Raw genomic sequence first — 72,089 nt, 5'->3', positions numbered from 1 at the left:
CCCTACAGTGCTCCGGGGAGTGCCTGAATTTCCATCAGTAAAAGGTACTGAAGTGACTTTTGTGTCCTTCCCTGTTCTTGCTCTGACTCGGCTGAGTCTCCTTGTCCTGCATCCCCGTTCTTATACTGCCCTGAGGCCCAGCTCCACCTGTGGGGAGCCATACCATCTAGCTGCCTTATCACCGGCCTCAGTGGACTGCGCAGCACTGGTGAATATCATCAGAAACCATAGGTGGCGTCACAAACTTTTATAAACTTGATATCTATCAACGCCTTTTTAAAGAGAGACCCCAGAGTACGGGCCCGTGAGCCGACCACCGCGACCTCCTTAAGGCTAAAGGCCCGGGTAACCGAGTCATCCCCCATCCCCTGGGCTAGTCATCTCTGTCTGGCGTCACGAACAGGATTGTGTGCCCTCTGCAACGACGCCGTGTTTTGCCCGTTGCCACCGGGTACTGTGCGCCTTTATTCTGAACTGTGTACGTAAAGTTGTGGTGAAGATAGCCGCCATTGTTGGGCCGTTGAGCGAGAAGAAGGGCGTAACCGAGGGAAAATAAGGGGCGTACCTGCAAAAGAGCGCGAACTCCCGGACACGCCCCACGCCTCAACGTCAAATCAGGAAGCGCCAGGTCCTGAACGGAGCATCGTTGAACGCTCTGACGTAGGACGCAAGCGACGCATGGTCCTGAAGGCAACCGTCACCTGCGGAGCTGCGGCCTACCGGAAGAAAAACCAGGAGGTAGGCCACGGTTAACTAGGGGGGCGCTAAGATGTCCGTCGAGCAGCAGAACGCCGACCTACCGGTCAACGTCCCAGAAGCCCAGCCCGCACCCGATAATGGGCAGGCAGAAGCCGCAGCTCCACTAGCAGCGCCTGTAACACCTGTAATTCCTATGACTTTACCGTACATTCCTGGAGCAAAGTGGCTCCCACAGTACAACGGCAAACCAGATACCCTGTCTGGATTTAAACGGAAGATATGTGGTATCTTAGACATGTACTCTATGACCGGCAAACAAAGAGCTGCCGTTGTATTAGGACAACTGACTGGTGCTGCGGAACGGGAAGTGGAAACATGGTCAGCCGCAGACCAGGAGTCAGTGTCCGCAATATTCCAAAAACTACAGACTGTATTTGAGGACCTTACTGAGGCGGACCTCCGGATGAGGTTTTACAGCTGCTCCCAACAACCAGAGGACAATGTTCGGGACTATGCCTGGCGTCTCCAAGGGGCCCTGCGGGCTCTGAACCAGGTTAGTCCAACCAGCGTTGAGAATGAGAACAAAATGCTGAAGGAACAGTTTGTCCGGGGACTGAAGTCTCCAGAGGAGAGCAGGACTGTGCGTTGGTGGTCCCTGGATCATCCGGATGCCACCTTTGACAATCTTAAGGACATGGCTATAAAAGGACTGCAGCCCCTGGAAACAAATGCCATCCAACGTTACCAGGGTGGGACTACTCCAGTGCCTGCTACACCCACCTTTTCCCAGTGGCTGCTGAAGCTAAGGTTCCAGCAACATCCCCTAAAGAACTGGATAGTCTGCACTCTGAGGTGCGTCAGTTGAGCAAAATCCTGACCACCGTGCTGAGTGCCCTGCAGCTGCGGACAGAGCCCGAGGAAGGAGGGAAGATCCTGCTAGCTGATAGCCCTGAGGATGTCCCCTGGATGCGGAGGAGGCCAACACCACCCTCACCGAGGACCAGTGACCAACGCCGTCCACCGAGGGAACCAATCTGCTACCGATGCCGTAAGACCGGACACATCGCTCAGAATTGTCCTTTAAACGGGAAAACCCTGGGTCCGAGGGCCACCACCCAGGAGTAGACTCACCAGGCCCATCAGACTGGTACAACAGGTTCGTCGGAGGAAGACCTTTCCTGTCCATCGTATTGGACGGGATCCCAATGCATGCCCTGCTGGACACAGGATCTCAGGTAACCATCATGCCTGAAGTCCTCTACAAGAGGTTCTGGTCCAAGGACGATCTACGTCCGCCAGCTCCAAATTTGTCTGTATATGCCTCAAATGGACTCCCCCTTAACCTACTCGGGGTTAAGAATGTGACTGTAAAGGTGGGGAGAGAGGAGCTGAAGGACCAGGGACTAATTGTAGTGGAGACTAACCCTGATGACAGCAACCCATATATGGTACTTGGCACTAACATTGTTGGTAACTGTTTGGGAGAGGTTGTGTTCTTACTAGAGATGAGCGTTGTTCTACTCGAACTGTTCGCCAATCTCAAATTTGAGCTGTTTTGGGCGGTGTTCGAGCCGTTCGGCGAACACGAACAATTTGAGAAAAATTCGGCTGTTCGAGGTTATGTTCGATAACTGTTTGTGCACCAAAATCATAACTGGATTTTTTCTCAGTAATGATGAAAATTAATGTTAATACGCAGTTTGAGTGTACAGCGGGGTGGGGGGAGGGGCAGGGGATGGATCTCTGCAGGAACAATGAAGATCTCCATTTTTTTTTCTCTTTCCCGCATTTACAGTGGGGAGGTGCAATCTGTCAGCCTATCAGCAGCGCACACACGGAGCGAAGTGCTTTTTTTCACACAAGCAAGGGCATGTGTCATTGGCAGTGTATGTCACATGTCCTTGCCCTATAAGACCAAGCCATTTTCCCCGTCGCCACCATTTTCTCACTGCTGCAGCTGCGTGTTAGACGGCACCGCTGTTGCTGTGTGCGCTATACCTTGTTAATTTCAAGCCAATTTTCGCACAAATATACAGATAGCTTGGGAGTAGGGAATAGTTGTGATTGCAGTCCTTTTAAGGACTAGGTTACAGCATTTCCTACGACTTTTATCAGGGAGGTCTGTGCTCTTAAATAGATCGGTTGTGGGAGTAAAGACTAATTGTAATTGGAGTCCTTTTCAGGAATAGGTTACATGAGTTCCTATCAGTTTTTGCCAGGCAGGTCTGTGCCAGTGCTGTGCAAGTTTTTTTCACAGCATTTGGCTGAATCTAGCAAAGCTAATCCTTTTTGGCCTATTGCAGAGTGTGTTAGTCAGTGGAGTAGCCTATCTGTGTTGCAAGATATACCACCTGTGTATAGAATACCAATTTTTTTACTGCACCTAGTGAAGTAAAATCTTTTGGGCATAGCATCATTCTATTAGTCCATCTATACTGACCTCCATCAGGTTGCAAATTAAAACTAATTTTTATCTGCATCTACAGTACCTCTGAAAAAATATTTGGGCTTCTAGCAGTGTGTGGGACTTGTTCTATTAGTCCATCTATACTGACCTCCATCAGGTTGCAAACTGAATATATTTTTTTCTGCATCTACCTCTGAAAAAATATTGGGCTTCTAGCTGTGTGTGGGTCTTGTTCTATTAATCCATCTATACTGACCTCCATCAGGTTGCAAACTGAATATATTTTTTTCTGCATCTACCTCTGAAAAAATATTTGGCCTTCTAGTAGTGTGTCGGACTTTCTCTATTAGTCCATCTATACTGACCTCCATCAGGTTGCAAATTAAAAATAATTTTTATCTGCATCTACAGTACCTCTGAAAAAATATTTGGGCTTCTAGCAGTGTGTGGGACTTGTTCTATTAGTCCATCTATACTGACCTCCATCAGGTTGCAAACTGAATATATTTTTTTCTGCATCTACCTCTGAAAAAATATTGGGCTTCTAGCTGTGTGTGGGTCTTGTTCTATTAATCCATCTATACTGACCTCCATCAGGTTGCAAACTGAATATATTTTTTTCTGCATCTACCTCTGAAAAAATATTTGGCCTTCTAGTAGTGTGTCGGACTTTCTCTATTAGTCCATCTATACTGACCTCCATCAGGTTGCAAATTAAAACTAATTTTTATCTGCATCTACAGTACCTCTTAAAAAATATTTGGGCTTCTAGCAGTGTGTGGGACTTGTTCTATTAGTCCATCTATACTGACCTCCATCAGGTTGCAAACTGAATATAGTTTTTTCTGCATCTACCTCTGAAAAAATATTGGGCTTCTAGCTGTGTGTGGGTCTTGTTCTATTAATCCATCTATACTGACCTCCATCAGGTTGCAAACTGAATATATTTTTTTCTGCATCTACCTCTGAAAAAATATTTGGCCTTCTAGTAGTGTGTCGGACTTTCTCTATTAGTCCATCTATACTGACCTCCATCAGGTTGCAAACTGAATATAATTTTTTTCTGCATCTAGCTCTGAAAAAATATTTGGCCTTCTAGTAGTGTGTCGGACTTTCTCTATTAGTCCATCTATACTGACCTCCATCAGGTTGCAAATTAAAACTAATTTTTATCTGCATCTACAGTACCTCTGAAAAAATATTTGGGCTTCTAGCAGTGTGTGGGACTTGTTCTATTAGTCCATCTATACTGACCTCCATCAGGTTGCAAACTGAATATATTTTTTTCTGCATCTACCTCTGAAAAAATATTGGGCTTCTAGCTGTGTGTGGGTCTTGTTCTATTAATCCATCTATACTGACCTCCATCAGGTTGCAAACTGAATATAATTTTTTTCTGCATCTAGCTCTGAAAAAATATTTGGCCTTCTAGTAGTGTGTCGGACTTTCTCTATTAGTCCATCTATACTGACCTCCATCAGGTTGCAAATTAAAACTAATTTTTATCTGCATCTACAGTACCTCTGAAAAAATATTTGGGCTTCTAGCTGTGTGTGGGACTTGTTGTATTAGTCCATCTATACTGACCTCCATCAGGTTGCAAACTGAATATATTTTTTTCTGCATCTACCTCTGAAAAAATATTTGGCCTTCTAGTAGTGTGTCGGACTTTCTCTATTAGTCCATCTATACTGACCTCCATCAGGTTGCAAATTAAAAATAATTTTTATCTGCATCTACAGTACCTCTGAAAAAATATTTGGGCTTCTAGCTGTGTGCGGGACTTGTTGTATTAGTCCATCTATACTGACCTCCATCAGGTTGCAAACTGAATATATTTTTTTCTGCATCTACCTCTGAAAAAATATTTGGCCTTCTAGTAGTGTGTCGGACTTTCTCTATTAGTCCATCTATACTGACCTCCATCAGGTTGCAAATTAAAACTAATTTTTATCTGCATCTACAGTACCTCTGAAAAAATATTTGGGCTTCTAGCAGTGTGTGGGACTTGTTCTATTAGTCCATCTATACTGACCTCCATCAGGTTGCAAACTGAATATATTTTTTTCTGCATCTACCTCTGAAAAAATATTGGGCTTCTAGCTGTGTGTGGGTCTTGTTCTATTAATCCATCTATACTGACCTCCATCAGGTTGCAAACTGAATATATTTTTTTCTGCATCTACCTCTGAAAAAATATTTGGCCTTCTAGTAGTGTGTCGGACTTTCTCTATTAGTCCATCTATACTGACCTCCATCAGGTTGCAAATTAAAACTAATTTTTATCTGCATCTACAGTACCTCTGAAAAAATATTTGGGCTTCTAGCAGTGTGTGGGACTTGTTCTATTAGTCCATCTATACTGACCTCCATCAGGTTGCAAACTGAATATAGTTTTTTCTGCATCTACCTCTGAAAAAATATTGGGCTTCTAGCTGTGTGTGGGTCTTGTTCTATTAATCCATCTATACTGACCTCCATCAGGTTGCAAACTGAATATATTTTTTTCTGCATCTACCTCTGAAAAAATATTTGGCCTTCTAGTAGTGTGTCGGACTTTCTCTATTAGTCCATCTATACTGACCTCCATCAGGTTGCAAATTAAAACTAATTTTTATCTGCATCTACAGTACCTCTGAAAAAATATTTGGGCTTCTAGCAGTGTGTGGGACTTGTTCTATTAGTCCATCTATACTGACCTCCATCAGGTTGCAAACTGAATATAGTTTTTTCTGCATCTACCTCTGAAAAAATATTGGGCTTCTAGCTGTGTGTGGGTCTTGTTCTATTAATCCATCTATACTGACCTCCATCAGGTTGCAAACTGAATATATTTTTTTCTGCATCTACCTCTGAAAAAATATTTGGCCTTCTAGTAGTGTGTCGGACTTTCTCTATTAGTCCATCTATACTGACCTCCATCAGGTTGCAAATTCAAAATAATTTTTTTCTGCATCTAACCCAGCCAATAGTTTTGGCCTAATACCACAGTTTGGCCACTCAGCTCTGCTCGGTTACCATCCATTGTTTTTTTGTGCAAACAACTCCAGAGTTGTGAATTAGTTAACCACCAAAATGAGTGGAAAAAGGCCTGCTGCTGGTGGAAAGGGGAATAGGCGTGTTGGGAAGGGGAAAAAAGGTTGTGTCCGTGGGGTAGGTGCAGAAGAAAGACCATCTTCCAGCCAAACTAAAATGTCTACTTCTTTTAGCGGACAATGTGATAAGATCCCTTTCTTACGGCCACGCCAATCGCTACAAATTCCAGATGAGGCACAAAAACAGCAGGTGCTTCAACGGATATCAAGTGCTCCTTTAAGTGGGCTCTCCTCCACATCAACTTCAACATCACAAATACTCCAGTCCTCAAAGGTGTCACCCAAATCGCACTTGCTTCCTCACAGCTCCCAAATCTCCAGCTGCCCGTCTGAGTATGAGGTAGAACAGATGGTTGAGTCTGCAGAGCTGTTTACTCATACTATAGCCTGGGAATCAGAGGTCGACTCCAGCGCTTCTGTGAATCCAGACGAGGAAATGATCTGCACTGATGCCCAGAATCTTTATGAGTCGGATCCAGGACCAGACGCAGAAGGTTCTGACCATAATGTAGACCCTCATTCCCAAACTGTAACTCCTGTTGGTGGAGACAATGAGGAAGACGATGATAAGACTCAAATACCTGATTGGAGCGACAACTTTAGTTTTTTGTCAGGGCAGGAACAGGTTGGCTCTGAGGACGACGGGTGTGATAACGCACAGGGTGATGATGATGAGGTCGGAGATCCCACTTACTGTCAACCCACAGTCAGCCAAGAGATGAGGTCAGCAGAGGAGGTGGAGGAAGATGCTAGTGACGACGAGGTCAGGTTGCGCCTTCCTGGACAGAGACGTAGTACTGGAAGCACGTCAACAACTGCATCCTCAAACACAACTCTGCCTCTCACCACAAGTCGTGGTGGCTCTTCAGGTCGCATGGGTGCTAAGCCTTGCATAGCCTGGGCATTTTTTCAGATCGATAAAGATGACCCAACTCGTGTTATCTGTAACATTTGTCAGCAAAAGCTAAGTAGAGGCCAAAAAATACATAGTTTGAGTACTTCATGCATGAACCGGCACATGGACATGAAGCATAAGTTGCATTGGGAAGCTCAGTGTGCTACAATGCGGCCTAGCCGGCCGGGCCAACCACCGTCTGCCATATCTTGTGCATCCGCGGCCTCTTCATCCTCTGTGACTGGGGGGACAGCAGTCACACCTGTTTTGGGGCGCAGACCTGCCACCTCTTTACCCGCAACAGCCAGCGTGATTGGCAGGTCATCATTTTCTTTGGAGGTGGTAACACCAGCTGGTGTTGAGCGCTGTCCGACATCGATAGCACCACCTTTGGATGAAGGCAACCTAACATGTCCGCCTGCATCTTCCTCACAGACCGGCAGTTTGCCGGGGACACCCTTATCAACCCCGTCTAAGCACAATAGCCAGCCCTCGGTCCCTCAGATGTGGACAAGTAAAAGACCATTTCCTCCTAGCCATGAGAAAGCTAAGAGGTTGAATTTCACCATCTGCAAGCTCTTGGCTACAGAAATGCTGCCTTTCCGCCTGGTGGACACAGAGGATTTTCGAGACCTTATGTCCGTCGCAGTGCCCCAGTACCAGATGCCCAGTCGGCACTACTTCTCAAAGAAAGGTGTGCCTGCGCTCCACCAGCATGTCGCACACAACATCACCGCTTCTTTGAGAAACTCTGTGTGTGACAGGGTGCATTTCACCACAGACACTTGGACGAGTAGGCATGGACAGGGGCGTTACATGTCGCTGACTGGGCACTGGGTAACTATGGTGACAGCAGGACAAGGGGCTGCTGTCCAAGTCTTGCCGTCCCCACGAGTTGTGCGTCAATCCTCTTTATGTCAAAGTTCCTCCACTGCTTCTGCCTCCTCAACCTCCTCTCGGTCTTCCACCTGCACCCAAAGCCTGTCTGGTCATGCCACAAGCTTTCTAACTGCGCAGAAGGGATCCTGCACACCTCCTTTCTATGCTGGCAGTAGGGCTCAACGTCATCAGGCGGTTTTTACATTGAAATGTCTGGGAAATGTGAGTCACACAGCTGAGGAGTTGTGGTCAGCTCTGGAGAACCAATTTCATGAATGGTTGTCTCCACTGGACCTGAAACCAGGGAAGGCCGTGTGCGACAATGCTGCAAACCTGGGTGCAGCCCTTCGCCGGGGCAATGTCACACACGTGCCTTGTATGGCTCACGTGTTGAACCTGGTTGTCCAGCAATTTTTAGCCCACTATCCCAGACTAGATGGCCTTCTGCAGAGGGCACGGTCGCTGTGTGCTCACTTCCGCCGTTCGCATCCCGCAGCTCAGCGACTTACATCTCTACAGAAGTCGTTGGGCCTGCCACTTCACCGGCTAAAATGCGATGTGCCTACCCGGTGGAATTCAACTCTGCACATGTTGCAGCGACTGTGGCAGCACCGACAAGCCCTGGTGCAATACGTTCTGATGTATAGCCTGGGCCAATGAGATTCAGAGGTGGGGCAAATCACGCTGGAGGAGTGGTCTCAGATCAGGGACCTATGCACCCTTCTGCACAGTTTTGAAATGGCGACGAAGATGTTTAGTGCTGACGATGCCATTATCAGCATGACTATTCCGGTGATTTACATGCTGGAGCACATGTTAAACAGAATTCGGAGTCAGGTGGTGGCACAAGAGGAGGTGGAGGAAGTAGAGGAGGAGGAGTTGTATGCGGAAGGGCTAACATCTGCAAGGTCCAGAAGGTCGGCAGCACCAAGGCGGCAGGCATGTGAGGGTGGGGGAGATGGTTTTACCAGGGCGCATGGTAGCAGCCAAACTAGTGAGGAAGGTGCAGGAGCCCAGGAAGAAGTGGAGGACGAACTGATGGAAGACTCATCAGATGAGGGAGACCTTGATCACATTTCTGTTGTGCGAGGTTGGGGGGAGAGGACAGAGGAAGGAAGCATGATTGTTACCTCGCCACCAACACAACAGGGACTTGGTGCTCCTGGATGCGCAACACACATGAGTGCCTTCTTGCTGCACTACGTGCAACATGACCCTCGAATTGTGAGAATTAGAAATAATCCTGACTACTGGGTTGCCACACTGTTAGATCCCCGGTACAAAAGTAAATTTGCAGAAATTATTCCTGCCATAGAAAGGGATGCACGCATGCAGGAGTATCAGCAGAGACTGTTGCAGAATCTTACATGTGCTTTTCCACAAAATACCAGTGGTGCACGTAGTGAATCTCACAGTTCCAACTTGCCAACCGTGGGACCGTCAAGTGTTCAGCACTCAAACCGTAACAGAACCACAGTATCTGCTGGTAACATCAATTTTGCGGAATCATTTCACCACTTTTTTAGCCCATCCTTTGCAAGGCCACAGGAGACAAGAAGTCTGACACATAGTCAACGCCTAGAGACGATGGTACAGGAGTATCTCCAAGTAAACATTGAAGCCACGACTGTGTCACTGGACCCTTGCTCTTTTTGGGCTTCCAATCTGGATAAATGGCCGGAGCTAGCCACTTACGCCTTGGAGATCTTGTCATGCCCCGCAGCCAGCGTTCTGTCTGAACGTGTGTTCAGCGCTGCTGGTGGTGTGCTGACAGATAAGCGCACGCGGCTCTCCACTGATAATGTAGACAGACTCACGTTCATAAAGATGAACAAATCATGGATCCGAAACGACTTTTCTACCCCTGTGTCATCCTGGGGAGAGTAAAAGCTTGATGATTGGTTAAAATCACCCTACCAAACGTTTTAAGCTTTCAAATTACTAATCATGTTTATCTGTATCTTGACTGGAAAATAATTTGGGCTTTGTAGCAGTGTGCAGCACTGATCCTATTAGGCCATCTATAATAAGCTCCACCAGATTTAAAATTAAAAATAATTTTTAGCTGCATCTAGCCCGGAAAATAATTTTGGGGCTCCGAGATGCGCAAGACACATAAGTGCCTTCTTGCTGCACTACCTGCAGCATGACCCTCATATTGTCAGAATTCGAAGTAATCATGACTACTGGGTTGCCACACTCTTAGATCCCCCAAACTTTTCGATCAACCTTTTCATTTTAATAAAGACCAAAAAAATGGTCATTTTTGAAATTATAAGCATTAGCAGGTTGTTAGAAACTGAAATCAAACAGTTTTCAACTCAAAACTTTATTCTAGGTGATGTTACATTTTCACATAGGACCCCTTGTTCGAAAGGAGCTTCTGAACTCTCTCGTCCATTGAATTTGTCAGGTTTTGGATGGTTTCTGCTTCAATTGTTTTGCATGAGGACAGAATACCCTCCCAGAGCTGTTGCTTAGATGTGAACTGCCTCCCGCCATCATAGACACTCCTTTTAATGATGCTCCAAAGGTTCTGAATGGGGTAGAGGTCAGGGGAGCATGGGGGTCACACCATAAGTTTGTCCCCTTTTATGCCCATATCAGCCAGAGATGCAGATGTTTTATGTGCAGCATGAGATGGTGCATTATCATGCAGAAAAATGATCTTGCTGTGAAATACACGGTTCTTCTTCTTGAACCATGGCAGGAAGTGCTGTTTGAGAAAATCCACATACATTATGGAGTTCATCTTTAGCGCCTTCAGGGATCCTAAAGGGGCCGACAATCTCTCTCCCCATGATTCCAGCCCAAAACATTACTCCACCTCCTCCTTGTTGGCGCTGTAGCCGTGTTTGCGTGGGGTGTCCATCAACCAGCCATCCTCCACTCCATCCATCTGGACCATCGAGCGCTGCACGGCACTCATCCGTGAACAAAACAGTTTTGAAATCAGTCTTCATGTAATGTTTGGCCCACTGGAGCCGTTTCTGCTTGTGTGAAGTGGATAGAGGAGGTCGACAGGATGGCGTATGCACAGCTGCAAACCTCTGAAGGACCCTGCATCTTGTTGTTCGGGGGACGTTGGAGGCACAAGCAGCTTCAAAAACTTGTCTGCTGCTATGACAAGGCTTTTTTGCCGCTGCTCTTTCAACCTGACGTAATTGCCTGTAGGAAAGAGTCCTCAATTTGCCCTTATCAGCACGCACACGTGTGTACTGTGAATCAGCTACATACTTCTTGATTGCCAAGACACTTCATCCTGATCATCGCACAATGTTGATTGTAGTCATGCCTTGACCTAAACACTCCACAATTTGTTGCTTCTCAGCAGCCGACACATCCTTTTTCTTTCCCATTTTGGCAGAAAATGTAGGCTGCTTAATAATGTGAGAGAGCCTTCTTAAGTAGTCTTGCCTTTCATTGGACACACCTGCCAAACTAATTAGCACAGGTGTCTGCAATTGCTTACAGTGATATAAAGAGCCCTGACACACATCACCATCAATGAGTTTAACTGACAAACAAACAAATTCTTCCCTTATCACTCCTAAACACTTTTTGCATAATAATTTGGAACGCAGTGTACATGTGCTTTTCCACAAAACACCAGCGGTTCACGTAGTGAATCTTACAGTTCTAACTTGCCAACCGTGGTCTGTATGGAATTGTTCAATAAAGGGCCCAAAATTAAGATAACATAGATGGGAGAGGTCTCTATGAATAGGAATTCCTAAGCATTTGATACCCTGTGAGGGCCATACAAAGGGAAAGTTGGACTGGATGGAATCCTATATGGATTTGGGGAGGGAGACATCGAGGGCCTCAGACTTCGCTGCATTGATTTTAAAATTTTACCATGTAACAAAGTGATCTATTTCAGCCATAACAGCATGGATGGATATATGTGATTGAGTGATATATACTAGGACATCATCAGCAAATAGAGAGCACTTGTACTCGGTGCCTCCCACCTCAATCCACCTAATATTGGGATTATGGCGAATTGATGAGAGCAGGTGCTTCGTCACTAGGATGTATAAGAGAGGGGACAGAGGACATCCCTGCCTTGTCCCATTGGTGATTGTGAAAGGTGATGAAAATGTTCTGACGCACCCCCTGGGCCTTGGGACACCCGGAGCCGGACCCTTTTTGGTGGATGCTGGTGGTTGTAGTCTTCGTGGCGGCGACCCGGTTCCGTGGCTCAGGGCGGTCAAACCAGTGGCGGAACTATTTATGTGGTTTTGATGTTTAAATGTCCGACTACGCCACCCGTGGATTGCGGTCAGAGTGAACCGCCGCTACAGGGCAGACCGCTGAGGCTGGTGTTGTGGGTGCAGCAGAGCGTAGCATAACTCCCCACGGGAGGAGTATAGCCTCAGGGCAGTGTATGCGGAGGATGGGGGTGATGGTGCAGGGCAGCAGCAGTAACGACACGGAGTCAGTGATGCAGTCCAGGGCCTTTACTCACAGTTCTTATTATCCAGACCACGTCTGCAGGTAACGGCTGCCCACGTCGTACTGTGCTCACCAGGTGAGGGGCTCAGACAACTCCCAGATAATTTGGAGCACTTCACAGGACCCCCTTTGTGTGTCCTTTGTCTGGCCTTTCTTACCAACACTTCTGTCCGGCTGCCTCGGGCCTCCTCTTGGTAAACTTGGCGCCAGTTTCCCTGACCCTTTGTGGTGCCTTCCTAGCGGGTGTAGCGAGGGGCTGCGCCACATAAAATGTCAGAGCCTCCGGTTTCTAGCTGAGGGTCGTTTCCTGCCTCCACTAGTTCGGGGACCGGTCTCCCCCTTTGGCCTGACCCCTCCACGCAGGTGGATTCGGGCGTGCGGTGGCGACTCGCCCGTCCGCACCCCTGGGATCCCTTCATTCCTCGTTCCTGGAGCCTTCTCCGCTCCTCTTCCTTCCTTCTCCTTCTTCCAGGCCTGGGCCTCTGTTACTAGGCCCGCCTCCGGAGCAGAGCTCATGCAGAGCACCTGCTCCCTGCCACTTCTGCTCAGACTTCTCTGCACTGAACTAAGATGGTGCCCACCTTTTATACTCCCTTCTCAATGCACCCAGGAACTGCTTCCTCCCTGCTCCTGCACTACAGGGTTCCCCTTCCTCAGTGTTCCCTCCCCCCACTCCAGCCAGGGACAGGGACTGTCGTGCCCATCTCAGGGGCATATTGGTCGCCCTGCCCCACGGCAATGTGGTGTAATGCATGCAGGTGTCGGGTCCTGATCCACACTCCATCCTTACCTGAGAGTGAGATATCACACCTCTGGGTGAGGTGCAATACGTCTATAGCAACCGAGCCCTCAGGGTGCTACAGTTCCATTTATCTTCAGCCTAGGTGACGTATTGCGATACAGGGCCGTGATTTTGGCTATAAAAGGGTCCCCTAGACCCCTACCCCAAGCTTTTTAAGAGAATCATATATGGCGTGCCAGGAGACTCTATGGAATGCTTTCTCAGCATCCAACGAGAGTATCTAATTACAAATTTTTAACTGCATCTAGCCCAGGAAATACTTTGTGCCTAGTAGCAGTGTCTGCTAGTCAGCGGATTATCCCGGCTGTTAAGCAAGCTACACCACCTGTAGTTTAGACACTTAATTTTTTCAAAGGAAATGCTTCGGGACCATGGGATACTCAGTGAAGAGCATCAGGAGGCACCCCAAGGCATAGGGGCTGGGACTGGCAGTAGGATGCCTTGCGGTGGACAGCCGAGCTCGATCCTTATAAAAGCTTTTTAACTGCAGCAGCTTTAGTGGACGCTACTGGAGCTGGAATTACGCGGCTGCTGGCATGAGACTTGCCCTCCAATAGATCCTTGTAAATGGATTTAAAGTGTATTCATTCAAATTAGAGAGACAATTTAAATTAAAAAGCTTAGAGCTGCCTCCACCACAGGGGGGCTCGCTCGACCCACCAGCGGACAGGCACCAGTATTGGGAGAGGGGGGCTGGCCATCAGGGTTCACCGCGGCTCTGGCACAAACCCGGCGACACGGAGGTGGCACGGGCAGGAGCGGACTGGCCGTGTCGGCTTCTCACTTTTTGGAATTTAGAAGGGCATGACATGCCTATATCTGTGTCTCCCCCTCCTTTTACTCCTCCACCTCTTTTATTTTCGCATGACTATATGTACTTGTCACTTTTCCATGTGTTAGTTGTGTCTTCTGAGCAGTTTGTCAGCTTTTGGACACCTTTGAAGGTGTTTTCTATGTGTTTCTATGTGTTTTTGTTTTGCCTGCCATTGGTTTTAACGGTGTTCGAACGTGTTCGACGAACAGTTCGACGAACAGTTCGGCGAACACACGGGTGTTCGACGAACCGAACCGAACTCGAACACTACGGGGGTGGCTCAACACTAGTTCTTACTCCAACAGATTGCTGACACTGCCAAACCAGGACAGAGGAGGACGCTACAGAAGGAGATCCACGTCCTGATGTATCAACAGCAAGTGAGGTTGACAGATGGTGAAATCGGTAACGTGAGGGTAACAGACCCCATACCCATTGTCATCCCCCCAATGAGTGAAATGCTCATCTGGTGTAGAGCTGCCATAGGTCTTAGAGGACAGAGCTACCAGGCGGTGGTAGAACCCCTTTGCTCCGAGCTTAGACCCACGCTCTTAACCGCCAGGGGAGTGGTTGATGTACGTAATGGGAGGGTGCCTGTCCGTCTCCTCAATTTAGGGGAAGATGAGGTCAAACTGCCACGTTATGCCACTGTTGCCAAATTACATGCTGTCAATAACAACTGCATCCATGAGGCGGAGTCCTTAACCTCACCAGATGAAGTAGAGGATAATGACCCTGCAACCCAGGTGGAGGATTGGAGTCAACAGCTCCATGTTGGGACAGACACCACTCCTGCCCATCAAAAACAGGTTGTACACCGGGTGGTACAAGAATACTCGCAGGTGTTCAGTAAACATCCACTAGACTTCGGGAGGATTAAGGGGGTTCAACATCATATCCCCACAGGCAACCATTCCCCAATTAAAGAACGTTATAGGCCTATACCCCCAGCTCACTACCAGAAGGCAAAAGAAATGCATGACATGAGGAAGTGATAAGGGATAGTTGTAGTCCGTGGGCGGCTCCCCTAGTGCTGGCTAGGAAAAAGGACGGGAGCATGAGAATGTCTGTAGATTACCGTCAAGTAAATTGCATTACACATAAAGATGCATACCCTTTACCACGCATAGAGGAGTCCCTAGCTGCCTTGAAGTCTGCAAATTACTTTTCCACCCTTGACCTCACTAGTGGATACTGGCAAGTAGCTGTGGCTAAGGAGGATCGGGAGAAGACGAATTTCACCACCCCGATGGGACTCTGCGAGTTCAACAGCATGCCGTTTGGACTCTGCAATGCCCCCGGAACGTTCCAGAGATTGATGGAGTGCTGCCTGGGACACCGCAACTTCGAGACTGTGTTACTTTACCTGGATGATGTAATTGTGTACTCCAGAACGTACGAGGACCACTTGAAACACCTGGCAGAAGTATTTGAGTCACTGTCCCAGTACGGGATGAAGTTGAAGCCCTCAAAGTGCCACCTGCTCAAGAAGAAGGTACAGTACCTGGGACACATTGTCAGTCCGGAAGGTGTAGCACCAGACCCGGAGAAAGTCACAGCCATCCAGAAGTGGCCGGAGCCGAAGAACCTCAAGGAGGTGCGTCAGTTCTTGGGACTAGTAGGATACTACCGGAGGTTCGTAAAGGACTACACAAAGAAAGCAGCTCCTCTGCTAGACCTCCTGGTAGGGCAGTCCCCCAAAGGCAAAAACCCCCCCATTTCATTGGGGAAAAGAGCAAGCAGAGTCGTTTCAGGAGATGAAGGAGATCCTGACAGGTGATGAGATCCTAGCTTACCCTGACTACAGCCAACCGTTCCTGCTGTATACGGATGCCAGCAATGAAGGCCTGGGCGCTGTCTTAAGTCAGAAGCAGAATGGGCAAGAGAAAGTCATCGCATACGCAAGCAGGAAGCTCCGTCCGACTGAGAGGAACCCAGAGAACTATAGCAGCTTCAAGTTGGAGTTCCTGGCCTTGGTCTGGGCCATCACTGAACGGTTCAAACACTACCTGGCTTCCAACAAGTTCACTGCCTTTACTGATAACAACCCCTTGACCCATCTTGAAACAGCTAAGTTGGGGGCTCTGGAACAACGATGGATGGCTCGGCTGTCAAACTACCAATTTACAATTAAATACTGGGCGGGCCGCAAGAACGCCAACGCCGATGCCCTGTCTAGGATGCCTCACCAGTCAGACACAGAAGAAAAAGTGGATGACCTGGAAGAGATAGAGCTACCTGCCTTTCACCGGAGTGGGATGATGCATGAGCAACGAGCCTCCAGGAAGCCGCGTGAAAAGATGTTAAACCCCCTTTCTCACCACAGCTGGAAAGAGACCCAGGACAGCAACCCGGTTGTCAGCTGCATCAAACAGCTGATAACCCAAGAAGGTGCTTCCCTGGAGAAAGATGCGTCTCTGCAAGCAAAGCAGCTGTGGAACGAGAGAAGCCGGCTGTTTATCTACCGTGAGAAGCTGTGCCGGAGGTACGTTAATCCAAGAACCCACAAGATGGTGTGGCAGATAGTGGTCCCCAAGACAGACATCCAGATGGTATTGGAAGCTTACCACGATCAGGCAGGGCACTTTGGCTGGAAAAAGCTAGAGACCCTGCTGAAGTGTCGATTCTACTGGGTAGGAATGCGCAGCTCCATTGAAAGGTGGTGCCGGGACTGTGGACCCTGCGGCCTAAGAAGGAAAGACTTCAGCAGCCTGAAGGCACCCCTGCAACCCATCAAGACGACTCGGCCCCTGGAGATCATGGCCCTGGACCATGTCAAGCTCTCCCCCAGCAGGTCAGGGTACTCCTATGCTCTGACCATGGTAGATCACTACTCACGTTTCCTGGTGGTCGCCCCTGTCAAAGACCTGACAGCAGAGACAGCAGCAAAGACGTTCCAAGCGTACTTCTGCAGACCCCATGGATATCCTGAGCAAGTATTGACTGACCAAGGCCCGGCCTTTGAGGCTGAATTGTTCAAAGAGTTCTGCCATCTGTACGGGTGTAAAAAGATCAGGACTACACCGTACCACCCACAAACCAATAGTCTCTGCGAAAAGATGAACAACATCATCATCGACCTGCTAAAGACCATACCACTTGAGGAAAGAAACCAGTGGCCAGACCTACTACCTGACCTAGTGGATCTGTACAATCATATACCAGTCAGTTCCACCAATTGCACTCCGGCATATCTCATGCGGGCAAGGCCAGGAAAGCTGCCCATGGATTTGGAGCTTGGTGTTGTTGAACCTGAAGCTGGTATGACCACTGAGGACTGGGACACCACCAGACAAGAGCAGTACAGAAGGGTACAAGCTTGTGTCAAGGACAGTCTTACTCGGGTGAGAGAAAAGCAGGAAATGCACTACAACAAAAACGCACCAGCAGAACCTTTCACACCTGGTGAAACAGTACTAAAAAGGAAAAGACGCAACTACAAACTCGATGACCAGTGGGAAAAAGACCCCTACACTGTGTTACCGTCAAGGTTTGACAACAAAAAGACCTGTATAATTAGTCGTGATGGAGGAAGAACATCTGCTACAGTGTCCAGGGACCATCTAAAATTGTGTCCACATCTACTAAGAACTCAGGAAGAATTGTCTCTCACAACCCAGGAAGAACCTAAAGAAACAGTGATACACACTGACCTTGGAGACTTCCCAGCGGATTGGCCTCAAATAGGAGGTGCAGTAATCATTCCAGTACTCCAATTCTATGCACAGCCAGAAAACCCTCCACAGCAAGTTGAACCTGTAAGTGCTGCAGAAAAGCCAGCTCAAGAAGTATACCCGGATGAAGGATCCCCGGCAGGAGAAGAGCAAGAGGGCCCAGCCAATGGTAGACTTGCCAGTCCAAGAGAGAGGTTAAGGCAGTTTTACAACATGGTTACACGTAGAACTGGTAGAGTAACTGAGGATACAGATACTGGCACTCCACCAACCACAGCACTACGCAGATCAGTACGTAGCACGAGAGGTAAACCCCCTGATAGGTACACTCAGTAAATAGTCAAAGTTTCTGAAAAATATATATAGTTACCCCTGGGGTATTGTATATTAAATTGTAATGTGTTGCATAGTTGTATAATTTCATGCATGCTTATGTTTATCAATTTGTGCTTTTTTCTATTAATTCTTTATTTGCATAACGAACTGCGTGGCTGAGGACTGTGTGCAGCCCAAAAACTGCTTTTGTATATAATTTTGCTCCCTGGAGTGCCCCTTTAGGTGACCTCAGAAGCAAAACCTGTCTGGAGTGGCACGTGTGGAGGTCCGATTCGGGATCTTCATGCACTGCAGCCACCCCAGGGCCTACGTAGAGGGTTTAGGACAGGTCCCTCAAAAACCCACCAAAGTACTCTACCTTGTGAGATGGACATCCTGTATGGGAACCTCACCACAAGAGACTTGGATTCTGAGGACACTCTGTAATTGTTATTGTTATGCAACGTTTAAGATTCGTGCCTCCCATAAAGGGAAGATTGTTTAGTATTGCTTATAATTCCAATTGTTATTGTTTTATAAAATGTACTTCAGCCCGGGAGTGCTGAGTTTAACTAGGGGGGAATGTGAAGCCCAGCTGTGCTTGGTATCACAAATCCCAGAAGGGTGTATTGAAGGATTCCTCCACAAGAGGCCCCCATAACCATTCACACATCTCCACCTTCCACCTCAGACCATCAGAGGGAGCTCCTTAGGGAGTTATAAAAGGGAAGGTGGAGCCAGGCAGCAGTCAGACTTGAGACTACAGTCTGTGTGAGCAGTTAGTCTATTCTGGTATAGCAGTGAGTCCAGTACAGCCTGAGAGGAGTTACCTCAGAGGACAAAAGCCTGTTCAGCTCCTGCAATTGCTATCCTGCAGTGGAGCTTATCCAGATCAAGACTCGGTGCAGCTCAGTGAGGTGAGCTTTAGGTGTGCCGGCGCCATAAGATCGGTGAAACGCGGCCCGCTGCCGTTAGTGTGAGTAGCCTATTGAGGGCCCGAGTAGGCCGAAGGCGAAGGAGTAGAGAGTTAGCTCATAGGGGGTAGAGGAGCTTAACTAGCTCACCCCGAAGAAGTAGTTACCAGACACCGGGTCCGAAGCTTGCCGGGATCTCCACGACCCAGTATGATAAACCGGAATCCCTGGAGAACTACAAGTCCCAGGATCGCTAAAGTGCTGATACGTACCAGAGCCAGGAGACACATAGGTCCCATATGTCGGGAGCGTGCACTCCAAGAGAAGGCCCTACCACAAGGTCAGCCAGCGCAGGACAGAGACAAAGTTAGGCCTTGCTCCAGGCAGGTCAGAAACTTATTACGCAGCAGCAAGAACCAGGAAGCCCAAAACCTGCTCATTGGGGAGGATCCGGACATACACCCTTCACCCTACAGTGCTCCGGGGAGTGCCTGAATTTCCATCAGTAAAAGGTACTGAAGTGACTTTTGTGTCTGTCCCTGTTCTTGCTCCGACTCGGCTGAGTCTCTTTGTCCTGCATCCCCATTCTTATACTGCCCTGAGGCCCAGCTCCACCTGTGGGGAGCCATACCATCTAGCTGCCTTATCACCGGCCTCAGTGGACTGCGCAGCGCTGGTGAATATCATCAGAAACCATAGGTGGCGTCACGAACTTTTATAAACTTGATATCTATCAACGCCTTTTTCAAGAGAGACCCCAGAGTACGGGCCCGGGAGCCGACCACCGCGACCTCCATAAGGCTAAAGGCCAGGGTAACCGAGTCATCCCCCATCCCCTGGGCTAGTGATCTATCCATCTGGTTGGAACATATCCGATTGTATCTGATGGCTTGGCTGTAAACAATAGAGTTTTTTATGTGTTTTGGATGGAAACTGTCCCATTTAAGGTATGTAGGACGGTCGATTGGTTTCCGGTACAAGGATGTCTCTATTTCATTGTTCTGTAGCTTGATGATGATGTCCAAAAAGTTAATTTCAGTGGTTGATACCTTTTAATGGCTAACTGAAAAGAGTACACCCAACTACATTCAGGACACGACAGACCTACTGAATAAACTAGCAGCAGTAGGTCCTCTACCAGAAGGAACCATCCTGGCCACCATGGATGTGGAATCTTTGTATTCTAATATCCCACACAAGGATGGATTAAATGCCTGCAAAATCTTCATAGAAAATACAGGAATTGTTGCTGATTCTGTGGTCAAACTTACAGAATTCATCCTCACCCACAACTACTTTGAATTTGATAACAACATATATCTACAGGAAACTGGTACAGCGATGGGAAGTAAAATGGCTCCACAGTGCGCAAATCTTTTCATGGCCAAGCTTGAAAGTGACTTTTTGTCCTCATATCCCATCAGGCCTCTGGCCTACTATTGTTTCATTGACGATATTTTAATCATCTGGACGGGGTCTGAGCAACAGCTGAAGATGCTCCATGAACACTTTAATCAATTTCATCCCACCATCAACCTAACACTCAACTACTCCTGTACTGAAATTAACTTTTTGGACACCATCATCAAGCTACAGAACAATGAAATAGAGACATCCTTGTACCGGAAACCAATCGACCGTCCTACATACCTTAAATGGGACAGTTTCCATCCAAAACACATAAAAAACTCTATTGTTTACAGCCAAGCCATCAGATACAATCGGATATGTTCCAACCAGATGGATAGAGACAAACACCTTGATGGCCTCAGAAAGACCTTTTTGTAACAGGGCTACCATCCGAGAACAATTGAGAACCAGATTACAAGAGCCACCAGAATATCAAGGAATCACCTCCTGCATTACAAAACTAAACAAGAAAGCAACCGGGTGCCTCTAGTAGTCGCCTACAATCCAAATCTGGAGGTGCTAAGAAGAGCTGCACAGTAGAGATGAGCGTTGTTCTACTCGAACTGTTCGCCAATCTCAAATTCGAGCTGTTTTGGGCGGTGTTCGAGCCGTTCGGCGAACACGAACAATTTGAGAAAAATTCGGCTGTTCGAGGTTATGTTCGATAACTGTTCGTGCACCAAAATCATAACTGGATTTTTTCTCAGTAATGATGAAAATTAATGTTAATACGCAGTTTGAGTGTACAGCGGGGTGGGGGGAGGGGCAGGGGATGGATCTCTGCAGGAACAATGAAGATCTCCATTTTTTTTTCTCTTTCCCGCATTTACAGTGGGGAGGTGCAATCTGTCAGCCTATCAGCAGCGCACACACGGAGCGAAGTGCTTTTTTTCACACAAGCAAGGGCATGTGTCATTGGCAGTGTATGTCACATGTCCTTGCCCTATAAGACCAAGCCATTTTCCCCGTCGCCACCATTTTCTCACTGCTGCAGCTGCGTGTTAGACGGCACCGCTGTTGCTGTGTGCGCTATACCTTGTTAATTTCAAGCCAATTTTCGCACAAATATACAGATAGCTTGGGAGTAGGGAATAGTTGTGATTGCAGTCCTTTTAAGGACTAGGTTACAGCATTTCCTACGACTTTTATCAGGCAGGTCTGTGCTCTTAAATAGATAGGTTGTGGGAGTAAAGACTAATTGTAATTGGAGTCCTTTTCAGGACTAGGTTACATCAGTTCCTATCAGTTTTTGCCAGGCAGGTCTGTGCCAGTGCTGTGCAAGTTTTTTTCACAGCATTTGGCTGAATCTAGCAAAGCTAATCCTTTTTGGCCTATTGCAGAGTGTGTTAGTCAGTGGAGTAGCCTATCTGTGTTGCAAGATATACCACCTGTGTATAGAATACCAATTTTTTTACTGCACCTAGTGAAGTAAAATCTTTTGGGCATAGCATCATTCTATTAGTCCATCTATACTGACCTCCATCAGGTTGCAAACTGAATCTAATTTTTTTCTGCATCTAGCTCTGAAAAAATATTTGGCCTTCTAGCAGTGTGTGGGACTTGTTCTATTAGTCCACCTATACTGACCTCCATCAGGTTGCAAACTGAATATATTTTTTTCTGCATCTACCTCTGAAAAAATATTGGGCTTCTAGCTGTGTGTGGGACTTGTTGTATTAGTCCATCTATACTGACCTCCATCAGGTTGCAAACTGAATATATTTTTTTCTGCATCTACCTCTGAAAAAATATTGGGCTTCTAGCTGTGTGTGGGTCTTGTTCTATTAATCCATCTATACAGACCTCCATCAGGTTGCAAACTGAATATAATTTTTTTCTGCATCTAGCTCTGAAAAAATATTTGGCCTTCTAGTAGTGTGTGGGACTTTCTCTGTTAGTCCATCTATACTGACCTCCATCAGGTTGCAAACTGAATATATTTTTTTCTGCATCTACCTCTGAAAAAATATTGGGCTTCTAGCTGTGTGTGGGTCTTGTTCTATTAATCCATCTATACTGACCTCCATCAGGTTGCAAACTGAATATAATTTTTTTCTGCATCTAGCTCTGAAAAAATATTTGGCTTTCTAGTAGTGTGTCGGACTTTCTCTATTAGTCCATCTATACTGACCTCCATCAGGTTGCAAATTAAAAATAATTTTTATCTGCATCTACAGTACCTCTGAAAAAATATTTGGGCTTCTAGCTGTGTGTGGGACTTGTTGTATTAGTCCATCTATACTGACCTCCATCAGGTTGCAAACTGAATATATTTTTTTCTGCATCTACCTCTGAAAAAATATTGGGCTTCTAGCTGTGTGTGGGACTTGTTGTATTAGTCCATCTATACTGACCTCCATCAGGTTGCAAACTGAATATATTTTTTTCTGCATTTACCTCTGAAAAAATATTGGGCTTCTAGCTGTGTGTGGGTCTTGTTCTATTAATCCATCTATACAGACCTCCATCAGGTTGCAAACTGAATATAATTTTTTTCTGCATCTAGCTCTGAAAAAATATTTGGCCTTCTAGCAGTGTGTGGGACTTGTTCTATTAGTCCACCTATACTGACCTCCATCAGGTTGCAAATTCAAAATAATTTTTTGTATGCATCTAGCTCTGAAAAAATATTTGGCCTTCTAGCAGTGTGTGGGACTTTCTCTGTTAGTCCATCTATACTGACCTCCATCAGGTTGCAAATTAAAAATAATTTTTATCTGCATCTACAGTACCTCTGAAAAAATATTTGGGCTTCTAGCTGTGTGTGGGACTTGTTGTATTAGTCCATCTATACTGACCTCCATCAGGTTGCAAACTGAATATATTTTTTTCTGCATCTACCTCTGAAAAAATATTGGGCTTCTAGCTGTGTGTGGGACTTGTTGTATTAGTCCATCTATACTGACCTCCATCAGGTTGCAAACTGAATATATTTTTTTCTACATCTACCTCTGAAAAAATATTGGGCTTCTAGCTGTGTGTGGGTCTTGTTCTATTAATCCATCTATACAGACCTCCATCAGGTTGCAAACTGAATATAATTTTTATCTGCATCTAGCTCTGAAAAAATATTTGGCCTTCTAGTAGTGTGTGGGACTTTCTCTGTTAGTCCATCTATACTGACCTCCATCAGGTTGCAAACTGAATATATTTTTTTCTGCATCTACCTCTGAAAAAATATTGGGCTTCTAGCTGTGTGTGGGTCTTGTTCTATTAATCCATCTATACAGACCTCCATCAGGTTGCAAACTGAATATAATTTTTTTCTGCATCTAGCTCTGAAAAAATATTTGGCCTTCTAGTAGTGTGTGTGACTTTCTCTGTTAGTCCATCTATACTGACCTCCATCAGGTTGCAAACTGAATATATTTTTTTCTGCATCTACCTCTGAAAAAATATTGGGCTTCTAGCTGTGTGTGGGTCTTGTTCTATTAATCCATCTATACTGACCTCCATCAGGTTGCAAACTGAATATAATTTTTTTCTGCATCTAGCTCTGAAAAAATATTTGGCCTTCTAGTAGTGTGTCGGACTTTCTCTATTAGTCCATCTATACTGACCTCCATCAGGTTGCAAATTAAAAATAATTTTTATCTGCATCTACAGTACCTCTGAAAAAATATTTGGGCTTCTAGCTGTGTGTGGGACTTGTTGTATTAGTCCATCTATACTGACCTCCATCAGGTTGCAAACTGAATATATTTTTTTCTGCATCTACCTCTGAAAAAATATTGGGCTTCTAGCTGTGTGTGGGACTTGTTGTATTAGTCCATCTATACTGACCTCCATCAGGTTGCAAACTGAATATATTTTTTTCTGCATCTACCTCTGAAAAAATATTGGGCTTCTAGCTGTGTGTGGGTCTTGTTCTATTAATCCATCTATACAGACCTCCATCAGGTTGCAAACTGAATATAATTTTTTTCTGCATCTAGCTCTGAAAAAATATTTGACCTTCTAGCAGTGTGTGGGACTTGTTCTATTAGTCCACCTATACTGACCTCCATCAGGTTGCAAACTGAATATATTTTTTTCTGCATCTACCTCTGAAAAAATATTGGGCTTCTAGCTGTGTGTGGGACTTGTTGTATTAGTCCATCTATACTGACCTCCATCAGGTTGCAAATTGAATATAATTTTTTTCTGCATCTAACCCAGCCAATAGTTTTGGCCTAATACCACAGTTTGGCCACTCAGCTCTGCTCGGTTACCATCCATTGTTTTTTTGTGCAAACAACTCCAGAGTTGTGAATTAGTTAACCACCAAAATGAGTGGAAAAAGGCCTGCTGCTGGTGGAAAGGGGAATAGGCGTGTTGGGAAGGGGAAAAAAGGTTGTGTCCGTGGGGTAGGTGTTAAAGCAACAGTAACATCTGCAGAAGAAAGACCATCTTCCAGCCAAACTAAATGTCTTCTTCTTTTAGCGGACAATGTGATAAGATCCCTTTCTTACGGCCACGCCAATCGCTACAAATTCCAGATGAGGCACAAAAACAGCAGGTGCTTCAACGGATATCAAGTGCTCCTTTAAGTGGGCTCTCCTCCACATCAACTTCAACATCACAAATACTCCAGTCCTCAAAGGTGTCACCCCAATCGCACTTGCTTCCTCACAGCTCCCAAATCTCCAGCTGCCCGTCTGAGTATGAGGTAGAACAGATGGTTGAGTCTGCAGAGCTGTTTACTCATACTATAGCCTGGGAATCAGAGGTCGACTCCAGCGCTTCTGTGAATCCAGACGAGGAAATGATCTGCACTGATGCCCAGAATCTTTATGAGTCGGATCCAGGACCAGACGCAGAAGGTTCTGACCATAATGTAGACCCTCATTCCCAAACTGTAACTCCTGTTGGTGGAGACAATGAGGAAGACGATGATAAGACTCAAATACCTGATTGGAGCGACAACTTTAGTTTTTTGTCAGGGCAGGAACAGGTTGGCTCTGAGGACGACGGGTGTGATAACGCACAGGGTGATGATGATGAGGTTGGAGATCCCACTTACTGTCAACCCACAGTCAGCCAAGAGATGAGGTCAGCAGAGGAGGTGGAGGAAGATGCTAGTGACGACGAGGTCAGGTTGCGCCTTCCTGGACAGAGACGTAGTACTGGAAGCACGTCAACAACTGCATCCTCAAACACAACTCTGCCTCTCACCACAAGTCGTGGTGGCTCTTCAGGTCGCATGGGTGCTAAGCCTTGCATAGCCTGGGCATTTTTTCAGATCGATAAAGATGACCCAACTCGTGTTATCTGTAACATTTGTCAGCAAAAGCTAAGTAGAGGCCAAAAAATACATAGTTTGAGTACTTCATGCATGAACCGGCACATGGACATGAAGCATAAGTTGCAGTGGGAAGCTCAGTGTGCTACAATGCGGCCTAGCCGGCCGGGCCAACCACCGTCTGCCATATCTTGTGCATCCGCGGCCTCTTCATCCTCTGTGACTGGGGGGACAGCAGTCACACCTGTTTTGGGGCGCAGACCTGCCACCTCTTTACCCGCAACAGCCAGCGTGATTGGCAGGTCATCATTTTCTTTGGAGGTGGTAACACCAGCTGGTGTTGAGCTCTGTTCGACATCGATAGCACCACCTTTGGATCAAGGCAACCTAACATGTCCGCCTGCATCTTCCTCACAGACCGGCAGTTTGCCGGGGACACCCTTATCAACCCCGTCTAAGCACAATAGCCAGTCCTCGGTCCCTCAGATGTGGACAAGTAAAAGACCATTTCCTCCTAGCCATGAGAAAGCTAAGAGGTTGAATTTCACCATCTGCAAGCTCTTGGCTACAGAAATGCTGCCTTTCCGCCTGGTGGACACAGAGGATTTTCGAGACCTTATGTCCGTCGCAGTGCCCCAGTACCAGATGCCCAGTCGGCACTACTTCTCAAAGAAAGGTGTGCCTGCGCTCCACCAGCATGTCGCACACAACATCACCGCTTCTTTGAGAAACTCTGTGTGTGACAGGGTGCATTTCACCACAGACACTTGGACGAGTAGGCATGGACAGGGGCGTTACATGTCGCTGACTGGGCACTGGGTAACTATGGTGACAGCAGGACAAGGGGCTGCTGTCCAAGTATTGCCGTCCCCACGAGTTGTGCGTCAATCCTCTTTATGTCAAAGTTCCTCCACTGCTTCTGCCTCCTCAACCTCCTCTCGGTCTTCCACCTGCACCCAAAGCCTGTCTGGTCATGCCACAAGCTTTCTAACTGCGCAGAAGGGATCCTGCACACCTCCTTACTATGCTGGCAGTAGGGCTCAACGTCATCAGGCGGTTTTTACATTGAAATGTCTGGGAAATGTGAGTCACACAGCTGAGGAGTTGTGGTCAGCTCTGGAGAACCAATTTCATGAATGGTTGTCTCCACTGGACCTGAAACCAGGGAAGGCCGTGTGCGACAATGCTGCAAACCTGGGTGCGGCCTTTCGCCGGGGCAATGTCACACACGTGCCTTGTATGGCTCACGTGTTGAACCTGGTTGTCCAGCAATTTTTAGCCCACTATCCCAGACTAGATGGCCTTCTGCAGAGGGCACGGTCGCTGTGTGCTCACTTCCGCCGTTCGCATCCCGCAGCTCAGCGACTTACATCTCTACAGAAGTCGTTGGGCCTGCCACTTCACCGGCTAAAATGCGATGTGCCTACCCGGTGGAATTCAACTCTGCACATGTTGCAGCGACTGTGGCAGCACCGACAAACCCTGGTGCAATACGTTCTGACGTATAGCCTGGGCCTACGAGATTCAGAGGTGGGGCAAATCACGCTGGAGGAGTGGTCTCAGATCAGGGACCTATGCACCCTTCTGCACAGTTTTGAAATGGCGACGAAGATGTTTAGTGCTGACGATGCCATTATCAGCATGACTATTCCGGTGATTTACATGCTGGAGCACATGTTAAACAGAATTCGGAGTCAGGTGGTGGCACAAGAGGAGGTGGAGGAAGTAGAGGAGGAGGAGTTGTATGCGGAAGGGCTAACATCTGCAAGGTCCAGACGGTCGGCAGCACCAAGGCGGCAGGCATGTGAGGGTGGGGGAGATGGTTTTACCAGGGTGCATGGTAGCAGCCAAACTAGTGAGGAAGGTGCAGGAGCCCAGGAAGAAGTGGAGGACGAACTGATGGAAGACTCATCAGATGAGGGAGACCTTGATCACATTTCTGTTGTGCGAGGTTGGGGGGAGAGGACAGAGGAAGGAAGCATGATTGTTACCTCGCCACCAACACAACAGGGACTTGGTGCTCCTGGATGCGCAACACACATGAGTGCCTTCTTGCTGCACTACCTGCAACATGACCCTCGAATTGTGAGAATTAGAAATAATCCTGACTACTGGGTTGCCACACTGTTAGATCCCCGGTACAAAAGTAAATTTGCAGAAATTATTCCTGCCATAGAAAGGGATGCACGCATGCAGGAGTATCAGCAGAGACTGTTGCAAAATCTTACATGTGCTTTTCCACAAAATACCAGTGGTGCACGTAGTGAATCTCACAGTTCCAACTTGCCAACCGTGGGACCGTCAAGTGTTCAGCACTCAAACCGTAACAGAACCACAGTATCTGCTGGTAACATCAATTTTGCGGAATCATTTCACCACTTTTTTAGCCCATCCTTTGCAAGGCCACAGGAGACAAGAAGTCTGACACATAGTCAACGCCTAGAGACGATGGTACAGGAGTATCTCCAAGTAAACATTGAAGCCACGACTGTGTCACTGGACCCTTGCTCTTTTTGGGCTTCCAATCTGGATAAATGGCCGGAGCTAGCCACTTACGCCTTGGAGATCTTGTCATGCCCCGCAGCCAGCGTTCTGTCTGAACGTGTGTTCAGCGCTGCTGGTGGTGTGCTGACAGATAAGCGCACGCGGCTCTCCACTGATAATGTAGACAGACTCACGTTCATAAAGATGAACAAATCATGGATCCGAAACGACTTTTCTACCCCTGTGTCATCCTGGGGAGAGTAAAAGCTTGATGATTGGTTAAAATCACCCTACCAACCGTTTTAAGCTTTCAAATTACTAATCATGTTTATCTGTATCTTGACTGGAAAATAATTTGGGCTTTGTAGCAGTGTGCAGCACTGATCCTATTAGGCCATCTATACTAAAGCTTCACCAGATTTAAAATTAAAAATAATTTTTAGCTGCATCTAGCCCGGAAAATAATTTTGGGGCTCCGAGATGCGCAAGACACATAAGTGCCTTCTTGCTGCACTACCTGCAGCATGACCCTCATATTGTCAGAATTCGAAGTAATCATGACTACTGGGTTGCCACACTCTTAGATCCCCCAAACTTTTCGATCAACCTTTTCATTTTAATAAAGACCAAAAAAATGGTCATTTTTGAAATTATAAGCATTAGCAGTTTGTTAGAAACTGAAATCAAACAGTTTTCAACTCAAAACTTTATTCTAGGTGATGTTACATTTTCACATAGGACCCCTTGTTCGAAAGGAGCTTCTGAACTCTCTCGTCCATTGAATTTGTCAGGTTTTGGATGGTTTCTGCTTCAATTGTTTTGCATGAGGACAGAATACCCTCCCAGAGCTGTTGCTTAGATGTGAACTGCCTCCCGCCATCATAGACACTCCTTTTAATGATGCTCCAAAGGTTCTGAATGGGGTAGAGGTCAGGGGAGCATGGGGGTCACACCATAAGTTTGTCCCCTTTTATGCCCATATCAGCCAGAGATGCAGATGTTTTATGTGCAGCATGAGATGGTGCATTATCATGCAGAAAAATGATCTTGCTGTGAAATACACGGTTCTTCTTCTTGAACCATGGCAGGAAGTGCTGTTTGAGAAAATCCACATACATTATGGAGTTCATCTTTAGCGCCTTCAGGGATCCTAAAGGGGCCGACAATCTCTCTCCCCATGATTCCAGCCCAAAACATTACTCCACCTCCTCCTTGTTGGCGCTGTAGCCGTGTTTGCGTGGGGTGTCCATCAACCAGCCATCCTCCACTCCATCCATCTGGACCATCGAGCGCTGCACGGCACTCATCCGTGAACAAAACAGTTTTGAAATCAGTCTTCATGTAATGTTTGGCCCACTGGAGCCGTTTCTGCTTGTGTGAAGTGGATAGAGGAGGTCGACAGGATGGCGTATGCACAGCTGCAAACCTCTGAAGGACCCTGCATCTTGTTGTTCGGGGGACGTTGGAGGCACAAGCAGCTTCAAAAACTTGTCTGCTGCTATGACAAGGCTTTTTTGCCGCTGCTCTTTCAACCTGACGTAATTGCCTGTAGGAAAGAGTCCTCAATTTGCCCTTATCAGCACGCACACGTGTGTACTGTGAATCAGCTACATACTTCTTGATTGCCAAGACACTTCATCCTGATCATCGCACAATGTTGATTGTAGTCATGCCTTGACCTAAACACTCCACAATTTGTTGCTTCTCAGCAGCCGACACATCCTTTTTCTTTCCCATTTTGGCAGAAAATGTAGGCTGCTTAATAATGTGAGAGAGCCTTCTTAAGTAGTCTTGCCTTTCATTGGACACACCTGCCAAACTAATTAGCACAGGTGTCTGCAATTGCTTACAGTGATATAAAGAGCCCTGACACACATCACCATCAATGAGTTTAACTGACAAACAAACAAATTCTTCCCTTATCACTCCTAAACACTTTTTGCATAATAATTTGGAACGCAGTGTACATGTGCTTTTCCACAAAACACCAGCGGTTCACGTAGTGAATCTGACAGTTCTAACTTGCCAACCGTGGTCTGTATGGAGTTGTTCAATAAAGGGCCCAAAATTAAGATAACATAGATGGGAGAGGTCTTTATGAATAGGAATTCCTAAGTATTTGATACCCTGTGAGGGACAGGCAAAGGGAAAGTTGGACTGGATGGAATCCTATATGGATTTGGGGAGGGAGACATCGAGGGCCTCAGACTTCGCTGCATTGATTTTAAAATTTGACCATGTAACAAAGTGATCTATTTCAGCCATAACAGCATGGATGGATATATGTGATTGAGTGATATATACTAGGACATCATCAGCAAATAGAGAGCACTTGTACTCGGTGCCTCCCACCTCAATCCACCTAATATTGGGGTTATGGCGAATTGATGAGAGCAGGTGCTCCGTCACTAGGATGTATAAGAGAGGGGACAGAGGACAGCCCTGCCTTGTCCCATTGGTGATTGTGAAAGGTGATGAAAATGTTCTGACGCACCCCCTGGGCCTTGGGACACCCGGAGCCAGACCCTTTTTGGTGGATGCTGGTGGTTGTAGTCTTCGTGGCGGCGACCCGGTTCCGTGGCTCAGGGCGGTCAAACCAGTGGCGGAACTATTTATGTGGTTTTGATGTTTAAATGTACGACTACGCCACCCGTGGATTGCGGTCAGAGTGAACCGCTGCTACATGGCAGACCGCTGAGGCTGGTGTTGTGGGTGCAGTAGAGCGTAGCATAACTCCCCACGGGAGGAGTATAGCCTCAGGGCAGTATATGCGGAGGATGGGGGTGATGGTGCAGGGCAGCAGCAGTAACGACATGGAGTCAGTGATGCAGTTCAGGGCCTTTACTCACAGTTCTTATTATCCAGACCACGTCTGCAGGTAACGGCTGCCCACGTCGTACTGTGCTCACCAGGTGAGGGGCTCAGACAACTCCCAGATAACTTTGGAGCACTTCACAGGACCCCCTTTGTGTGTCCTTTGTCTGGCCTTTCTTACCAACACTTCTGTCCGGCTGCCTCGGGCCTCCTCTTGGTAAACTTGGCGCCAGTTTCCCTGACCCTATGTGGTGCCTTCCTAGCGGGTGTAGCGAGGGGCTGCGCCACATAAAATGTCAGAGCCTCCGGTTTCTAGCTGAGGGTCGTTTTCTGCCTCCACTAGTTCGGGGACCGGTCTCCCCCTTTGGCCTGACCCCTCCACGCAGGTGGATTCGGGCGTGCGGTGGCGACTCGCCCGTCCGCACCCCTAGGATCCTTTCATTCCTCGTTCCTGGAGCCTTCTCCGCTCCTCTTCCTTCCTTCTCCCTCTTCCAGGCCTGGGCCTCTGTTACTAGGCCCGCCTCCGGAGCAGAGCTCATGCAGAGCCCCTGCTCCCTGCCACTTCTGCTCAGACTTCTCTGCACTGAACTAAGATGGTGCCCACCTTTTATACTCCCTTCTCAATGCACCCAGGAACTGCTTCCTCCCTGCTCCTGCACTACCGGCTTCCCCTTCCTCAGTGTTCCCTCCTCCCACTCCAGCCAGGGACAGGGACTGTCGTGCCCATCTCAGGGGTATATTGGTCGCCCTGCCCCACGGCAATGTGGTGTAATGCATGCAGGTGTCGGGTCCTGATCCACACTCCATCCTTACCTGAGAGTGAGATATCACACCTCTGGGTGAGGTGCAATACGTCTGTAGCAACCGAGCCCTCAGGGTGCTACAGTTCCATTTATCTTCAGCCTAGGTGACGTATTGTGATACAGGGCCGTGATTTTGGCTATAAAAGGGTCCCCTAGACCCCTACCCCAAGCTTTTTAAGAGAATCATATATGGCGTGCCAGGAGACTCTATGGAATGCTTTCTCAGCATCCAACGAGAGTATCTAATTACAAATTTTTAACTGCATCTAGCCCAGGAAATACTTTGTGCCTAGTAGCAGTGTCTGCTAGTCAGCGGATTATCCCGGCTGTTAAGCAAGCTACACCACCTGCAGTTTAGACACTTAATTTTTTCAAAGGAAATGCTTCGGGACCATGGGATACTTAGTGAAGAGCATCAGGAGGCACCCCAAGGCATAGGGGCTGGGACTGGCAGTAGGATGCCTTGCGGTGGACAGCCGAGCTCGATCCTTATAAAAGCTTTTTAACTGCAGCAGCTTTAGTGGACGCTACTGGAGCTGGAATTACGCGGCTGCTGGCATGAGACTTGCCCTCCAATAGATCCTTGTAAATGGATTTAAAGTGTATTCATTCAAATTAGAGAGACAATTTAAATTAAAAAGCTTAGAGCTGCCTCCACCACAGGGGGGCTCGCTCGACCCACCAGCGGACAGGCACCAGTATTGGGAGAGGGGGGCTGGCCATCAGGGTTCACCGCGGCTCTGGCACAAACCCGGCGACACGGAGGTGGCACGGGCAGGAGCGGACTGGCCGTGTCGGCTTCTCACTTTTTGGATTTTAGAAGGGCATGACATGCCTATATCTGTGTCTCCCCCTCCTTTTACTCCTCCACCTCTTTTATTTTCGCATGACTATATGTACTTGTCACTTTTCCATGTGTTAGTTATGTCTTCTGAGCAGTTTGTCAGCTTTTGGACACCTTTGAAGGTGTTTTCTATGTGTTTCTATGTGTTTTTGTTTGCCTGCCATTGGTTTTAACGGTGTTCGAAGGTGTTCGACGAACAGTTCGACGAACAGTTCGGCGAACACACGGGTGTTCGACGAACCGAACCGAACTCGAACACTACGGGGGTGGCTCAACACTACTGCACAGAAACTACAACCCTTACTACAAAAAGATGCCCGATTGCAATCCATATTTCCAGACCCCCCACTTCTGTGTTTCAGGCAGCCCCCAAATCTAAGAAGCATCATTGTCAGAAGCTCCCTGTCATCTCCACCAGCTACAGGAACCTTTCCTTGCAACCAGAAAAAATGTAAAACCTGTCCATGTATAACGACCACAGACAAGATAAAGGTCCCCAATTCACATCAGGACTATAAGATCCCAGGTACGTTCAGCTGTGTCACATCTAATGTAGTGTACTTAATTATATGCACCAAATGTCCAGCTGGGGGTCTTTATGTAGGGGAGACAGGGTAAAAACTTAGAACAAGGATGAATCATCTTCACACAATAAAAGAAAAAAGAATAGATCTGCCTGTAGCCAAGCATTTTTGTTCTCCTGATCACAGCATAGAATATATGAAATTACTAGTATTAACCCCTTAACCGCCGAGGGTGGTTTGCACGTTAATGACCAGGCCAATTTTTACAATTCTGACCACTGTCACTTTATGAGGTAATTACTCTGGAACGCTTCAACGGATCCCCCTGATTCTGAGAATGTTTTTTCATGACATATTGTACTTCATGATTTTGGTAAAATTTCTTCGATATCACTTGCATTTATTTGTAAAAAAAACGGAAATTTGGCGAAAATTTTTAAAATTTTGCAATTTTGAAAATTTGAATTTTTATGCCCTTAAATCAGAGAGATATGTCACACAAAATACTTAATAAATAACATTTCCCACATGTGTACTTTACATCAGCACAATTTTGGAACCAAAATTTTTTTTGTTAGGGAGCTATAAGGGTTAAAAGTTGACCAGCGATTTCTCATTTTTCCAACAAAATTTACAAAACCATTTTTTTAGGGACCACATCACATTTGAAGTCACTTTGAGAGGTCTTTATGACAGAAAATACCCAAAAGTGACACCATTCAAAAAACTGCAACCCTCAAGGTGCTCAAAACCACATACAAGAAGTTTATTAACCCTTCAGGTGCTTCACAGGAATTTTTTGAATGTGGAAGAAAAAAATGAACATTTAACTTTTTTCACAAAAATTTTATTTTAGACCCAATTTTTATTATTTTCACAGGGGTAACAAGAAAAAATGGACCCCAAAATTTGTTGTGCAATTTCCCCTGGGCACGCAGATACCCCATATGTGGGGAAAAAACACTGCTTGGGCGCACGGCAGGGCTCGGAAGGGAAGGAGCGCCATTTGACTTTTTGATTGTAAAATTTGCTTGAATAATTAGTGGACTCCATGTTGCGTTTGGAGAGCCCCTGATGTACCTAAACATTGGAGTTCCCCCACAAGTGACCCCATTTTGGAAACTAGAACCCCCAAGTCACCTATCTAGATGCATAGTGAGCACTTGGAACCCCCAGGTGCTTCACAAATTGATTTTTAAAAATGAAAAAGTATTTTTTTTTCCACTTTTTCATTTTTACGAATCAATTTGTGAAGCACCTGGGGGTTCCAAGTGCTTACTATGCATCTAGATAGGTGCCTTGGGGGGTCTAGTTTCCAAAATGGGGTCAATTGTGAGGGAGCTACAATGTTTAGGCACACAGGGGCTCTCCAAATGCGACATGGTTCCAATTTGTTAGCGGACACCATGTCGCATTTGGAGAGCTCCTGTGTGCCTAAAAATTGGAGCTCCCCCACAAGTGACCCCATTTTGGAAACTAGACCACCCAAGGCACCTATCTAGATGCATAGTGAGCACTTGGAACCCCCAGGTGCTTCACAAATTGATTCGTAAAAATGAAAAAGTATTTTTTTTCCCACTTTTTAATTTTTACGAATCAATTTGTGAAGCACCTGGGGGTTCCAAGTGCTCACTATGCATCTAGATAGGTGCCTTGGGGGGTCTAGTTTCCAAAATGGGGTCACTTGTGGGGGAGCTCCAATGTTTAGGCACACAGGGGCTCTCCAAACGCAGCATGGCGTCCGCTAACAATTAGAGCCGATTTTCCATTCAATTTGTTAGCGGACACCATGTCGCGTTTGGAGAGCCCCTGATGTGACTAAACAGTGGAGCTCCCCCACAAGTGACCCCATTTTGGAAACTATACCCCTCAAGGATTTTGTTAAGGGGTATGGTGAACATTTTGAACCCAGAGGTACGACACAGAATTTGATAACATTAGGTCATCATATTGAATAAGTTGTCATTAGTCTTGAGCGCAAGTGCTCGCTACTTGAGTTTGCATCGGGTACTCAGGTATGCACCATGTACTGCGTGTGCTCGAGTGACATGCTCGAGTCCCTTCCCCGCATGTTTCACGGTTATTAGACACCCAAAAAAAAACATGCGGGGATCGCTCAGCATGGCAGGCAATCCCCGCAAAGTTTTTTTGGCCGCGAAGCATATGGGGCGGAGACTCGAGCATGTCACTCAAATACCCACGATACTCAATGCATACCAGAGCACCCGATGTAAACTCAAGTAGCGAGCACTTGCGCTCAACACTAGTCGCCATATCGTCATCTTTTTTTCTTACTTTTGAAAAAAATCCCAACCCTAACCCCAAACCCAGCCCTAACCCTAGCCCTATCCCGAGCCCAACCCTAACCCGAGAGTTTATTTTTTACGCCGTTCCTCGTGCGGTATATAAGTGATTAGACGACCTTATTCTTCGGGTCGGTGAGACTACAGCGATACCAGAATCATATGGGGTTTTTATGACTGACAGCTGTCACAAACTAAAAGACGCATTTTTTGTAAAATCTAGTTTCTGCATCGCCATATTTTGAGAGCTATAATTTTTCCAGATTTTGGCAGTCAGTCATGTGACAGCTTGTTTTTTTCAGGATGAGTTAACGTTGTTATTGGTGCCATTTTCAGGCACGTGACATTTTTTGATCGTTTTCTATTCGATTTTTGGGAGGCAGAATAAACAAAAACCAACAATTCAGGAATTGTTTTTTTTTTTTTTTTTATTCTGTTCCGCGTGTGGTAAAATTGATAAGGTAGCTTTATTCTTCGGGTCAGTACGTTTACAGCGGTACCACATTTATATCGTTTTTTTTATGTTTTGCACTTTTACATAATAAAAGCAATTTTATAGAAAAAAATATTTTTTAGCATAGCTTTATTCTGAGAGCTATAACTTTTTTATTTTTCAGCTGATAGAGCAGTATGGCGGCTTGTTTTTTGCGGGACGAGATGACGTTTTCAGCGGTACCATTTTTATTTATATTCGTCTTTTTGATAATGTGTTATTGTATTTTTTGTTTGGCGGTATGGTGATAAAGCATTGATTTTTGCTTTGTTTTTTATTTCTTTTTTTTACCGTGTTCACTGAAAGGGCTAACTAGTGGGACAGTTTTATAGGTCAGGTCGTTCCGGACGCGGCGATACCAAATACATGTACTTTTATTGTTTTTTTTTATAATAATATTTATTGATGGGTACATTATATTTTTATTTTTGGTGGATTCTTTTTTTTAAATATTTTTTTTTTTTTTCACTTTCTGACAGTATTTATACTTTTTTACTTTGTCCCACTATAGGACTTTCACTTTTTTTTCTCTGATTGCCTGCATGGCACAGGAATGCAGCACCATTCCTGTGCCATGCAGGCTGTCAGCGCTGGACAGGGAGAAGATAGTTTGGAGATGCACTGCGCATGTCCAAAAAATCTTCCTGCTGTCTGGTGACCCGGATGCTGTCATGCGACATCGGGTCGTCATGGCAACATCCTGGAAGCCACGGCAGACAGCGCTGGAGGCCGGAAGAGGAGGTGAGTATCTGCGATCACCTCCCCTTGCCACCGCAATGCTGCGATCGACTTCGATCGCAGCATTGCAGGGGTTAATGTGCCGGGAGCGGTGCGGGACCGCTCCCTGCACACAGCCCTGGGTGTCAGCTGTGACAATCAGCTGACACCCGGCGGCGATCGCGCCCGCACAGCCTGTGTGCACGCGCGATGACGTACTAATACGGGTCTGGCTCTTAAGTCCCAGGGCACAGACGCATATTAGTACGTCTAATGTTGTTAAGGGGTTAAAAGGTAACTTCAAATCTCAAAGAGAAAGAAGAATCTCAGAATATAAACTGATGATGACCTTTAACACTTTCAGAGCAGGAATGAATGTGTCGCATGGATTTATGTCATTCTACATCAATTAAGGAATGTGCTCCTCAGACTCTCAGACCTGTGAGGTCATCACAACACTGGACACAGGACAATAAAACCTTCACACTCCTTATCTATTAACTGCTAAAATATTTATAGCCAGAACTGTTTATTTCTTCCATAATAACTCTGCTTTTCATCATCTGTCTTACCTATTGCATTTTTTTCTTCTCTTGTTTGTCTTATTGTATATAAATATGTGACTCCAGATTTTGTGTTATACTAGCCTGATGAAGAGACCTGAGTAGTCTCGAAAGCTTGCAATTTGTTATCATCTTTTCAGTTAGCCATTAAAAGGTATCAACCACTGAGGACTCTCAAATCTAAATATTTTTCTATCTACTGGCTAACACGGTACAAGAATATAGATTTGTAAATAATAATTAGTAATGAAATGTTGCAGTTGTCATATTGTCCACTAGTATCAGATGCACACGTTACAGATTTGTAAACCATGATTGCCATTTTTAAGATTATGATATTAAGTGTCTTTATGATCTGTGAATTGTGGAGTCCTGGAAAAAAAATCAACGCAGAGGAAAAAGTAAAAATATTCTTTAAAAAAATGCCTTTCCTTATGCCAAAACCCAGGATCGAACCAGAGACCTTTAGATCTTCAGTCTAACGCTCTCCCGACTGAGCTATTTCGGCTGGTGATGAGCTGTAAACTTCAACAGTGTAAACTGAGGTCTAGAAAAGTTTCAATAAAAGAAAATTATATTTTCATATCTTCGGCAGTTCTAAAAATTAATATTCCTAGTGGAAAAATAGAAAGTTATAGCAGCATATTGACAATAATACAAGAGTGGAGAATACCCACAATTTGTTATAAGACCTTTTTATTGTATTTGGAACAGACCAAATACTGCACTTTACTGTACAGAGAAACGCCTTCACGAGGACCCGTCCCAAGGTCAGAACTGAGCAGTTTTTGCCCCTATTTTATTCCGACTGTTCCCCTGAGTTTACCACTTTTTGCTCTTTGAAATTCACCATCCAGTTCCTTAGATATGGGCATTTTTGTTTAGTGATAATTTTTTGTCTTTTATCAAGGGGGCGTTGCTCGCAGGGTAATAATGCAGAGCAGCCTAAAGACACGCCCACAGAGAATCCTGTGAGCCACACCCCTTTGGAATGAACAGAAAAATTTGCACTAACATAAAGATCCCAGATCTCTGGAATTGTATGGCAGATTAAAAAAAAGGAATAGTGAGGAGATCAGCGGGCATAAAACAAGGGGCAAAAACTGGAAACTTTTGACCCGGTGATAGGTCATCCTTAACCCCTTTCTGACGTGTGACCTAATAGCGCGTCATGGTGACCTGGGCCGATTGGACCAATGACATACTACTAGGTCATGGTCTTTAATGCGGTCCCGGTGATCGCATTAAATTTCCAGCACCATCTTACCTCAAGGTAGATGGCGCCGGCAACTCAGGGAAAGTCGCAGCCCCACCACACCCACGATCGTTGTGATTGGCTGTTCAATTCTGAACAGCCAATCACAGCATTCTCACCGTTTCCGGTTTTCGGTGATGTGCAGCCTAGGATCGGTGGTCCTAAGAGCACCGATCCTAGGCTGTTGCTAGGAGACCCCAGCCCTGACCCCAAAGCGCCATGATCGGTGCGATCGTAGCGTGACCGCGTGGTGACAGGGCAGCGGTCATGGGGCTGTGACCGGCTTGTGACCTGCCTGTCACCACCCCATGACCTCCTGTAATGTGATGAAAGACCCAGACTGGTCTGATTGGAGCGATCGATGATGACATTGATCGCTCCAATCAGAGTACCTGAATACAGGTGACTGGGCGGTCACAGGGAGGTGTCACCTCCCTGTGACCCCCTGTGGTGCTAGTTCTGCCCCAGCCATGTATGATTGGTGGGATCAATGTCAACAGTGTAAACTGAGGTCTAGAAAAGTTTCAATAAAAGAAAATTATATTTTCATATCTTCAGCAGTTCTAAGCATTAATTTTCCTAGAGGAAAAATAGAAAGTTATAGCAGCATATTGACACCTCCCTGTGACCCCCTGTGGTGCTAGTTCTGCCCCCCAGCCATGTATGATTGGTGGGATCAATGTCACCAATCAGATGGCTTGGGTAGAGCATGCACCACAAGGGGTCACAGGGAGGTGACACCTCCCTGTGACCGCCCGGTCACCTGTATTCAGGTACTCTGATAGGAGCGATCAATGTCATCATCGATCGCTCCAATCAGATTACCTAACCGGGAGGTGACTGGGTGGTGACCAGCCTGTCACCACCCTATCACCCCCCTGTGACTGCCCTGCAGACCCTCACACTTGGTGAGGATTTCTACAGAGCAGTCACATCTGATCTGTCTGTCGCTGGGCCTTGTAGTGCCACAGAATCTTCTGTGACACTACAAGACCGTCTTCTCACCTGCTCCAGTCGCTGCTGCTCCTGCTCTGGTCTTCTGGATCTTCTGCTCTGGTGTTAAGGGTCTCTTGCTCCAGAGCCTGCTGAAAAGAGAACAGAGAAGACTTTGGTATGTCCATCTCTGTTCTCCCCTCATCCTCCCCAATCCCCCCTCTCCCTTCCCCCTCTCCCTACCTCCATTCCCATCCGGGTTTTTTTTTTCATGCGTCCTGCAGCGGCTGAGCTCTGACCAGTGACTACATCACTGATCAACGTCGGTGCTCGCTGCTTTTCAGGAGTTTTTTTGTTAATTCTCTTGGTTCTGGTCTCCAGCTCCAGCTTCAGTCCTGGTTTCCTGTTCCTGGCTCCAGTTCCTGCTCCGGGCGCCGACTCCTGCTCCGCGCGCCGACTCCTGCTCCGGGCCCGGTCTCCAGCTCCGGACCCGGGTTTCCAGCTCCTGGGTCTTCTGTGCCGATCCTGCTGCTGATCCTGCTCCAGAGCCTGCTGCTGAAAGAAGAACAGAGAAGACTTTGGTAAGTCCATCTCTGATCTCCCCTCATCCACCCCAATTCCCCTCTTCCCACTTCCCACACATCCGTGCGCATATCCAGCAGCTGCAGAGCATTGATCGGTGACATAGTTCACCGATCCACACTCATGATCGCTGTTTGCACCACATTCAGTAGTCCCTTTTTCCCCCTTTTTTTTTTTCATAAAAAAAAGTTCACACCAAGCACACTGACACACACACACTCTAAATAAAGTACAGACACACACGCACTACATACATAACAAAAAAAAATTGTCCCACTCATCCCAAACTCGCTATTCAGCTGAGGAGGCATATGCTTTCCTTGCCTCCGACACTGACAGCGAGGGTGAGGATCCCACATTTCTTTATTTTTCCGACTCCTCGTTGTCCTCCTCTTCCTCCTCTTCTTCCTCCTCCTCCTCTTCTTCCTCCTCAGGTGCTGCTGGGCCGCCCCACAATCATCCCAGGAGAGAAGACGAACCAGCCCCCCTCACTACTGACCCCATATGGACCTCGCCCCCTGAAGACTATGAGCCACTCATTCCTGATTTCGTGGCGGAATCAGGAATCAAGTTTGACACCACCAGCCTCACAGAAATAGACTTTTTCAAAGTGATGGAGCGGGCCCCAGTACTTCTGGAACTGAAGGACCTCGAATTGTATGAGGCCAGCATTTCCCAGGGGAGATCCCTCAAGTCGCAAAAAAAGGTAAGTCACAAAAGAGGTGCCGAGTGTGTTATAAAAGGGGAATACGCAAGGACACCATTTATCAATGTGACTTCTGCCCCTACAAACCTGGCCTGTGCATGAAAGAATGCTTCAAAAAGTACCATACTTCCATGCACTACTAAATTAATTTCTGACGTATGACAACCTGATGAACACTACACTACTGACGTAGTGTTCGTCAGGTTGTCATACGTCAGTTGTGTAGTGTTCGTCAAGTTGTCCTACACAACTGACATATGACGCTACATTATAAACTTCACAAATCAGGTATCAGTTCCAAAAAGGGGGCACTTGTTGGGCATTTCCACTGTTTAGGTGTAAGGGGGAAGACTGGGGTGTAAGTACTTTCAGAACAAGGGATCCGGAACTGCTGGGGCCGTGCCTCTAGTTGCAGGGGGAAAACAGACTGCGGTCACAGGAGTCAGGGGACCAGGAAGCTGGGGGCGTGTCCAGAGCCAGAGCTCAGGGGTCAGGTGACCGGGGAGCTAGGGGCATGTCTAGGAAGAGGGAGAAAAAGGAGTTTTGTGCGGGAAAGCAGGGAATTGACAGTTGGAGTCAAGCCCCACTAAAGGGAGAAGAGATGCAGGGTCCGTGGAGACGAGCAAGTGAGATGCAGTGTTATGGACTAGGGGCTCAGCGGGTCAAACCGGACACCGCCAACTGCCGCCAGAAGATGGAGCATTGTTTACTCGCGGAAGCCAGAAGAAAACAACACTGGCATCAGTCGGCAACGGCCTTGTGGGGAACAAGAGTCAGCTAAGTGTACAACGGCCGATTACAACCGTTTTGACTCTGCTACATCTAGCCAAACTGTGGATTGTCGGTTACAGCCTGTTACCTACTACTTCCCTTGTTGTCCCCATATTTCCCGTTACTCCCTGTGTGGAGATTGACCCTGTTACAATAAATCCCCCCCCCATGTTTATTAACCCTGTACTGGCAGCTCTGTGTTTCTGTGTCACTGCATATAAAGTACCTGTGTCACAATTGGCGTAGTCGGCAGGATGCAGTCTTTAGACACAGATATTGCAGATCAGTCCATCCTGGGAGCCCCTAGATCTAGCTTGCCCCTGAGGGCCATGCTCAGCAATCTCCCAAAGTTCACCGGGGACAATATGATGCTGTGGGACTTGGTTGAGAGAGTTAGGAGCATGTTACGTATGCATCCGATGACCCCAGCTATGTAAGCTGAAATAGCCTTACTGGTCCTGGACGGAAAGGCCTGGCACTCCGTGATGTACAGCCCTCCTCATGACCGGGATACTGTAGAAAAAGTGGTGCAGCTATTGGAGGAGATGCATTGGGATCCCACCAATGTAGGAGAGCTGAGGATACGGCTGTTTCACCAAGTGCAGAAGGAGGGGGAGACTGTGACGCAGTATGTTAATGCATTACAGAGGGTGCATGCCTATATCACTAGAAAAGATGACATGGGGAATCTGGGAATGGGTCCCCCTGATGTGATCTTAAGGGACCAATTTGTGGCAGGCCTCAGGGATGTGCAGCTAAAGCAGGCCTTGCGGGAGTGCCTGCGCGCTAACCCACGTATGACTTTTCTAGAAGTGGGGGCGGAGGCACGTGTGAGAGAGCAGGAGATGGGGGTGACGGCCCTGGCAGGGTTGGTCCAGAGTAACGAGGTACCCACCCTGCCTGCAGCTGAACTGGAATGGGCTCGAGAGATGAAAAAGGAGATACAGGAGATGCGGGGTGAATGGTCCAGTCTCAAGAAGACCCCGGCACCGACACCAGAGATACCAGGATCGATTGCCCCAGTTAGGGAAAGAATTGAATTCAGGCCCCGCCCTGCAGGAGAGTTCCATAGAGAAGTGAGGCAGCCCTACACAGACAGAGACACGACCTGCTGGAAGTGTGGAGGCACAGGACATTACACCAGGGGCTGTGCTAGCCGAGGGCGGCCCCTGTCACGGCAGTCGTTAAACTAATGTGCTCCATGTTTGGGGGACACAGCCCGGAGCCTAAGGAAGGGGAAAGAAAAAGAGGAAGTCCCAAGGACCTAGTTTCCACCAGCCCAACTGTCTGGGCCGAAATAAGCGGTCGGGCTGTTCACTGCCTGATTGACTCGGGATCCCATGGTGACTCCTGGTGGCTCGGACACTGGCCACCTTCCAGGGTTCAATGTTATAGTGTGTTGTGTTAATCTGGGCGAAGGTGATCTTACACTCCCTCCCAGGGCGGAAATAGCCCAGATTCTGGGAATGCCAGAGAAGTTAGTGCGACCTGATGTGGTACAGCTGTCCGCTGTACGAGGAGACCCCTGGACTCTGGCGGTCACCGCGCCGCCGGAATCCCACCATGCTAGTGCGAAGGGGGGACGAAGAATCCTAGAACAAATGCGGGCTGAATTGACGAGACTTTCACCTCGACTGGTGCAGCAGGTTGAGGAGGTACTGGAGCGGTACCAGGAAGTTTTTGCTCGCCACGAGGATGATTTTGGTTGCACCGAAGCCATTACCCATGAGATTCCCACGGGGAGCGCTGTCCCAGTGCGGGAGAGATACCGGCAGATACCTCCCCAGATGTATAAAGAGGTTAAGGAGATGCTAGCCCATATGTTACAGAGTCAGAGTCCGTGGGCAGCCCCGTTCGTCCTGGTCAGGAAGAAAGATGGGACCCTGCGGTTCTGTGTGGACTATAGACGACTGAATGTCTGTACAGTACTAGACTCTTACCGACTACCCCGAATCGAAGAGTCCCTGTCGGTCTTAGGGAAGGCAAGATACTTCTCCTCCTTGGATCTGGCCAGCGGGTATTGGCAAGTGCCCGTGGCCGAACATGACCGTGCGAAGACGGCGTTCATATTACCCATGGGACTGTTCGAGTTCAATCGGATGCCCTTCGGCCTGACTAACACCCTCGGGACTTTCCAGCGTCTGATGGAGAGGTGCTTGGGCGATTTGAACTTTGAGTCGACACTGATTTATCTTGATTTCATAATTGTCTATGCCGCCACCTTCGAGGAGCACCTCCAGCGACTGGAGCAAGTACTGAGTCGCCTACAGAGTCATGGCCTAAAGGTGAAGCCCCAGAAGTGCCACCTATTCAGCAAACAGATCGAATATCTCGGTCATACTGTGTCCGGTGAAGGAGTCAGGCCCACCCGGGAAAAGGTGGCCACCATACAGGAGTGGCCTACCCCGAAGACAGTGAAGGACGTTCGGGTCTTCCTGGGACTTGCCGGGTACTACCGAAGATTCGTGAAGAACTTCACCCTCATAGCCAACCCATTGCTGGAGCTACTTAAGGGAGTGCCGGCGGGCTCCAAGAATCGGGCGATTTGGTGGGGAAGCAGCCGTCCGTGCCCTAAAAATGGCCCTGACCGAGGCCCCAACACTTGCCTATGCGGATTTCTCCTAACCATTCATACTCCACACTGATGGGAGCCTACATGGTCTGTTATCCCATGTTATCCCAAGTGCAGGAGGAGAAAAAGCGTGTGATTGCGTACGCCAGTCACTCCCTTCACGACTCTGAGAGGAAACCTGATAATTATAGCTCTTTCAAATTAGAGTTGCTGGCTCTGTTTTGGGCAATGACCGAAAAGTTCACAGAGTATTTGTCCAGGTCTGAAGTACTGGTGAGAACAGATAACAACCCGCTGGCTCACCTGGAGAATACGAAATTGGGGGCCCTGGAGCAGCGATGGGTGGCCCTCATGACCAGGTACCAGTGTAACGGGTCTGGGAGGTGGAACCTCTGAGCTACTCTACAAAGGGACAGTCCTTGTAAGGAAGCGGGTGGCTCCCAGGGAAGGCGGGCAGGTAGTCACGGCAAGAGACAGGAGCAGTCTCTGGGAAGAGGGGCAGGAGGTCACGGCAAGTAATGCGAACAGTCTCTTGACAGGCGGGTGGTCACGGCAAGTGACAGCAGGGTAAGAGTCTCTGGACAGGCAGGTGGTCACGGCAAGTGACAGCAGGGTAAGAGTCTCTAGACAGGCAGGTGGTCACGGCAAGTGATGGCAGAGCCTCTAGGTAGGCTAGCAGGCGTGTAGCAGGAGAGCGCTCCCAGGTGAGCGGGTAAGAGTCTCTCGGCTGGCTGGCAGGTGGACACGGCAGGTGACGGCAGAGCCTCCAGGTAGGCTAGCTGGCAGGTAGCAGGTGAGCGCTCCCAGGTGAGCGGGTAAGAGTCTCTCGGCTGGCTGGCAGGTGGTCACGGCAAGTGACGGCAGAGCCTCCAGGTAGGCTAGCTGGCAGGTAGCAGGTGAGCGCTCCCAGGTGAGCGGGTAAGAGTCTCTCGGCTGGCTGGCAGGTGGCCACGGCAAGTGACGGCAGAGCCTCCAGGTAGGCTAGCTGGCAGGTAGCAGGTGAGCGCTCCCAGGTGAGCGGGAAAGAGTCTCTCGGCTGGCTGGCAGGTGATCTCAGGCAGGTATCAGGCAGGTATCAGGCAGGTGCTTCCTGATCAGCAGGCGGACTCGTCCATAGACAGACTGGCGGATGCAGGTAGACAGACTGTCGGACCGCAGGGATGCAAGCAGGTAGACAGAGCTGGAAAGCAGACTGGCAACGGGACCTGAGGGCTGAAGCGGAGGTGAAAGGCTTTGCAACAACTTTGCTCGGGCACCTCCATTTTGAAGGAGGTGCCTTATATATGGGAGCTCCACCGGCAATTGGCTGGGGACTCCTTAGGACGGCGCACGCGGCCCCTTTAAGAGAGAGGGAGTGCGCGCGTGCGCGCCCTAAGCACAGTGCCTGGGAAGCGGCGAGCACTGCCAGCAGCGCGGGAAGAGGACGCCGAGGACGGAGCAGGGAGGTGAGAGGAACGGCGTCTCTGCCTAGCAGGAGGCAGGGACGCCGACACTACAACCAGTTTAAGATCGCCTACCGGTCTAAAGCAGAGAACACTCACGCTGACGCCCTCTCCAGAGTGACATATGAGTGGCCGGATCATGACCGCGATGAAGATTTGGAGGTGGATGAGGTCTCTAGCTTCCGAAGTTTCGTGGGACCGCTGGTCGAGGCGGAGGGACAGATCAGAAAGACGTCGAAAGAACAAGTGCAAGGGAAGCCAAGAGATGACTGGGTCCGACTTCAACAGACTGACAAAGAAGTTGCCCAATTACATCAATGGGTGACTTTGAGACAGGTCCCCAGTCGAGAGGAGAGGAGTACCCTGTTCCCGGGGGCACTGAAAATGCTGGGACCATGGGAGAGACTTTGTTTGCGAGATGGGCTGCTGTACTGACGGGTACAGCTACCGCGAGAGTTCAGGATCACCTGGCAAGTGGTGATCCCAGAGAAGTTGGTCGGAGTAGTGGCTAAGGAGGCTCATGAAAGAGGGGCTCACTTCGGACCATAGAAGACATTTCAGTGGTTGCAGAGGCTGGTGTATCACCCCCGACTGCGAGCAACAATAGAAGACACTTGTCGAAGATGTCGGAGCTGTGAGCTGGTTAAGTCCCCGGAGCAGCGGGTCCCCATACAAATCATTGTGACTTCTGCCCCCTTGGAGGTGCTGATGATCGACTATTTGACTGTTGGACTGGCGCATCTTGGGTATGAACATTGCCTGGTGATGACAGACCACTTCACAAAGTTTGCGGTGGTGACCCCGTCCAGAGACCAGACCGCCGAATCAGCTACGCAGGCCATCTGCCGAGACTTCATTCAGGTGTACGGCTGCCCAAAGAAGATCCATTCCGATCAAGGCGTCTGCTTCCAGGGCCGGGTGATGGAAGAGCTGCAACGGTTGTACAGGATTGAGAAGTCACAGACTACTCCTTACCACCCTTAAAGAAATGGGGCCTGTGAACACTTTAATCGGACACTGATCTAAATGCTCCGCATGTTGGAGGAAGATCGGAAGGTACGATGGCCTGAGTTTGTGGCCGAGCTGGTGTGGGTCTACAACAACCAAGTGAATAGTACGACGGGGTTCACTCCTTATACCTTACTAATCGGGCAAAAGGGGCGAGAGATTACTGAGTTAGAGCTGGACCCCAAGGAGGACTAACCATGGACGGGGATGTCTTCCTCTGTCCGGGAACACCAGCATCGACTGCAGACCCTCCGACGGTTGGTACAACAAAAGTTTCGAGAGCTCAAACATCTTAAGACATTGCCCGTCCGAGGGACAGCTCTGAGGCCCGGGGAGCGGGTGTTGGTTCGAGACAGGCGGCCCTTGGGCAAATTGAGTAGGCGGTGGGAACGGACCCCGCACCGAGTGAGGTGAAGGGTTGGCGCTGAAGGACCTGTGTATGAAGTTCAACCTGAGGGGGCTGAAGGAGCCCCTACCAGAGTGGTTCATCATAGTATGTTGCGGCCCTGTCTGTCTAAAGATGACAAAGATGAAGAAGAATCACCTGCTTCTAGAGAGGGTCCTGTCACAGTTGCCCCAAGCCACGATGTGGATGAAGAAGAATTGTTGATTCTACCTCCGAGCCCCAGCACTTGATTACCTGCAGTTCCCAGTGCAGGCGGCGAGGGAACGCCATCGGTTGAAGCCACCGGGCAGGCAGAGATTGGGAATCCAAGTGACCCTGCACCTCCCATTGGTCAAACTGAGTTACGCCGGTCAGAACGGACAACAGCAGGAGTGCCTCCTCACCGTTACGAACATGATCAGTTTATATGGCAACGTATTGTCCAGGAAGTCCAAGAATGTGAACGTTTGGTGAAGGAACTCTCGCCCGTGGAATGGCGAGTTAAAGGAGAGCGAGAGTGTAAGGGGGAAGACCGGGGTGTAAATACTTTCAGAACAAGGGATCCGGAACTGCCGGGGCTGTGCCTCTGGTTGCAGGGGGAAGACAGACTGCGAGCACAGGAGTCAGGTGACCGGGAAGCTGGGGACGTGTCCAGAGCCAGAGCTCAGGGGTCAGGTGACCGGGGAGCTAGGGGCGTGTCTAGGAAGAGGGAGAAAAAGGAGTTTTGTGCGGGAAAGCGGGGAGTTGACAGTTGGAGTCAAGCCTGATTAGAGGGAGAAGAGACACAGAGTCCATGGAGCCGAGCAATTAAGGTGCAGTGTTATGGACTAGGGGCTCAGCGGGTCAAACCGGAGACCGCCCGCTACCGCCAGAAGACGGAGCTTTGTTTAGGCGGGGAAGCCAGAAGAAAACAACACCGGCATCAGCTGGCAACAGCCTTGTGGGGAACAAGAGTCAGCTAAGTATAAAACTGCCGATTACAACCGTTTCGACTCTGCTACATCTAGCCAAACTGTGGATTGTCAGGTTACAGCCTGTTACCTGCTACTTCCCTTGTTGTCCCCATATTTCCCCTGTTACTCCCTGCGTGGAGATTGACCCTGTTACAATAAATCCCCCCCCCATGTTTATTAACCCTGTACTGGCTGCTCTGTGTTTCTGTGTCACTGCATCTAAAGTACCTGTGTCACATTGGCACATCAGGAGCTCTGAGAACGTGACATGACGCCCACAGACAATTCCATCAAAGCCTGCATTCCAAAGCGTCACTCCTTCCCTTCCGAGCCCTGACATGCGCCCAAACAGTAGTTTTCTCCAACACATGGGGTATCAGCGTACTCAGGAGAAATTTGACAACAGATTTTGCGGTCCACTTTCCCCTGATACCCCTGTGAAATTATTTTTTCTAACATTTTTGTGGAAAAAATGATTATTTTTATTTTCACAAGTCAAAATTATAGTTTTCTGTGAGGCACCTGGGGGTTCAAAGTGTTCACCACACATCTAAATAAGTTCCCTTAAGGGGTCTAGTTTCCAAAATGGGGTCACTTGTGGGGGGTTTCCACTGTTTAGGCATATCAGGGGCTCTCCAAACGCAACATGGGGTCCGCTGTCAATATCAGCGAGTTTTGCATTGAAAACGTCAATTGGCGCTCCTTCCCTTCCGAGCCCTGCCGTGAGCCCAAACAATGGCTTTCCCCCACATATGAGGTATCGACATACTCAGCAGAAATTGCACAACAACTTTTGGGGTCTAATTTCTCCTGGTACTCTCGTGAAAATAAAAATATTGCGGCAAAAAGATAATTTTTGAAGAAAAAAATGATTTTTTTTTTCACTGCTGTACGTCATAAACTTTTGCAAAACACTTGGGGGTTCAAAGTGCTCACCACACATCTAAATAAGTTCCTTAAGGGGTCTAGTTTCCAAAATGGGGTCACTTGTGGGGGGTTTCCACTGTTTAGGCACATCAGGGGCTCTCCAAATGCGACATGGGGTCCGCTGTCAATTCCAGCGAGTTTTGCATTGAAAAGTCAATTGGCGCTCCTTCCGTTCCGAGCCCTGCCGTACGCCCAAACAATAGCAATCCCCCACATGAGGTATTGGTGTACTCAGGAGAATTTGCTCAACAACTTTTGGGGTCCAATTTCTCCTGATACCTTTGTGAAAATAAAAAAATTGGGTTCTAAAATTAAATTTTAGTGAAAAAAAGTTATATGTTCATTTTTTCCTTCCATGTTCAATTGGTGTGAAGCACGTGAAGGATTAATAAACTTCTTGAATATGGTTTTTAGCATTTTGAGAGGTGCAGTTTTTAGAATGGTGTCACTTTTGGTTATTTTCTGTCATAAAGGTCCCTCAAAGTGACTTCAAATGTGATGTGGTCCCTAAAAAAATGGTTTTGTAAATTTTGTTGTAAAAATGAAAAATTGCTGGTCTACTTTTAACCCTTATAGCTCCCTAACCCCCAAAAATGTTGGTTCCAAAATTGTGCTGATGTAAAGTAGACATTTGGGAAATGTTATTTATTAACTCTTTTGTGTGACATATCTCTCTGATTTAAGGGCATGAAAATTCAAAGTTTGAAAATTGCAAAATTTTCAACATTTTTGCCAAATTTCCGTTTTTTTCACAAATAAACGCAAGTGATATCAAAGAAATTTTACCACAATCATGAAGTACAAAATGTCACGAAAAAACATTCTCAGAATCAGGGGGATCCGTTGAAGCGTTCCAGAGTAATTACCTCATAAAGTGACAGTGGTCAGAATTGTAAACATTGGCCCGGTCATTAACGTGCAAACCACCCTCAGGGGTAAAGGGGTTAATACTTTTAAAAACAACCATAAATCACAACTGCTAAATGATACACTGCACATGTACATGCTTTCTGGAAACAGGGTGATCATCTAGGCTGGAGCACATGATTTTTACTTCATTTAGACATCAATGTCCTCTCTCCCATAAGGGCACAATTCAGGAAGGGGCTGGAACTTGGCCTGTTGCTAATTTTAAAGGGAATCTGTCACCAGGTATTTGCTGTTATCTGAGAGCAGCATAATGTAGGGACAGAGACCCTGATTCAGCAACGTTTCAGTTGCTGGGCTGCTTACTATAGGTTTGATAAAATCCCTGTTTTATCTGCTGCAGATCTAGCAGCTTTCTGAATGCTGAGCTTTGTATAACCCCGCCAACACTGCTGATTGACAGCTTTCTGTGTACACTGCATAGGCAGAAAGCTGCCAATCAGCGGTTTGAGTGTGGTTATACAGAGCAGGAGAATGACATGTCCTATAGTGATAATCTCCTGCTGATAAAACACTGATTAGCCTTTCATTAGAAAGAGTCATATACATTTTTGGATTTTTTATTAGTTTAGTTTGGATTTGTAAATAACAATTAGTAATAATATGTTGCAGTTGTCTTAGTGTCCACTAGATGTCAGTATCAGATGCACACGTTACAGATTTGTAAACCATGATTGCCATTTTTAAGATTATGATATTAAGTGTCTTTATGATCTGTGGATTGTGGAGTCCTGGAAAAAAATCAATGCAATAGAAAATGTAAAATTATTCTTTAAAAATATAGCTCTCCTTGTGCGAAAACCCAGGATCAAACCAGGGACCTTTAGATCTCCAATCTAACGCTCTCCCAACTGAGCTATTTCAGCTGGTGATGAGCTATAATCTTCAACAGTGTAAACTGAGGTCTAGAAAAGTTTCAATGAAAGAAAATTATATTGTTATATCACCGTCAGTTCTAAAAATTAATTTTCCTTGTGGAAAAATAGAAAGTTCTAGCAGCATATTGACCATTATACAAGAGTGGAGAAGTCAGGGTAGAAATAACCACAATTTGTTATAAGACCTTTTTATTGTATTTAGAACAGACCAAATACTGCACTTTACTGTACAGAGAAACGCCTTCACGAGGACCCGTCCCAAGGTCAGAACTGACCAGTTTTTGCCCCTATTTTATTCCCACTGTTCCCCTGAGTTTACCACTTTTTGCTCTTTGAAATTCACCATCCAGTTCCTGAGATATGGGCATTTTTGTTTAGTGATAATTTTTTGTCTTTTTCCAAGGGGTCGTTGCTCTCAGGGTAATAATGCAGAGCAGCCTAAAGACACGCCCACAGAGAATCCTGTGAGCCACACCCCTTTGCCAAAGAACAGAAAAATTTGCACTAACATAAAGATCCCAGATCTCTGGAATTGTATGACAGATTAAAAAAAAAGGAATAATGAGGGGAGCAGCGGGAATAAAACAAGGGGCGAAAACTGGAAACTTTTGACCCGGTGATAGGTCATCTTTAATGGTTTTAAAAACAGCCATAAATCACAACTGCTAAATGATACACTGCACATGTACATGCTTTCTGGAAACAGGGTGATCATCTAAGCTGGAGCACATGATTTTTACATCATTTAGACGCCAATGTCCTCCCTTCCACAGAGGAAACCATTAGCGCTCAATTCAGGAAGGGGCTGGAACTTGGCCTGCGGCTAATTTTAAATGGAATCTGTCACCAGGTATTTTCTGCTATCTGAGAGCAGCATAATGTAGGGACAGAGATCCTGATTCAGCAACGTTTCACTTGCTGGGCTGCTTGCTGTAGTTTTGATAAAATCCCTGTTTTATCTACTGCAGATCTAGCAGTTCTCTGAATGCAGAGCTCTTTATAACCCCGCCCACACCACTGATTGGCAGCTTTCTGTGTACACTGCATAGGCAGAAAGCTGCCAATCAGTGGTTTGGGAGTGGTTATGCAAAGCAGGAGAAAAACATGTCATATTTTGATAATCTCCTGCTGATAAAACACTGAAGTTATTGAAATTGCAACAAGCTGCACAGTAAGTGATATATTACTGGAATCAGGGGCTCTTACACTACATCATTGTAGAATGCAAGCTCTTAGGAGCAGGGTTGTCATTATTGTTGCTTTAATTATTGTATTATCTTTAACTGTTGCTTATGACTGTTGTATATGAACCTCTGAATTGTAAAGTGCTCTGGAACATGTTGGCGCCATATAAAGAAAGAATATTATTTTTATATCATGTTACTCTCAGATAAAAAAAAACTGCTGACTGATTCACTTTAAATTCTATAAAACCAACAAACAAGAAGCAGCCAGCTATGATACAGAATTCGCTGATGTTTTCATCCCTCAACAGATTTTTTTACAGTTTTGAAATCTGACACTCTGCCCAATCCCAGTATACCACTAGCAACCATTTCAGTGCGCCAAAAGCCAGCGATGGACAATACCTAATTGACCTATTACAGTATGTACAGGTGCTTCTCACAAAATTAGAATATCATCAAAAAGTTAATTTATTTCAGTTCTTCAATACAAAAACTGAAACTCATATATTATATAGAGTCATTACAAACAGAGTGATCTATTTCAAGTGTTTATTTCTGTTAATGTTGATGATTATGGCTTACAGCCAATGAAAACACAAGAGTCATTATCTCAGCAAATGAGAATAATTAACAAATAATACCAGCAAAGGCTTCCTAAGTGTTTAAAAAAGTCCCTTAGTCTATTTCAGTAGGCTCCACAATCATGGGGAAGATTGCTGACTTGACAGATGTCCAGAAGGCAGTCATTGACACACCCCACAAGGAGGGTAAGCTACAAAAGGTCATTGCTAAAGAAGCTGGCTGTTCACAGAGGGCTGTATTCAAGCATATTAATGGAAAGTTGAGTGTAAGGAAAAAGTGTGGTAGAAAAAGGTGCACAAACAACCGGGATAACCGCAGCCTTGAAATGATTGTTTAGAAAAGACCATTCAAAAATTTTGGGGAGATTCACAAGCAGTGGACTGCTGCTGGAGTCATTGCTTCAAGAGCCACCACACACAGACGTATCCAGGACATGGGCTACAAGTGTCGCATTCCTTGTGTCAAGCCACTCATGACCAATAGACAACGCCAGAAGCGTCTTACCTGGGCCAAGGAGAAAAAGACCTGGACTGTTGCTCAGTGGTCCAGCTTCACTGTCCACTGTCTCTGAAGAGAGGCAGCAGTGTAAGTGCAGGCCCCGCCCACTGCACTTGTTGCTCATTTGCATAACAATTAAACAGTACATTTCTCTAAAATGTAAACCCAGATTTTCAAAATAATGGTATTTCTGTGATCAGCATTACAGGGACTTTATAAAAATGTCATTAGTTTGGGGTGTAAAACTTGATGAGAGGTTCCCTTTAAGAGCAATATTCCAGATTTCAGTGTAATTATTTGCAGGGATCCAGGTAACATTAAGATGCTGTTTGGCAATAAATCTGCTTTTGCTATTCCTTCCAGTGATTTTCCGATGTGTAAATTTATGAAAAGCAAAATGTCAGCACTAATGGGGCCAATGTCTCACTCACATGTCTTACTCTGGGTGCGAATGGAAACAGGATGAAATCTTCACCCATCAGAATTCTTTCTTTTGTTGCAAAGGGGAAGATTGAGGCCTGAATTGGAATCTGTGATGAAACCAATAAACTAGATTATTTTGGCTGGAATCATTTTGGATTTTTCCCAGTTCTGGAGAAGATCCATAGTAATCTGCAGATGGGAAAGCAAAGATAATCTATCTGATCTGCTGATGGGCTGCAGCGTTCACTTGACAAGCAAAGTAACCAGATCCCCAGGTAACATGGCGCTCGTAGAGAAGAAGTTGGGCTTGTTTGGGATTTACAGTTTTTACTTCTTTTATTCTGTACACCGAGAGCATTGAAAAGGGATTTTCCAGTAGTGGACAAACCCTTTGAGGGTATATTCACACATTGTGTTTTTGCTGCCTTTTTATTCTGCAGCAAAACCTGATCTCTTGCCAGGAGGTTTGTTCGGGATTTTTCTTGCTTTTTTGCTTTTTTTTGGTGCGTTTTTTAACTGTCCTTTGTCTCTTTTATGCATGTACATAAAGTTCAGTGAAAAAAAGTCTCATTCTGGTTTTGACACAAAAAATGCTGAAAAAACACTGAAAACCCTGACACCTGCGTTTTTGGTGAAAAAGCTTATGAAGCACCCCAGATGGGACTCGAACCCACAATCCCTGGCTTAGGAGGCCAGGGCCTTATCCATTAGGCCACTGGGGCTTAGTGGGGGCTGATTGCTCACATTACCTGGACTTTTTTCACATTTCATAAATCAGTGGAAATGTTTTTTAGCTGATGTTCCTTTATTCTTTTAATACCACACAGGGATTGGTTTATTTTGTTTGCAGTAATGTAGTAAAACGCTGTATATCTATATTCCCGTATATACAGGTGTTAGTGCTCACATAACTGCGCTGTAAAGTAAGGAATGTGATCAGACAGGTCGTCACTGATTGTCGATACGATATGGGGTCGGATCACAGTATGATATAGGATTAGGCTTCATCATATCCTCATTACGATATACCATATCAATGGCAGGGATTGGGTTAAAGGTGTTGTCTCACAAATAAATGTTTGTTTAATTCTCGATTCCTTAGATGTCCCTTTAAGAAATCATTGTAGGCTGAAATTAGTTAAAAGAAGCTTAGGGAGAAGAGCTGAAGGTCTGTGGCTCAATGCTGCGTTACCATATAAATTCTATATAAGATTTCAGTGTTATTATGTGTTCTAACATGTACTAATCAATTACAGGAGAGAAGCTGTACAATGTCAGGAAGGAAAAGAACTGATGTCAGAAGTGGGATTCGAACCCACACCTCCAGAGGAGACTGCGACCTGAACGCAGCGCCTTAGACCGCTCGGCCATCCTGACTGCTGCTGAATGCTGTGAATTAACTGTTTCCAAACCAGTCAGCTACAAGCTGATTAGTGTTTATCATGAATGGAAATGTAGCATAATTTATTTTTATTATTGATCTTTAACCCCTTAGTGACAGAGCCACTTTTGAGATTAACGACCAAGCTCATTTTTTTCAATCTGACAAGTGTCACTCTTTGTGTTAATAATTCTGGAACGCTACAACATATCTTAATAATTTTGAAAGCTTTTATTTGTGACATATTGTCCTTTATGTTAGCGGTAAATTTAAGTCAATATGTTTTTAGCTTTGTTTGTGAAAATATCTAAAGTTTGCTGAAAAGTTTGAGAAATTTGTCATTTTCAAACTTTGAATGCTTATATCCTTAACCCCTTTACAGCCTGGGGCATAATAGTATGCACCAGACTGTCACCCCCTGTTGAGCGCGGGCTCCGGTGGTGAGCCCACACTGAACCAGGCACATGTCAGCTGATTTTTACAGCTGACATGTGCCCGCAACAGCCGCGGGTGGAATCGCAATCCACCACAGCTGTTAACATGTTAAATGCCGCTGTCAAACTCTGGCAGCGGCATTTAACAGCGCCGCGCAGGAAGTGCGTTACTTACCCCGCCCATCGGTGACTCCTTCACGTGATCGCGGGTCACTGATGGATGGGCATGACAACCCTGGGTCTGCAGCAGACCCCAGAGGTTGTCATGTACTGATCGCTATGAGCGCCACCTAGTGGTTGGTGCTCATAAGCACAGGAGCATTTCTGCTACATAGAGGTGATCTGTTCATCACCTCTATGTAGCAGAGACGATCGGACAGTTGCTGCTTCTGGTATCCTATGGAGACTATAGAAGCATGCAAAAAGTAAAAAAAAATGTTTTTAAAAATACTAAAAAAATAAAAAATATATAAAAGTTTAAATCACCCCCCTTTCACGCCATTCAAAATAAAATAATAATAAAAAAACCACATACACATATTTGGTATCGCTGCGTCCAGAATCACCCGATCTATCAATATAAAAAAAGAATTAATCCGATCGGTAAACGGCGTAACGAGAAAAAAATTCTTGAAGATTGAAGATGAAATGGGGCTGGGTCTTTCAGCATGACAATGATCCCAAGCATACCGACAAGGTAATGAAGTGGCTTTGTAAGAAGCATTTCAAGGTCCTGGAGTGGTCTAGCTAGTCTCCAGATCTAAACCCTATAGAAAACCTTTGGAGGGAGTTGAAAGTCCGTGTTGCCCAGCGACAGCCCCAAAACATCACTGTTCTAGAGGAGATCTGCATGGAAGAATGGGCCAACATACCAGCAACAGTGTGTGCCAACCTTGTGAAGACTTACAGAAAATGTTTGACCTCTGTCATTGTAAACAAAGGATATATAACAAAGTATTGAGATGAACTTTTTTAATTGACCAAATGCTTATTTTCCACCAAAATGTGAAAAAAAAATTCTTTCCAAATCAGACAATGTGATTTTCAGGATTTGATTTCCCATTTTGTCTCTCATAGTTGAGGTCTACCTATGATGGCAATTACAGGCCTCTCTCATCTTTTTAAGTGGGAGAACTTGCACAATTGGTGGCTGACTAAATACTTTTTTCCCCACTGTATATGTCTACTTTATGTCAGCATCATTTCCCAAACCTCCTTTTATTTCGTTTGGATGTTAGAAAAGTTAAAATTTAGCAGCAAGATTTAATTTTTTTTTTAAGAAAATTTAAGAAAATTTCCAAGTCCTATTTTTCACAGACCTAGTCAGTTTTGAAGTGACTTTGAGGGTCCTATATTTTGGAAAAACACCACTGGATTCACCCTAAGAACTTGTTCACCCAATACATTCCCAAACAAAAATGACAATGCAGTAAACTGATGCGTTTTTACTATATTTTTTAATTTTGCAAAAAAAAAAAATGCATTGGGAACGCATCATGTGAACACAGTCTTGAACTTTATTTTTATGCTATTCAAATTAGTAAAGAAATTAAAAAATGTTTTTTTCATTGCTTCAAAATTTATTTATTTATATGCAGAAGAAAATGTAAAAATATTCTTTAAAAGACTCTTTTCCTTCTTGCTGAAACCCAGGATCGAACCAGGGACCTTTAGATCTTCAGTCTAACGCTCTCCCAACTGAGCTATTTCTGCTGGTGATGAGCTGTAAACTTCAACAGTGTAAACCGAGGTCTAGAAAAGTTTCAATTAAAGAAAATTAAATAAATAAAAATAATAATAAATAGTTTATTTTTTTATAGCGCCAACATATTCCGCAGCACTTTACAAATTTTAGGGGGGACTTGTACAGACAATACAGAATAAGCATATCTCATATCGAAAGGAGTGAGGGCCTTGCTCGCGAGCTTACAGTCTATGAGGAAATGGGGGAGACACAAAAGGTAAAAAGTACACATATTGTATAATGCAGCCTTGATATACTGAATAGGATAAATAATAATACATGGACTGGTCGCCAGCCAGTATGGGTGCAGTCCTGACAGAGGCTTTTATGTGCATGGTTGGTTTGAACCCGAAGTTGAAGAAGATTTTAATATGGGGGAAAGCTGGGATGGACAGAGTGTGTTTAGGTGATACGCCACTCTAAAGAAATGTGTTTTTAGGGTTCGCTTGAAACTGTGGGTATTGGGAATTAATTGAACTGTCCTGGGTAGTGCATTCCAGAGAATTGGCGCAGCACGCGAGAAATCTTATTTTTATATCACCGGCAGTTCTAAGGCTGTGTGCCCACGATGCGTTTTTTAAGCATTTCCGCAGCGGCAAAAACGCTGCAGAAATGCTTAACAAACGCTTGGTAGAAGGCTGCCATGTTCCCCAATGATAATCCGCATGTGCTGTGCACATGCTGCAGAAGTTTCCACTGCGGATTATCATTGCGGAAAAAAAAGCAGCACTACCAATTATTTTGCGGAAGCGCTGCGTTTTCACCGCCATTGACTTGCATTAGATTGCATGGATTACGCATCACTGTATATGTAGATGCGCATTCCATGCTTTCTAATGTGCGGATGGTACCCGGGTGTAGAGGAGAGGAGACTCTCCTCCGGACCTGGGTACCATAGAAAACTGTAAAAAAAAAGAATAGAATAAAAAATAAATATATACTTACCTTCTGGCGGCCCGCGCTGCGCTCCTCCTCGCATGCTGGCAGTTCGCGATGGACTGAAGGACCTGCGCTGACGTCATAGTCATGTGATGGGTCACGCGACGCTGAAGTCGGCAGGTCCTTCAGTCTACCGCTGCTGGCAAGGGAGAACGGAGGGAAGCAAGACACCGGGGGCCATCAGAGGGTAAGTATATATATATATTTTTTTATTTTTTATCATTCTTTCGGTCACAGTATATAAATCCATGCCGTTTGCATGGATTTATATAGTGTGACCAAGTTGACAAGCACTTTCCAAGTGATGCTAAAATCGCTTGGAAAGCGCTTGACAACCCGCATGCGGAAATACAAGTGAAGAACGCTTCACATCCGCATGTCCCTGGCAGGAAAACGCAAGTACAATCCGCATGTACAATCCGCATGTACAATCCACATATACAATCCGCATGTACAATCCGCATGTACAATCCGCATGTACAATCCGCATGTACAATCCACATATACAATCCGCATGTACAATCCGCATATACAATCCGCATGTACAATCCGCATGTACAATCCACATGTACAATCCACATATACAATCCACATGTACAATCCGCATGTACAATCCGCATGTACAATCCGCATGTACAATCCACATGTACAATCCACATGTACAATCCGCATGTACAATCCGCATGTACAATCCGCATGTACAATCCACATGTACAATCCACATATACAATCCGCATGTACAATCCGCATGTACAATCCGCATGTACAATCCGCATGTACAATCCGCATATACAATCCGCATGTACAATCCGCATGTACAATCCGCATGTACAATCCGCATGTACAATCCGCATGTACAATCCACATGTACAATCCGCATGTACAATCCGCATGTACAATCCGCATGTACAATCCGCATGTACAATCCGCATGTACAATCCGCATGTACAATCCGCATGTACAATCCGCATATACAATCCACATGTACAATCCACATGTACAATCCGCATGCGTTTTTTTCTGCCAGGGAGATGCAGAAACGGTCAGGAAAAATCCTGAGCATTTCTGCATTGTGGGCACATAGCCTTAACATTAATTTTCCTAGTGGAAATATAGAAAGTTCTAGCAGCATATTGACAGTGATACAATACTGGAGAAGTCAGGGTAGAAATAACCACAATTTGTTATAAGACCTTTTTATTGTATTTAGAACAGACCAAATACTGCACTTTACTGTACAGAGAAACGCCTTCACGAGGACCCGTCCCAAGGTCAGAACTGAGCAGTTTTTGCCCCTATTTTATTCCCACTGTTCCCCTGAGTTTACCACGTTTTGCTCTTTGAAATTCACCATCCAGTTCCTGAGATATGGGCATTTTTATTTAGTGATAATTTTTTATGTCTTTTATCAAGGGGGCGTTGCTCGCAGGGTAATAATGCAGAGCAGCCTAAAGACACGCCCACAGAGAATCCTGTGAGCCACACCCCTTTGCCAAAGAACAGAAAAATTTGTACTAAACGTAAAGATCCCAGATCTCTGGAATTGTATGACAGATTAAAATAAAGGAATAATGAGAGGAGCAGTGGGAATAAAACAAGGGGCAAAAACTGGAAACTTTTGACCCGGTGATAGGTCATCTTTAATGGTTTTAAAAACAGCCGTAAATCACAACTGCTAAATGATACACTGCACATGTACATGCTTTCTGGAAACAGGATGATCATCTAGGCTGGAGCACATGATTTTTACATCATTTAGACACCAATGTCCTCCCTTCCACAGAGGAAACCATTAGCGCGCAATTCAGGAAGGGGCTGGAACTTGGCCTGCGGCTAATTTTAAATGGAATCTGTCACCAGGTATTTGCTGTTATCTGAGAGCAGCATAATGTAGGGACAGAGATCCTGATTCAGCAACGTTTCACTTGCTGGGCTGCTTGCTGTAGTTTTGATAAAATCCCTGTTTTATCTGCTGCAGATTTAGCAGTGCTCTGAATGCTGAGCTTTGTATAACTCTGCCCACACCACTGATTGACAGCTTTTGTGTACACTGCATAGGCAGAAAGCTGCCCATCAGCAGTTTGGGTGTGGTTATACAGAGCAGGAGAACTACATGTGCTATTGTGATAATCTGCTGATAAAACCCTGATTTTATTGAAATTGCAAAAGCTGCACAGTAAGTGATACATTGCTGGAATCAGGGGTTCTTACCCTATATCATTGTAGATTTTAAGCTCTTACGAGCTGGGTCGTCAGTTTTTTTGCCTTAATTATTGTATTATCTCTAACTGTTACTTATGACTGTTGTATATGAACCTCTGAATTGTAAGGACCGATCCAGATTCACTGTCCTTTCTGGAGGAGGTTTTATCTTTCATGATTGAGCTGAGTTACTGCAATCAAATTGACATTACTCCTAAGAATAATATACTACTTACACTCCCGCTGCCAGTCTTGTTACAGTGATTGGCAGGTCACTATTTATTCAGTAACCTGCCTCTTCCTCCCGAGATCCAGTGCCATCATTCCCCATGGTAGAGAATAGGGAAGAGCAGCAGCAGTGTAAGTGCAGGCCCCGCCCACTGCACTTGCGGCTCATTTGCATAACAATGAAACAGTGCATTTCTCTAAAATGTAAACCCAGATTTTCAAAATAATAGCATGGCTATAATCAGTATTACAGGGGCTTTATATAGGGGGCTTTATCAGAATTCTTTCTTTTGTTGCAAAGGGGAAAATTGAGGCCTGAATTGGAAATCTGTGATGAAACCAATAAACTAGATTATTTTGTCTGTAATCATTTTGGATTTTTCCCAGTTCTGGAGACGATCCATAGTAATCTGCAGATGGGAAAGCAAAGATAATCTACCTGATCTGCTGATGGGCTGCAGCGTTCACTTGACAAGCAAAGTAACCAGATCCCCAGGTAACACGGCGCTCGGAGAGAAGAAGTTGTGCTTGTTTGGGATTTACATCTTCTTCTTCTTTTATTCTGTATACTGGGAGCATTGAAAGGGATTTTCCAGTAGCGGATGACAACTATAAAACCGCTGGACCTTCTCGCCTTACATTTTCTACCACGATATTAACTCTTTGTAGAAGAGTCGATAATACAATCAGCAATACCTGAATTTATAGTAGATAAAGCACAATCACTGGAAAAATTCAGGAAAGTTACTTTTATTTAATACAAATATTACCCATAACGTAATGGAGACCATAAAGAAATGTGGGAAGGAAAAAATGTTGGAGAGAAAGTTTATGAAGCACCCCAGATGGGACTGGAACCCACAATCCCTGGCTTAGGAGGCCAGTGCCTTATCCATTAGGCCACTGGGGCTTAGTGGGGGCTGATTGCTCACATTACCTGGACTTTTTTCTATTTCATAAATCAGTGAAAATATTTAAAAGCAGAAACCCGGCCGGCTGCTGCTTCTAAGAAGGCGAGATTGAATTCTCTGAAAAAAGTAGATGGAAAAGGGAAGGAAATGATAATAAATTCCATCACATTTGGGGCAAATGCTCTCATTAAAACGAATATCGTGAAAAAAACATGAAGGAAAAGTATTTGAAACAAAAACTACATTGTGACTCTGAAACACTGCAGCATTTCAGAGAAAAACCTAATATAAGGGCTCTTGCACACAAATGATTTTCTTGGACGAGTTCTATCTGTGGTTTTCACTGATTGCTCTCGTGCGTATGATATTCTATGGGGCTGTGCACATGTTCAATTTTTTCCCCAGACTGAGTAGTCCACTGAAAAAATCTGAGATATGTCCAATTTTCATTCGAGTACAGGTCCATGAAAAAAATCAGATCGCACTCAGATGACATCTGAGTGTGCTTCAATTTTCAGGGACTGAGAGAGTGGAGAAAATGATCAAAGTCTGAATCAGAATAATAGGACTGTTTTTCTCAGATGTAGAATGGTCCTGTGACCCTACCCTAAAAGTCAGCCGGGGACCAGGATTCATGAGTGACTAGTGGAAAAGGTTGGTCCCTGCAGCTCCTCCCGCCCGCTCCTCTGGAATGATATGTCTCTCTCAGCGTGTGTATATAGGGAGAGACCTGTCAGTCATTGTCAGCGGATGAGGGGAAGCGACCAGGAACCGAGCTGCAAAGGAGACTGGTAGGAAAGGTCGTTCAGGTTCCCTTTAGACTACATTACTCACAAATACATTATACTTATGAATTGTTAGGTACTTAGCACACAAATTGGCCAATTCATGTGCACTCACTAGATATGAAAAGGTGATCTATCTTTGAGGTGCTGTCACTAACTTAGACCTCAGGTAGGAGAGCAATACGACACTTAATAATCACAAGCAGTAGTGTAGCTACCACGGGGGCAGGGTGGGACGGTTGCCCCGGGCCCCACACTCTGAGGGGGCCCACCTGGAGCTACACTATTGTAACTGTAGTGGCGTGAGCAGCACGCCGCTACAGTTACACTCTGGACAGAGCAAGGAGACTCAATGTCCCTGCATTGCCTGGCGGCCGCTATGGGGCCCTTGAGCAGGAGGGGGGCCCCCGGTGCCAGCATCGGGCCCCCCCACCATTCACCGCAACCGCGAGCTCCCTCTCCCATTAGTTCCCATAGCTTCCTCTGTGTCTGACATCACTGATGTCATCACTTGGCACCCGGCCCCCTGAGCTGAAGATGTGTGGGGGCCGGGTGCTCAGAGCAGCGGGGGAACTAGGAGGAGAAAGAGGTGAGTATTGTGCTTATTTATTTTTTCTTATGGGGGGGATTATGCTACAGACAGCCTAAGGGGGTGGGGGATTATGCTACAGACTGCCTATGGGAGGTGGGGTGGGATTATGCTACAGACTGCCTATGGGGGGCTGGGAGGATTATGCTACAGACTGCCTATGGGGGGTGGGGTTACTATGCTACAGACTGCCTATGGGGGGGATTATCCTACAGACTCTGCCTATGGGGAGTGCATAATACAGTGGTGGGCAAAAATATTGGCACCCCTGCAATTCTGTCAGATAATACTCAGTTTCTTCCTGAAAATGATTGCAATCCCAAATTCTTTGGTATTATTATCTTCATTTAATTTGCTTGCAAGGAAAAAAACACAAAAGAGAATGAAGCAAAAATCAAATCATTGATCATTTCACACAAAACTCCAAAAATGGGCCAGACAAAAGTATTGGCACCCTCAGCCTAATACTTGGTTGCACAACCTTTAGCCAAAATAACTGCGAACAACCGCTTCCGGTAACCATCAATGAGTTTCTTACAATGCTCTGCTGGAATTGTAGACCATTCTTCTTTGGCAAACTGCTCCAGGTCCCTGATATTTGAAGGGTGCCTTCTCCAAACTGCCATTTTGAGATCTCTCCACAGGTGTTCTATGGGATTCAGGTCTGGACTCATTGCTGGCCACCTTAGAAGTCTCCAGTGCTTTCTCTCAAACCATTTTATAGTGCTTTTGGAAGTGTGTTTTGGGTCATTATCCTGCTGGAAGACCCATGACCTCTGAGGGAGACCCAGCTTTCTCACACTGGGCCCTACATTATGCTGCAAAATTTGTTGGTGGTCTTCAGACTTCATAATGCCATGCACACGGTCAAGCAGTCCGGTGCCAGAGGCAGCAAAGCAACCCCAAAACATCAGGGAACATCTGCCATGTTTGACTGTAGGGACCGTGTTCTTTTCTTTGAATGCCTCTTTTTTTTTCCTGTACACTCTATGTTGATGCTTTTTCCCAAAAAGCTCGACTTTTGTCTCATCTGACCAGAGAACATTCTTCAAAAACATTTTAGTTTTCTCAGGTAAGTTTTGCCAAACTCCAGCCTGGCTTTTTTATGTCTCGGGGTAAGAAGTGGGGTCTTCCTGGGTATCCTACCATACAGTCCCTTTTCATTCAGACGCCGACGGATAGTACGGGTTGACACTGTTGTAACCTCGGACTGCAGGGCAGCTTGAACTTATTGGGATGTTAGTCGAGGTTCTTTATCCACCATCCGCACAATCTTGCGTTGAAATCTCTCGTCAATTTTTCTTTTCCATCCACATCTAGGGAGGTTAGCCACAGTGCCATGGGCTTTAAACTTCTTGATGACACTGCGCATGGAAGACACAGGAACATTCAGGTCTTTGGAGATGGACTTGTAGCCTTGAGATTGCTCATGCTTTCTCACAATTTGGTTTCTCAAGTCCTCAGACAGTTCTTTGGTTTTCTTTCTTTTCTCCATGCTCAATGTGGTACACACAACGACACAGGACAGAGGTTGAGTCAACTTTAATCCATGTTAACTGGCTGCAAGTGTGATTTAGTTAATGCCAACACCTGTTAGGTGCCACAGGTAAGTTACAGGTGCTATTAATTACACAAATTAGAGAAGCATCACATGATTTTTCAAACAGTGCCAATACTTTTGTCCACCCCCTTTTGTAGGTTTGGTGAGGAATTATATCCAATTTGGCTTTAGGACAATTCTTTTTGTGTTTTTTCATTGAAGACAAATTAAATGAAGATAATAATACCAAAGAATTTGTGATTGCAATCATTTTCAGAAAGAAACTGAGTATTATCTGACAGAATTGCAGGGGTGCCAATACTTTTGGCCACCACTGTACTATATTGAGGACTTTCTGGCGCATTATACTATATGTAGGCTATTTGTACAGTGTGGGGATTACAGTTAGGGTCATACCGTGTGGGAGATTATGTGGGGTCTTTGCACAGTGTAGGGGCCATCATATGTGTGGGAGATAATGTGGGGTCATTTGTATAGTGTAGGGGCCATCATAAAATGTGGGAGATAATGTGGGGTATTTGTGCAGTGTGAGGGCCATCATACAATGTGGGAGATAATGTGCGGTCTTTTCACAGTGTGGGGGCCATCATACAGTGTGGGAGATAATGTGGGGTCTTTGCACAGTGTGGGGTCCATCATACAGTGTTGGAGACATCAGTTTGGAGGCTACTAAGGGGTCAGTATACTGTGTGTTGGGTACTATACAGTGAGGGGGCATTATACTATGTATAGGAGAGCATCATACTGTGTATAGGGAGCTGTATATAGGGGGAGACTCAGTACATTATTAAATGTTAAGTGGGCACTTATCGTTATAGGGGAACTCAGGTTATTGTGACTGTCAGAGGGGCACACAGAGGGCATTATTACTTTCTAAGGGGCAAAATTTGGTCACTGTTTTCTAAGGCACTTGCACATGGCATTACTATATTCTAGAGGGTTGTTTTACTATCTTGAGAGCACACAGAAGGTGCAGTAATATGGACACGTACAGCAACAGAGGCTCAGTATTGGGGTATCAGCAGGAAGAGGTGTTTGTGCAGGTTGGGACTAGATGGGGACGGGGCCTGAAATGTAAGGAATCAAATGTGTCTTTGTTGTGATCTCTGCAGACCTGAGAGTCTGAGTCCTGGATGGAGAAGTCGTTGTGTCAGTCTGGGCCAGATGGAAAAGACGGGAAAAGTGAACAATTTAATCAGAAAGAACGTCAGCTGTAAGTTACTACATATAACAGTGCTGTGATCTCTTATATATTCTGCAGGACTGGTATCTAGCAATATGTCACCATATGGCGGTAATAGCAGTGCTGGTCTTTGTATAGAGATTATTTTCAGTAACAGTGCTGTCATCTGCTGAGGTTCTCCTACATCCACTATCTGGGTGCACCACTATTTTTGTAATCAGGGTTACCTGGTTAGGGGCCCACTCAGAAGTTTCGCCAACACTGAACCAAAGCCCTAGATACGCCTCTGATCACAAGCTATAAAAATGTTGATATTCGTTTACAAGTCTGTAACCTACATGTGGTATAGATATCTGGGCTCAGACTGGCCCACCGGTCAACAAGGAATCCTCGGGTGGGCCCCCAGTGTGCCCCTGAGCCTTGGGCATAACGATAGTAATTGTGTCCTACGTCACCACTGCCACCCTTTTGTATTTTACAGTTGTTCCTCCACTATAACGAGGAAAAGGCCAAAAAGATATTTGCATATAGCTGTTGTGTGACCCCTAGAGTCAGTTCCACCTGTGTACACCAAAGATCCTAGTCTGACCATACTGATCTCTAGTGGCCAATGTGACAACTGCAATTTTTCATTACAAATTGTTTTGTTTTTTTAGCTGATGTTCCTTTATTCTTTTAATACCACACAGGGATTGGTTTATATTGTTTACAGTAATGTAGTAAAACGCTGTATATCTATATTCCCGTATATACAGGTGTTAGTGCTCACATAACTGCGCTGTAAAGTAAGGAATGTGATCAGACAGGTCGTCACTGATTGTCGACACGATATGGGGTCGGATCACAGAATAGATAGGATTAGGCTTCATCATATTCTCATTACGATATACAACGGCAGGGAAAGGGTTAAAGGTGTTGTCACACAAATAAACATTTATCCAACTCTTGATTCCTTAGATGTCCCTTTAAGAAATCATTGTAGGCTGAAATTAGTAAAACAGCCGAAGTCTGTGACTCAATGCTGCGTTACCATATAAATTCTATATAAGATTTCAGTGTTATTATGTGTTCTAACATGTACTAATCAATTACAGGAGAGAAGCTGTATAATGTCAGGAAGGAAAAGATTGATGTCAGAAGTGGGATTCGAACCCACGCCTCCAGAGGAGACTGCGACCTGAACGCAGCGCCTTAGACTGCTCGGCCATCCTGACTACTGCTGGTTTAAGTAAATTAACACTTTCTAAGCTAAGCAGTAGAAAGATGAGCATTACTTGTGATGAAAGGAAATATATCATGATTTATTTTATTTCAATATTCATTTTTAATTCCTAGTGACGGAGCCAATTTTGAGCTTAACGACCAAAGCCACATTTTTAAAAACTGACACGTGTCACTTTATGTGATAATAACACTGTAATGCTTAACATATCCCCGTGATTCTGAAAGTGTTTTTTCGTGACACATTGTACTTTATATTAACGGCAAATTGAGGTCAATATGTTTTTAGTTTTTCTTGTGAAAATATCTAAAGTTTGCTGAAAATTTTTAAATGTTACCAATTTTTTAACTTTAACTGCTTATATCCTAAAATCAACTAGTCAGACAACCAAACAAGTTAATAAATAACATTTCCTATTTGTCTACTTTATGTCAGCATCATTTCCCAAACCTCCTTTTATTTCGTTAAGATGTTAGAAAGGTTAAAATTTAGCAGCAAGATTTAATTTTCTTTTTTAAGAAAATGTAAGAAAATTTCCAAGTTCTATTTTTCACAGACCTAGTCAGTGTTGAAGTGACTTTGAGGTCCTATATTTTGGAAAAACACCACTGGATTTACCCTAAGAACTTGTTCACACAATGCATTCCCAAACAAATATGACACCGCAGTAAAACTGATGTGCTTTTACTGTATTTTTTAAGTTTACTGCAAAAAATGCATTGGGAAGGCATCATGTGAACACAGTCTGGACCTTTATTTTTATGCCATTCAAATTAGTAAGAAAATTAAAAAATATTTTTTTCTTTGCTGCAATACATATTCCTTATAACACAAAATACTAATAAAAAAACTCCAACAAAACTAGACATCTACGTATCAGTAAAAAATAAAAATAGGCATTTTAGCCTTTCATTAGAAAGTGTCATATACATTTTGGGATTTTTTATTAGTTTAGTTTTGATTTGTAAATAACAATTAGTAATAAAATGTTGCAGTTGTCTTAGTGTCCACTAGATGTCAGTATCAGGTGCACACATTACAGATTTGTAAACCATGATTGCCATTTTTAAGATTATGATATTAAGTGTCTTTATGATCTGTGAATTGTGGAGTCCTGGAAAAAAATCAACGCAATAGAAAATGTAAAATTATTCTTTAAAAAAATACCTCTCCATATGCCAAAACCCAGGATCAAACCAGGGACCTTTAGATCTTCAGTCTAACGCTCTCCCAACTGAGCTATTTCAGCTGGTGATAAGCTGTAAACTTCGATAATGTAAACTGAGGTCTAGAAAAGTTTCACTAAAAGAAAATTATATTGTTATATCACCGGCAGTTCTAAAAATTTATTTTCCTAGTGGAAATATAGAAAGTTCTAGCAGCATATTGACCATTATACAAGCGTGGAGAAGTCAGGGTAGAAATACCCACAATTTGTTATAAGACCTTTTTATTGTATTTAGAACAGACCAAATACTGCACTTTACTGTACAGAGAAACGCCTTCACGAGGACTCGTCCCAAGGTCAGAATTGACCAGTTTTTGCCCCTATTTTATTCCCACTGTTCCCCTGAGTTTACCACTTTTTGCTCTTTGAAATTCACCATCCAGTTCCTGAGATATGGGCATTTTTGTTTAGTGATAATTTTTTGTCTTTTACCAAGGGGGCGTTGCTCGCAGGGTAATAATGCAGAGCAGCCTAAAGACACGCCCACAGAGAATCCTGTGAGCCACACCCCTTTGGCAAAGAACAGAAAAATTTGCACTAACATAAGCATTCCAGATCTCTGGAACTGTATGGCAGATTAAAAAAAAAGGAATAATGAGGGGATCAGCGGGAATAAAACAAGGGGCGAAAACTGGAAACTTTTGACCCGGTGATAGGTCATCTTTAATGGTTTTAAAAACAGCCATAAATCACAACTGTTAAATGATACACTGCACATGTACATGCTTTCTGGAAACAGGATGATCATCTAAGCTGGAACACATGATTTTTACATCATTTAGACACCAATGTCCTCTCTCCCATAAAGGCAAAATTCAGGATGGGGCTGGAACTTGCCCTGTTGCTGATTTTAAATGGAATCTGTCACCAGGTATTTGCTGATATCTGAGAGAAGCATAATGTAGGGACAGAGACCCTGATTCAGCAACGTTTCAGTTGCTGGGCTGCTTGCTGTAGTTTTGATAAAATCCCTGTTTTATCTGCTGCAGATCTAGCAGCTTTCTGAATGCTGAGCTTTGCATGACCCCCCAAACTGCTGATTGACAGCTTTCTGAGTACACTGTATAGGCAGAAAGCTGCCATTCAGCGGTTTGAGTGAGGTTATTAGAATTACATGTCCTATAGTGATAATCTCCTGCTGATAAAACACTGATTTTATTGAAATTGCAACAAGCTGCACAGTATGTGATACATTACTGGAATCAGGGGCTCTTATCCATCATTGTAGATTGTAAGCTCTTACGAGCAGGGTCGTCATTATTTTTGCTTTAATTATTGTATTATCTTTAACTTTTGTATATGAACCTCTGAATTGTAAAGTGCTGTGGAATATGTTGGCGCTATATAAATAAAGATTATTATTATTATATCATGCTATTCTTAGATAAAAAAGCCCCCAAAAAACTGCTCACAGATTCCCGTTAAATTCTATAAAACTGACAAACAAGCAGCAGCCAGCTATGATACAGAATTCGTTGATGTTTTCATACCTCACCAGATTTTCTTTACAGTTTTGAAATCTGGCACTCTGCCCAATCCCAGTATACCACTAGCAACCATTTCAGTGCGCCAAAAGCCAGGGATGGACAATACCTAATTGACCTATTATAGGCGCATATCTGTCATCAATATTGATGTTAACCTTACTGGCAAAATATTCACTATTTATCTCATCCTGGATTTGGGATTATTGGCAGGGACCACATAGATGTCTTGGTTGCTGTTAAGCCGATGTCTTTCCCACTATTCATTGCTGCAAAATATTAAGATTTGAGAGTCCTCAGTGGTTGATACCTTTTAATGGCTAACTGAAAAGATGGTAGCAAGTTGCAAGCTTCCGAGACTACTCAGGCCTCTTCATCAGGCATAGTATAACAGTCACATAGTTATACACAATGGGACACAGCAATAATGTAATAGATGAGACAGGTAGCATACAGCAGAGCTGTTACTGTGGGAGAAAGATAAACAGTTCTGGCTGTAAATATTGGATTAGTTCATAGATAAGGACTGTGAAAGTTTTATTGTCCGATGATTAAGGTCTGGTCCAGGTTTATGATGACCCCAAAGTTCTAAGGACCACATTCCTTAGTTGATGTAGAATGACATTCATGTTACCTGTCTCACCTATTACATTATTTCTGTGTCCCATTGTCTATAAATATGTGACTCTTCAGATTTTGTGTTGTACTATGCCTGATGAAGAGGCCTGAGTAGTCTCGAAAGCTTGCAACTTGTTACCATCTTTTCAGTTAGCCATTAAAAGGTATCAACCACTGATGACTCTCAAATCTTAATATTTTTCTATGTACTGGCTAAGACGGTACAAGAATATTCATTGCTGCAGGCAGTCATGCTCCTGTTCCTTGACATGCACAAAGCCTTGGTTCCCTTTCTTGGAGATACCTCTTTCTTTGCATGGGTTTGTAAGTTACAGTATGTATAGTTTGTCCTCTAAAAGGGGTTGTCCACCTGGTGACAGATTCCCTTTAAGGACTGATCCAGCTTCACTGTCCTTTCTGGAGGAGGTTTTAGATTTTATGACTAGGCTGAGTTAATGCAATCAAATCCTTGCACACCCACTGCCTGTCTTGTGACAGTGATTGGCAGGTCACTATTTATTAGGTAACCTGTCTCTCCCACCCTAGATCCAGTGCCATCATTCCCCATGGTAGGGAATAGGGAAGAGAGGCAGCAGTGTAAGTGCAGGCCCCGCCCACTGCACTTGCAGCTCATTTGCATAACAATGAAACAGTATATTTCTCTAAAATGAAACCCAGATTTTCAAAATAATAGCATGCCTATTATCAGGCATTCTGGGCACTTTGTATAGATAGCATTAGATTGGGGTATAAAACCTGATGAGAGGTTCCCTTTAAAAGCAATATTCCTGGTTTCAGTGTAATTATTTGCAGGGATCCAGGTAACATTAAGATGCTGTTTGGCAATAAATCTGCTTTTGCTATTCCTTCCAGTGATTTTCCTTTGTGTAAATTTTAGGAAAAGCTAAATGTCAGCACTAATGGGGCCAATGTCTCACTCACATGTCTTACTCTGGGTGCGAATGGAAACAGGGTGAAATCTTCACCCATCAGAATTCTTTCTTTTGTTGCAAAGGGGAAAATTGAGGCCTGAATCGGAAATCTGTGATGAAACCAAAAAACTAGATTTTTTGGCTGGAATCATTTTGAATTTTTCCCAGTTCTGGAGAAGATTCATAGTAATCTGCAGATCGGAAAGCAAAGATAATCTATCTGATCTGCTGATGGGCTGCAGCAATCACTTGACAAGCAAAGTAACCCGATCCCCAGGTAACATGGCGCTCGGAAAGAAGAAGTTGGGCTTGCTTGGGATTTACATCTTTTTCTTCTTTTATTCTGTACACCGAGAGCATTGAAAAGGGATTTTCCAGTAGCGGATAACAACTATAAAACCGCTGGACCTTCTCGCCTTACATTTTGTACTAAGATTAGTGTTGAGCGAGCATGCTCGACACTGCTCGGTACTTTCCCGAGCATCTCACTACTCGGGATGTTCGAGCATTTCCGGGTTACTCGGGCAGGAGCTCGGGTCTCCGCCCTGCACGTTTGGCACTCTTTACAGAGCCAATGAACATGCAGGGATTGCCAGCCAGTCACTGTAATGCCGCAGCCATGTTGTTTGTGGGCATTGCAGTGATTGGCTGGATGCACAGCGTCACCTCGAGTATTTAAAACCGGGCGCCGCCAGCTTGGACACAGTCGCCCGGGATAAGAGAGTGTAAGGTGAGTGATGCTGAGTTAGGGAGAGATATATAGTCCGAAATAGGTAGTGTAGGGTCTCTAAAGCCTGCCAAATCAAACAAACAGTCCTTCTCAGGACTAATATCCATCCCAGATATCAGGCAGGCAGGCAGGCTGTATAGGAGACGCAGTGGTTATACCAACAAACACTGCATTACAGTACTGTGTGCTCCTGCTGGTCAAATTGCTAGACTTATCCCCTGGTCTCAGGGGCCAGGAAAAATCCTTTTTTTTTCATCTAAATCCTGTATTTATTTTTTTTCCTCAGTCAAACTGTAAAAATACGCGTCTTATTAACCTTTTGGTATTCCCCCACCCCCCAAAAAATTGAGTGTGTCTGTGACCGATCAGACACCAATATATCTGTTTAAATGAGTCTGGTGTAGGCCAGATAACTAGAACTTTGGTTTTGCAGTTCCATTGTTCAAATCTCTGTATTATACGGCTTTTGCCCGTTTTTCCGTAAAAAAAAACAGTAATAGTGTCTCCCTGACTGTTCAGACACAAATATATCTGTTTAAAAGATTCTGGTGTAGGCCAGATAACTAGAACTGTGGTTTTGCAGTTCCACGGTTCAAATCTCTGTATTATCCTGCTTTTGGCCTTTTTACCATTAAAAAAAAACAGTAATAGTGCCTCCCTGACTGTTCAGACACAAATATATCTGTTTAAAACATTCTGGTGTAGGCCACATAACTAACACTGTGATTTTGCAGTTCCACGGTTCAAATCTCTGTATTTTA

The 72,089-nt window shown here is 45.4% G+C and overlaps 8 non-coding genes across 8 annotated transcripts; all 8 read right to left on the bottom strand.

Annotated features, from left to right (window-relative positions):
• Positions 1–37,563: 37,563 nt before the first annotated feature.
• Positions 37,564–37,636, bottom strand: TRNAF-GAA (transfer RNA phenylalanine (anticodon GAA)). The gene has a single exon. It is a non-coding gene; the product is annotated as a tRNA-Phe (tRNA).
• A 12,746-nt stretch (positions 37,637–50,382) lies between these two features.
• TRNAS-GGA (transfer RNA serine (anticodon GGA)) lies at positions 50,383–50,455 on the bottom strand. Its single transcript has one exon. It is a non-coding gene; the product is annotated as a tRNA-Ser (tRNA).
• A 3,351-nt stretch (positions 50,456–53,806) lies between these two features.
• TRNAR-CCU (transfer RNA arginine (anticodon CCU)) lies at positions 53,807–53,879 on the bottom strand. Its single transcript has one exon. It is a non-coding gene; the product is annotated as a tRNA-Arg (tRNA).
• A 572-nt stretch (positions 53,880–54,451) lies between these two features.
• On the bottom strand, positions 54,452–54,534 carry TRNAL-CAG (transfer RNA leucine (anticodon CAG)). The gene has a single exon. It is a non-coding gene; the product is annotated as a tRNA-Leu (tRNA).
• A 2,078-nt stretch (positions 54,535–56,612) lies between these two features.
• TRNAF-GAA (transfer RNA phenylalanine (anticodon GAA)) lies at positions 56,613–56,685 on the bottom strand. Its single transcript has one exon. It is a non-coding gene; the product is annotated as a tRNA-Phe (tRNA).
• A 4,237-nt stretch (positions 56,686–60,922) lies between these two features.
• Positions 60,923–60,995, bottom strand: TRNAR-CCU (transfer RNA arginine (anticodon CCU)). Its single transcript has one exon. It is a non-coding gene; the product is annotated as a tRNA-Arg (tRNA).
• A 5,250-nt stretch (positions 60,996–66,245) lies between these two features.
• On the bottom strand, positions 66,246–66,328 carry TRNAL-CAG (transfer RNA leucine (anticodon CAG)). Its single transcript has one exon. It is a non-coding gene; the product is annotated as a tRNA-Leu (tRNA).
• Positions 66,329–67,512: 1,184 nt separating this feature from the next.
• On the bottom strand, positions 67,513–67,585 carry TRNAF-GAA (transfer RNA phenylalanine (anticodon GAA)). The gene has a single exon. It is a non-coding gene; the product is annotated as a tRNA-Phe (tRNA).
• Positions 67,586–72,089: the final 4,504 nt, after the last annotated feature.

Source organism: Phyllobates terribilis, unplaced genomic scaffold (assembly GCF_046119375.1).
Source record: "Phyllobates terribilis strain yellow unplaced genomic scaffold, ASM4611937v1 Scaffold_65__1_contigs__length_7625178, whole genome shotgun sequence".
NCBI classification, from domain to species: domain Eukaryota; kingdom Metazoa; phylum Chordata; class Amphibia; order Anura; family Dendrobatidae; genus Phyllobates; species Phyllobates terribilis.
This window is presented reverse-complemented; position numbering and strand designations above follow the sequence as displayed.